A 64,378-nucleotide genomic window follows, 5' to 3' on the forward strand; every position below is an offset into this window, starting at 1 on the left:
TTTGGTTCCTATATCATCCCTTGCTACCACCGTGATGCTATCCTTAATCAGCAGAGCTACACCCCCTGCTTTTTCCTCCCGCCTATCCTTCCTAAACACTTGATACCCCTGGACATTCAGCTCCCAGTCCCTGTCGCCTTGCAGCCATGTCTCTGTAATGGCCACCAGATCATATCCATTTGTGTCGATCTGCGCCACCAGCTCATCCACTTTATTCCGAATGCTTCGTGCATTCAGATAAAGCACCTTCATCCCAGCCTTCACCTGGACCCTATTTGCCAGAATGCCACCAACCATACTCACGCCCCCTACTCCCTTTATTATTGGGATATCCTTGGCCTCCTCCCTTACCTGAACGCTCTCCTTTACTTTAGACCCCATAATGTCACCTACCCTCACACCCTCCCCCGCCCTAATTAGTTTAAAGCCCTAACTACAGTCCTATTTACACGATTCGCCAGGACTCTGGTCCAAGTCGGGAATCGAACCCGGGTCCCTGCTGCTTTGAGGCAGCAGTGCTAATCACTGTGCCACCGTGCCACCCTTCATCGGCTCAGGGACATGGTGCTGTAGATTGTTTTTATTGGTTCTTGGCAAGGCCAGCCCAAATTGCCCTTGAGTCCATGGGCCACCTACAACCCAGAGTCAGTCTGTGGGTCTGGAGTGAGATATAGGCCAGACCGGGTAAGGACAGCTGATTTCCTTCCCTTGGGCATGAGTGAACCAGATGGGTTTTGACAATAATCGACAATGGTTTCATGCTTAGCCCTTTATTCCAGATTAGTTACTGAGCTGAAATTAAATGCACCAATTGCCATGGTGTGGTTGAGACTCTAGACTCCAGAGAATCAGCCCAGGAATCTGGATTGCTAGTTTGCTGAGTTTACCACAATAGGGACACTCCCCTTAAACCCCCACAAGGAGGCTCTGGCTGGGGGCTTAATACTGAGTACAAACTAGGACTGGCTTAAAACTAAACATTCCATCTTCATGCCCCAGATCACCCTGTCACCCAGATAATTGATCAATTCTCAGATGAGTCTTTGTCCTAATTATCAATGAAATCTTTCACTTGACCTCTCTCATATCTGTTCCATCTCCTGCCTTTAAAATCTAATCACTGTTGTCATGCAGACAGACTAAGTCCCAGTACGTATCTAATGGGCCAAATGGCCACTGAATGTCACTATTCTACGATTCTATTCCATATTTTTTTCGCAGTGTGTGGGCAATTTCTTTGTGTGCCTGCCGTGGGCAGTCATTTATTGGGAACTGTGCATGTTGTACGTGGGGGAATTCTGCTACTCAGCCATCGGGCTCACAGAGTTAACATTGGTTCTGGATCTGAGCTCCATTCCACCAACCAGAGCATGTGCATTTACACAGCGACCAGATTTTAATGGTGGGTCATTGAGCTGCGGTTGCGAAAGGCCTCATTGAAATGCGAGCTTTTGACCAAAGTTAAATGTTGAGATGCACAATGTGAGTAACTGCAGCCAGCCTCACACAATATCCTAGCCCAATACTCCCTCAAACCAACATAGCAACCCAACAACCTCCCCAAAATCCAGGAGCAAACCCTAGGACACGAAAACAAACACAATATAATGATGCTTGGATGTTAACAGTGACCCTCTCCCTCTGACAGTGCCCCTCTCTCTCTGACAGTGTCCCTCTCCCTCTGACAGTGCCCCTCTCTCTCTGACAGTGTCCCTCTCTCTCTGACAGTGTCCCTCTCTCTCTGACAGTGTCCCTCTCCCTCTGACAGTGACCCTCTCACTCTGACAGTGTCCCTCTCTCTCTGACAGTGTCCCTCTCTCTCTGACAGTGTCCCTCTCCCTCTGACAGTGCCCCTCTCTCTCTGACAGTGTCCCTCTCTCTCTGACAGTGTCCCTCTCTCTCTGACAGTGCCCCTCTCCCTCTGACCGTGTCCCTCTCTCTCTGACAGTGCCCCTCTCTCTCTGACAGTGTCCCTCTCTCTCTGACAGTGTCCCTCTCTCTCTGACAGTGTCCCTCTCTCTCTGACAGTGCCCCTCTCTCTCTGACAGTGCCCCTCTCCCTCTGACAGTGTCCCTCTCTCTCTGACAGTGCCCCTCTCTCTCTGACAGTGTCCCTCTCTCTCTGACAGTGTCCCTCTCCCTCTGACAGTGTCCCTCTCCCTCTGACAGTGTCCCTCTCTCTCTGACAGTGCCCCTCTCTCTCTGACAGTGTCCCTCTCTCTCTGACAGTGTCCCTCTCTCTCTGACAGTGTCCCTCTCCCTCTGACAGCGCCCCTCTCCCTCTGACAGCGCCCCTCTCTCTCTGACAGCGCCCCTCTCCCTCTGACAGCGTCCCTCTCCCTCTGACAGCGTCCCTCTCCCTCTGACAGCGTCCCTCTCTCTCTGACAGCGTCCCTCTCCCTCTGACAGTGCCCCTCTCTCTCTGACAGTGTCCCTCTCCCTCTGACAGCGTCCCTCTCCCTCTGACAGCGTCCCTCTCCCTCTGACAGCGTCCCTCTCTCTCTGACAGCGTCCCTCTCCCTCTGACAGCGTCCCTCTCTCTCTGACAGTGTCCCTCTCCCTCTGACAGTGTCCCTCTCCCTCTGACCGTGTCCCTCTCCCTCTGACAGTGTCCCTCTCTCTCTGACAGTGTCCCTCTCGCTCTGACAGTGTCCCTCTCTCTCTGACAGTGCCCCTCTCCCTCTGACAGTGTCCCTCTCCCTCTGACAGTGTCCCTCTCCCTCTGACCGTGTCCCTCTCCCTCTGACAGTGTCCCTCTCTCTCTGACAGTGTCCCTCTCCCTCTGACAGTGTCCCTCTCGCTCTGACAGTGTCCCTCTCTCTCTGACAGTGTCCCTCTCGCTCTGACAGTGTCCCTCTCCCTCTGACAGTGCCCCTCTCTCTCTCTGACAGTGCCCCTCTCCCTCTGACAGTGTCCCTCTCTCTCTGACAGTGTCCCTCTCTCTCTGACAGTGCCCCTCTCTCTCTCTGACAGTGCCCCTCTCTCTCTCTGACAGTGCCCCTCTCCCTCTGACAGTGTCCCTCTCTCTCTGACAGTGTCCCTCTCCCTCTGACAGTGTCCCTCTCTCTCTGACAGTGTCCCTCTCCCTCTGACAGTGCCCCTCTCTCTCTGACAGTGTCCTTCTCTCTCTGACAGTGCCCCTCTCTCTCTGACAGTGTCCCTCTCTCTCTGACAGTGTCCTTCTCTCTCTGACAGTGCCCCTCTCTCTCTCTGACAGTGCCGCTCTCCCTCTGACAGTGTCCCTCTCCCTCTGACAGTGCCCCTCTCCCTCTGACAGTGTCCCTCTCTCTCTGACAGTGTCCCTCTCCCTCTGACAGTGTCCCTCTCTCTCTGACAGTGCCCCTCTCCCTCTGACAGTGCCCCTCTCTCTCTGACAGTGTCCCTCTCCCTCTGACAGTGCCCCTCTCTCTCTGACAGTGTCCCTCTCTCCCCAGTAGTTTATAGCTCACTCAGACAATGCATTCCCTTTGCTCTGTGCATCTTACACTCAAATCCTTTCAGCAACTTTCTGACTGAAAGATATTGGAGCAAACAAAAGGCCACACGTTACAGCTTGTATTTGCTGTCGTGTCAATGTACAGAGCACATGGTGACAATCAGGAATCAGCTGGATTGTATTCCTGCCATCAGTAAGTGCTGTCTTTCTGACATTCACCTGAGTTCAGGAACAGGACGGAGTGATTGATTCATTCCAGTCTTTGTTGAAAGTTTACATGAGGCAATGCTGACACCTAATGGCTCATTAGAAATATGACAGCATTGAAAAAGTTGCATTTTTATAGCACCTTTAGCACAAATCTTTAGGGCCAATCACATACTCCTGAATGATTCTCACCATTGTAATGTCTGGCATGCAGCAACTGATTTGTCCAATGGGATCAGATAAACCTCAATGAGGTAAATGACTGGGTAATTTGTTTTTAGTGTGTTAGTTGAGGGGCTGGGAGTGATCAGCTGTAGGGAAGGTCTGATACAGCAGGCAAGGTCCCAACCTTGGTTCAAGGTCTATCCCACAACAATGGAAGGTATGTTCATAACAGCCAAACAGATTGATTATCAACCAGCAAATTCTCCCAGTATCCCTATGGCACAGGTAGGAGTGGGGAGCTTCCAGGCCAGCAACAACCGTTTATAGATGGAGTGCAACAAACTCCCCACTTTGAAAAACTCCACCTGCAGGTTCCTGTCAGGGACTGTGGCAAGCAGGAGGGTGGCAGACCCTGTTGATGCTCTGTGCCAAGTATCATCCTCACTTTGAGAGACTACCAGAGAGAAAGACAGTGAGAGAGACGGGGTGGGGGTGGGGTGGGGTGGTTGAGATGCAGGATTAAATGTCAGAGATTGAGAACAAGGATCAGGAGAAATATTTTCAGAGTCGGTGACTGAGACAGAAACTGTGTCAATACTGAGGATTGGATTGAAGACAGGATTAAAGAAAAGTAGGTTATAGGGAGCTGGCAACAGGATTGGGTAAATCTCATTGCTTGTGTGAAGGGTCAAGGCCTGGAAAGACTGGATGGGCTGAATGGCCTGTATATGTGTTCTAAACCTCCCTGGTGCATTAGACCTGGTATAGTGAAGCTGAGAACAAAGACAAAGAGGAAGAGGTAAAGAGGAATGTAGTGGTAATTGGGGATAATGTAGTTAGGATATAGACACTGTCTTTTGTCATAATGATAAAGAACACAGAAGGGTGTGTTGTCTGCCTGGTGTTCAGGTCCATGATGTCTCATCTGGGCTGCAGAGGAACCTGGAGTGGGAGGGTGAGAATCTGGTCGTTGTGGTTCATGTGGGTGCCGACGACATAGGCAAATTGGGGACAAAGGATCTGCAGAGGGAGTATGAAAAGCTGGGAATGGAATTAAAAAGCAGAACCGACAAGGTGGTTATCTCTGGATTACTACCTGAACCACGTGCAGATGGGCGTAGGGTAGATAGGATTAAAGAGATGAATGGGTGGCTCAGGGATTGGTGTGGGAGGAATGGGTTTGAATTTATGGGGCATTGGCACCAGTATTGGGGCAGGTGGAACCTGTTCAGATGGGATGGTGTTGGTCTGAACCGTGCTGGGACCAGAGTCCTGGCGAATCGTATAATTAGGACTGTAGATAGGGCTTTAAACTAATTGGGGGGGGGGAGGGTGCAAGGGTAGGTGAAATTACAGTGCCTAAAGTAAAAGAGAAGGTACAGGTACAGGAAGAGGTCAAGGATGTCCCAATAATAAAGGGAGTAGGAGGCATGAGAAAGGTTGGTAGCGTTCCTTCAAATAGGGTCCAGATAAAGGCTGGGATAAAGACACTTTATCTGAATGCATGAAGCATTCAGAACAAAGTGAATGAGCTGGTGGCGCAGATCAGCACAAATGGATATGATCTGGTGGCCATTACGGAAACGTAGTTGCAGGGTGACAGGGACTGGGAGCTGAATGTCCAGGGGTATCAAGTGTTTAGGAAGGATAGACGGGAGGAAAAAGGGGGAGGGGTAGCTCTGCTGATTAAGGATGGTATCAGGGTGGTAGTAAGGGAAGATATAGGCGCCAAAGAGCAGAACGTGGAATCGTTGTGGGTGGAGATAAGGAACAACAAGGGGAGGAAGACACTGGTGTCTATAGGCCTCCAAATAATGACCTGGAGGTGGGACGGGCTATAAACAAGCAAATAAATGCTGCGTGCAGAAATGGAACAGCGATAATTATGGGGGATTTCAATCTACATATTGATTGGTCGACCCATGTTGGACACCGTGGGCTTGAGGAAGAGTTCTTGGAATGCTGCTGGGATAGTTTCCTTGAACAGTTTGTGCTGGAGCCGACGAGGGAGTGAGCTATCTTAGATCTTATGTAATGAGGCGGGTAGAATTAGGGACCTTGTGGTGAAGGATCCTCTTGGGACGAGTGATCATTGTATGGTTGAGTTTTTGATGCAGATGGAGGATGAGAACGTAGGATCCCGGACCTGTGTCCTCTGTTTGAACAGAGGGGAGTACGATAGGATGAGAGAGGAATTGGCAAATGTAGATTGGGGGCGCGGATTGGTCAGTAGGTCTGCTGAGGAACAGTGGAGGATCTTTAAGGAGATCTTTCTTGGTGCTCAGCAGAAATTTATTCCGATGGTAAAGAAGGATCGTAGGAGAAGAGATAATCAGCCGTGGTTAATGAGGGAAATAAAGGAGAGTATTAAATTAAAAGCTGATGCGTTTAGAGTGGCTAAAAGCAGCGGGTGAGTAGAGGATTGGGAGAGGTTTAAAAATCAACAAAGTGTGACGAAGAAGTTGATAAAGGAAGGATAGACTATGAAGCTAAACTAGCGCTAAATATAAAAAAGGATAGTAAGAGTTTTTATAAATATATAAAGAGGAGGAGGCTGGCTACGGTGAATGTTGGACCCTTAGAGGATGAGAGGGGGGATTTAGTGATGGGGGATGAGGAAATGGCTGAGGCCTTAAATAAGTTTTTTGCTTCGGTCTTCACGGAGGAGGATGTGAATAGTTTGCCGGGTATTAAAGATAGAAGGATGGTAGGAGTTGAGGGCCTGAATGCGATCACTGTCACTAGAGAGGTAGTGCTCGATAGACTAGCGGGACTGATGGTGGACAAGTCCCCAGGACTGGATGGAATGCATCCCAGGGTTCTGAAGGAAATGGCAGAGGTGATGGTAGATGCCTTCGTGATTATTTTCCAAACCTCGCTGGATTCCGGGGAAGTGCCGGAAGATTGGAAAACGGCTAATGTTACGCCGCTGTTTGAAAAGGGCAGCAGGCAAAAGGCAGGGAATTATAGGCCGGTTAGTTTAAAGTCTGTTGTAGGAAAAATGCTTGAATCCATCATCAAAGAATAGCGAGGCACCTTGAGAAGAATTGTTTGATAGAGCAGACGCAGCACGGATCCGTTAAGGGGAAGTCGTGTCTGACGAATTTATTGGAATTTTATGAGGGTGTGTCTAGTGCGGTGGACGGAGGGGAACCGGTGGATGTGGTGTTTCTCGATTTTCAGAAGGCGTTTGATAAGGTGCCGCACAAAAGGTTGTTACAGAAGGTTAGGGGGCATGGAGTTAGGGGTAAGGTGTTAGCGTGGATAGAGGATTGGCTGTCAAATAGGAGGCAGAGAGTAGGTGTCAATGGGTGCTATTCGGATTGGCGGTTGGTGACTAGTGGAGTGCCCCAGGTATCGGTGCTGGGGCCTCAGCTATTTACCATTTATATAGATGATCTGGAGGAGGGAGCTGAGTGTAAGGTGTCAAAATTTGCTGATGACACAAAGATAAGTGGAAAAGCAAATTGTGCGGAGGGTGTAGAAAGTCTACAGAGGGATCTAGATAGGGTAAGCGAGCGGATGAGGACCTGGCAAATGGAATACAGTGTTGGTAAGTGTGAGGTTATCCACTTTGGCAGGGATAATAGTAGGAGGGACAATTATTTAAAGGGCGAAAAGCTGCAGCATGCTACAGTGCAGAGGGACCTGGGGGTCCTTGTGCATGAGTCGCAAAAACCCAACCTACAGGTGCAGCAGGTGATCAGGAAGGTGAATGGGATGCTGGCCTTCATAGCGATGGGGATTGAATATAAGAGTAGGGAGGTCTTGCTGCAACTGTACAGGGCACTGTTGAGGCTGCAGCTGGAGTACTGTGTGCAGTTTTGGTCGCCGCAGTTGCGCAAGGATATTTTGGCCTTGGAGGGAGTGCAGAGGAGGTTCACTAGGCTGATACTGGAGTTGAGGGGGTTGAGCTATGAAGAGAGGCTGAATAGACTGGGCTTGTACTCGTTGGAGTTTAGAAGGATGGGGGGATCTTATTGAGACGTATAAGATGATGAAGGGGATGGATTAGGTAGAGGTTGAGAGGTTCTTCCCGCTCAGAAAGGACAGCAGGACTAGGGGGCACAGCCTCAAGACAAGGGGGGGACAGTTTAGAACGGAGTTGAGGAGGAACTTCTTCACTCAAAGGGTGGTGAATCTCTGGAATTCTCTGCCCGTTGAAGTGGTGGAGGCTACCTCGCTAAATATATTTAAGACACGGGTAGATAGGTTTTTGGTAGGCGAGGGGATTAAGGGTTATGGGGAGAAAACTGGAAAGTGGAACTGATCCACTTCAGATCAGCCATGATCTTATTGAATGGCGGGGCAGGCTCAAGGGGCTAGATGGCCTACTCCTGCTCCTATTTCTTACGTTCTTATGTTCTTATGTAATGTAGAGGGAGCTTTATTCAGCTTTAACTGAAAAACCTCACTTTAGTTGCCCAAATGTAGATTAGGATAGTGGCAGTGTAAAGGGCGGAGAGAGGCAAACATTTCCAGATTGCGTTTGGGAGAATTCCCAATAACAAGGGCGGCAATGGTGGCACAGTGGTTAGCACTGCTGCTTCACAGCACCTGGGACTGGGGTTCAATTCCCTGCTTGGGTCACCATGTGGAGTTTGCACATTCTCCCCGTGTCAGCGTGGGTTTCCTCCGGGTGCTCCGGTTTCCTCCCACAGTCCAAAAATGTGCTGGTTAGGTGGATTGGCCATACTAAATTCTCCCTCAGTGTATCTGAACAGGCGCTGGAGTGTGGTGACTAGGGGATTTTCATAGTAACTTCACTGCAGTGTTAATGTAAGCCTACTGTGACTAATAAGTAAACAGTATGTGGCTTGTCCAATGAAAAAGGATGCACTGTTGGTCCTGGTTCCTGGGAATGAGGTGGGTTGAGTAGATCAAGTTTCAATGGGGGGCCATTTAGGAAACAATGATCATTGTATCGTCTGCCATGGCATTGTGCTCATGAAATCTTCTCCATTAAAATCCATGGAATTCATTCCCCCTTGTTGAAAATAATCAGGACAGTGGCCTGTTAGGAACTGAAATCTGGGAAGAAGGAATTCGCAAATTAATGATAGCCACAGTCTTGTTCCTGTATCGTAAAACCGAGTGGACATTTAATGTTACACAAAATAAAAACATTCATCTCAATAGTGCAAAAATATGCAGCACTTATTGGTAATACCAAACAGCATCGCATCTTTCCTCAATATCACCCTTCCTTCCCCAGTACTTATTTGCTCTTCCGCTTGAGATTTCTTGGCTGGGCTGGGACCCGCCTGCCTTTTGCTCCTAATCTTCTGGCTGGTGGTTGGATGGCATCATTTGGGGATATTGCATTCACCATGTCCTCCTTCAGCTCCTCGAAGTAGCAGTACTGTTTCTGGACCTTTGCGGGAACAACTCTCCAGTGCTTTTTGCGCTTTGAGTACATCCTGTGGTAACTGAGACAAAGAAAGAGGCAGTTGATCAACTGATGGAGTAAATATAAACAAACTCCAAGCTAAAACTGCCCGTGAATGTGGAGGAACTTCATTGCTAACCGCACAGACTAACAAGGGTGCTGACCACTACCCAGAGCCATCAGTACATAGTGTAGTAGCCTGCCAGTGCTAATGACAGGGCTTGCGGAAGGAACAAAGTACTGGAGAGACACTGTTCTCCTCAGCACTGTGACATACCGTGGATCTATAACTTCACTAACACTGAGGAAGAAAAGAGCAAAGGCCAGCACTGTATCCGGTGGGATTCTACTGTGGACCCTGTCTCCCTCCCTTTCTACTTATTACCCACTTACACAATTTCACCGTCAGCATCACACTTGCATTCACGATCCACGTGCGAATTATAATCGATTGCTGCCAAGAAGGCACGGAGCAGATAATCCTCGTACCTACAGGGGAAGATCAGTGAAAGCAATAAAGCAGCAAACTTAGAACAGAGAAACAATTTGGCAATGAACACCACCAGTGGTGTACTACAGCTAAAAGTCTGACAACACCAGGTTTTAGTCCAACCGATTTATTTGATAATAGACTCACAAGCTTTTGAGGTTTCCCTCTTCGTCAGGTGAATCACCTGACGAAGAGGGAAACCTTTGTGAGTCTATTATCAAATAAATCGGTTGGACTAAAACCTGGTACTACAGCTAGCCAGGTTTAAAGTAGATACTTGTAGTTACAGTGACCAGCACTCCCCAATCTAACCTGGAACATGTGTGATGTGGATAAATTAAACTGTGGGTGAAGGAAGGCTAAGAAAGTCACTTTAAAATGCTATAGTTATCCAAAACATTCCACCGAGTTAAGATTAAAACTTGTGAGTGAGGGAGGTTTTTTCATTTCTGTAATCTCGGATCTGTTCCAGATCTGAGGGGGTGAAAGCTTCTCAGATTGGCTGAGACCAGAAATGGATTTGAGCAGATTTCCATCCAGTTCCACAGCATCAGACACAGGGAAAGAATGAGAGAGGTTCACAAACCCACCTATTCCAACAGCCCCATGTACACTCTCCCCCATGGGAAGGATTTGGTGAGCTGAATGGCCTAATTCTGCTCCTATATCTTATCTTAAGGAAGAAAATGTTATAATGCAGGAAGAGGTATCTCTCTCTGAGAAACATCAAGGTCAGCACGAGTATTTCAACAGAACAAACCAAACAGCGTAGGAAAGCGAGAGAATGCCTCTTTTTTTTGTAGATTTACAGGGAGTTGCCACACTGTATAAAACCTGCACTATCACGGTTGTGACCTGGAATGTATCTATCTTGCAGGATATGCCAGGCTCCAAACTCCATATTAACAGCACATTGAGGATTGTGTGGCACACATTGCAGTAATCACTCATCTCATAGGATCTTATTGTGAGGAAAATACTTGTCACTCCTGTTTTCATCTGCATGTCAAAGTGATTTGTTACTCACGATACTTTGGAGATGTTGTAAATACAGCTTGTTCAGTGTGAGCAAGTATTGACGGGTACATATTTCACTCAGCAATTCTCTAAAGCTTCTAACACCGTCCACCTGATGCAGTGTTACTGAATGATACACAAGGTTTATAGAATCTGACAGCACAGAAGGAGGTCATTCAGCCCATTGTGCCTGTGGTGGTTCTTTGAAAGAACTATCAATTAGACCCACTCCCCCGCTGCTCTTTCCCCAGAGACCTGCAAATTTCTCTCCTGTAAAAACCCCTCAGAATTTTGACTGCCTCTGTTAAATATCCCCCTTAACATTCGGCACGGCAGCACAGTGGTTAGCACTGCTGCCTCACAGCCTAGGGACCCAGGTTCAAATCCAGCCTTGGGTCACTGTCTGTGTGGAGTTTGCACTTTCTCCCTGTGTCTGTGTGGGTTTCCTCTGGGTGCTCCAGTTTCCTCCCATAGTCCAAAGATGTGCTGGTTAGGTTGATTGGCCATGCTGAATTGACCCTTAATGTCCAAAGGGAATTAATGTGGTAAATGTGTAGGGTTACAGCAATAGGGTAGGGGGTGGGCCTGTGTAAGATACTCAATGGGTCGAATGGCCTCCTTCTGCACTGTCAGGATTCTATGAATCCCTGTTCTCAGGAGACCAATTCTGGCTTCTTCAACCTCTCCACATAACTTCATTGATAAATATAAAATTAGGAATGTTTTATTAGCATGTACTTACTCATATGTGAAGTTTTTTGCAGTATACATTTGAAGGTGATTGTTAAATGACTCTAGTTCACTGGTTACCCTGTAAACATTATGAAAACACTGCTTTACTATCGCGAACCAGTACACTAAATAATTCAGCTAAGAAAAAAATAAAAAGAAACCCACCTGGCTTGGACAAAGTAGTTGAGGTGGGAGGTAAGCCATTTGTCGTACACCACTTTGCGCAGGGCATGGTGGGCAGGTGAACCTGCTGTTAGCCACTGCTTCTCCTTGATTTCCTTGTCAGTCAGAGGGTGGTGCTCACAGGATGCTGCAGTGGAACAGTCACCAAGCTGCCACTCGTGTATGTTCACTGTGTGATGCAGAATGCTGCGCCAACGAGCCTTGAACAACAAGAATTCATCACAGATCTTTGAAGACACCACATGGGGCGGCACAGTGGTTAGCACTGCTGCCTCACAGCACCAGAGACATGGGTTCAATTCCTGGCCAAGTCTCTGTCTGTAGCACTACATTCTGCACTCTCTCTTTTCTTTCTCTCTGCACAATAGGCTTTGTCTGTATAACTTGCAAGAAACAATATTTTTTACCGTGTACTAATACATGTATAATAATAAATCAAATCAAAAAATGTGTTAGGGTTTTGTATATTCTCCCTTGTCTGCGTGGGTTTCCTCCGGGTGCTCCAGTTTCCTCCCACAGTCTGAAAGACGTGCTGGTTTGGGTGCACTGGCCAAGTTAAATTCTTCCTCAGTGTACCCGAACAGGCGCCGGAGTGTGGCAACTCGGATTTTCACAGTAACTTCACTGTAATGTTAATGAAAGCCGACTTGTGACACAAATAAGTAAACTAAAACTTAAAAAACTTATGTTTCTTTTCTGCAAACTTCCTCCTCTCCCCTCCCATGAAGGATTTAATTTGTGCCTGAGGGACTGATCCCTGTATTCCCAATATTCCTGTAGCTTGAACGAGAGGTGACCTGTTTAAATTTTGAAAGGGTAGATGCGGAGCCTATGTTCCAACACCAAAAACCTGTATTTATTTACTGAATACCTTTAAAGATGCCCAAATGTTTCACAGAAATGCGATCAAATCAAGTTTAACCTGAGTCACATTGGGAGATTTAGAGAAGGTGACCAGAAAGTGGTAAAAGAGGTAGGTTTCGAACAGCGTCCTGGGAGGAAAGCGAGGTGCAGAGGCGGAGACGTTTATGGAGAGAATTTCAGAGCTTAGGATCAATGCAACTAAAGGCACAGACACCAATGGTGGAGTGAATAAATTGGAGATTTCAGGAGGTCAGAATTAGAGCAGCACAGAAATCGCAAGAGAATATAAGAACATAAGAAATAGGAGCAGGAGTCGGCCATCTAGTCCTTTGAGCCTGCCCCGCCATTCAATAAGATGATGGCTGATCTGAAGTGGATCAGTTCCACTTTCCCACTTTCTCCCCATAACCCTTAATTCCCCTGTCTATCAGAAACCTATCCACCCGTGACTTAAATATATTCAGCAAGGCAGCCTCCACCACTTCAATGGGCAGAGAATTCCAGAGATTCACCACCCTTTGAGTGAAGAAGTTCCTCCTCAACTCCGGTCTAAACTGCCCCCGCCCCCCGCCCCCCGCCCCACCCCCCCGCCATCCCCCTGCTTATCTTGAGGCTGTGCCCTCTAGTCCTGCTATCCTTTCTAAGTGGGAAGAATCTCTGTACCTCTATCCTATCTAGCCCCTTCATTATCTTTTAAGTTTCTATAAGATCCTCCCTCAGCCTTCTAAACTCTAACGAGTACAGACCCAAGGATTGTGGAGCTGACTACAGCAATGGAGAGATTTCCAAATGCAGAGAAAACTAAAACCGGTATGATAGTCACTAATAAAGTTTTGGACACCTCCAAAAATGGAAACATCAACTTTATATCTCACTTATCAAGCTGTTGTGTGATTTTGTCAGCAATTGTTGGAACACAAATCACCTCCAGGAAATATTACAGCACCCAATTCAAACTGAAAATACTGTGGTATAATGTTCTCACTGTTACTGCATCTTAAGAATACTTTTGCCTTGACCTCTAAGTGAGATGTAGAGTTGTAATTCTACCCCCTTCTAAACCTCTGAACTTTTCTGATTCTCTCCAAATATTCACATCATGATAATCATTGTCCTCCAAGTCACCATATCTCTCACTTCAAAAATGCCTGGGCAAACAGAACGAGAAATCCAGAAGAACTGCAGTAACTGACTGACCTCAATCCAGACCCATCCTGTGCTCTGAACAATGCAAGAAACAAGTGATTGTTTGCTGGAGCTGAGAGAGAGAGAGCTAAGATTTTACCTGTTAAAAACCTGTTTAAAATAAGTTTAAAGCACTTTACTCTTTGTAGAACTGTTTAAAGCATTTATTTATTGTATTTACTGCTTTAAGAATTCTGAGGGTGTGGTGAAAAGGCATTTGTGGACCAGCCTGCTTTAAATCAGCGCCAGGTTTAAAAGGAGGCCTGGTGTAGACAGCGGGCAGCATCTGAGCGGGCAGCGGAGTGAGGGGGAAGCAGAGTGAGTTAATAGGGCTTAATATCAAAAAGGGCTGGAAGGAAAAAAGGCCAGGTGAGTTTGTTTGAAAAAAAAACAAGGAAAAAAAATTTTTTCAAAACTACTACAGCAAGAAACAAGGAAAAAAATTTTTTCCCCATAAAAAATTACAGTGAATAATGGAGGGGCATGTGATGTGTGGTTTCTGTATGATGTGGGAACTGGCGGACCCCAGGGTCCTTCCCAGTGACCATGTCTGCAGTAAGTGCAGGTTGCTGGAGGAGCTCCAGCTCAAGGTGGATGAGCTGGCCTCTGAGCTACAGACACTGAGGCTCATCAGGGGGAGAGAGGGTGCCCCTAGACTGGCTAAATCTAAGGGTCAGGGACAAAAGGGGGCTGCTGGGAGGAGGAGGAAGGGGGGTGAGGAGCGGAGGCCTCAGCCTCTTAATCTGCATAACAGGTTTGAGGTTCTTGCTTCCAGTCTGGAAGAGGACGAGGCAGGTGAGGTTGGTGAGCAAACTGCACACGGTACAGTGATGCAGCAGGACATAGGCAAAGAGAAGGGGAAAAGGAACGTAGTAGTGATTGGGGATAGTGGGGTGAAGGGTATTGACACTGTCCTTTGTCACAATGACAAAGTGCACAGAAGGGTGTGTTGTCTGCCTGGTGCTCGGGTACAGGATGTCGCAGCTGGGCTGCAGAGGAACCTGGAGTGGGAGGGTGAGAACCCGGTCGTTGTAGTACATGTGGGTGCCGGCGACGTAGGCAAAGTGCGGACTGAGGATCTGGGGAGGGAGTATGAGAAGCTGGGAATGGAATTAAAAAGTAGAACCGACAAGGTGGTCGTCTCTGGGCTACTGCCTGAACCGAGTGCAGACAGGCGTAGGGTTGACAGGATAAAGGAAGTGAATGGGTGGCTCAGGGATTGGTGTGGGAGGAATGGGTTCGAATTTATGGGGCATTGGCACCAGTATTGGGGTAGGTGGGACTTGTTCGGGCGGGATGGGGTGGGTCTGAATCGTGCTGGGACCAGAGTGTTGGCGAATCGAGTAAAGAGGACTGTAGACAGGGCTTTAAACTAATTAGGGGGGGGGAGGGTGTGAGGGTAGGTGACGCTACGAGGTCTAAAGTTAAGGATAGGGTACAGGTAAGGGAAGAGGCCGAGGATGTCCCAATTGGTGGCGTTACGGCAAATAGGGTCCAGGTGAAGGCTGGGATGAAAGCGCTTTATCTGAATGCACGAAGCATTCGGAATAAAGTGGATGAGCTGGTGGCGCAGATCGACACAAATGGATACGATCTGGTGGCCATTACAGAGACGTGGCTGCAAGGTGACAGGGACTGGGAGATGAATGTACAGGGCTATCAAGTGTTTAGGAAGGATAGGCAGGAGGAAAGAGGGGGTGGCGTAGCTCTGCTGATTAAGGATAGTATCAAGGTGGTAGCAAGGGATGATATCGGAGCCAAAGAGCAGAACGTGGAATCGTTGTGGGTGGAGATTAGGAACAGCAAAGGGAGGAAGACGCTGGTGGGTGTCGTCTATAGGCCCCCGAATAATGATCTGGAGGTGGGGCGGGCTGTTAACACGCAAATAAGTGCGGCGTGCAGGAATGGGACGGCAGTAGTTATGGGAGATTTCAATCTGCATATTGATTGGTCGACCCATGTTGGACGAGGTGGGCTCGAGGAGGAGTTCTTGGAATGCTGCCGGGATAATTTCCTTGAACAGTGTGTGTTGGAGCCGACGAGGGAGCGAGCTATCTTGGATCTGGTGCTATGTAATGAGGCGGGTAGAATTAGGGACCTTGCGGTGAAGGATCCTCTTGGAGAGAGTGATCATTGTATGGTGGAGTTTCTGTTGCAGATGGAGGAGGAGAAAGTGGGTTCCCGGACACGCGTCCTTTGTTTGAATAGAGGGGAGTACGGTAGGATGAGAGAAGAATTGGCGAATGTGGACTGGGGGAGTGAGTTGGAAGGTAGGTCTGCTGAGGAGCAGTGGAGGATCTTTAAGGAGATCTTTCTTGGTGCTCAGCAGAAATTTATTCCGATGGTTAAAAAGGACCGTAGGAAGAGAGGTAATAAGCCGTGGATAACGAAGGAGGTGAAGGAAAGTGTTAAATTAAAAGCGGAGGAATTTAGAGTAGCTAAGAGTAGTGGGCGAGAAGAGGATTGGGAAAGGTTTAAATGTCAACAAAGATTGACAAAGAAGTTGATAAAGGAGGGTTGGAGAAGCTATGAGGCTGGGCTAGCACTTAATATAAAAAAGGATAGCAAGAGTTTTTATAAATATATAAAAAGGAAGAGGCTGGCTAGGGTGAACGTTGGTCCTTTAGAGGATGAGAAAGGGGAGCTAGTGGTAGGGGATGGGGATATGGCTAAGGTCTTGAATAACTTTTTTGTTTCTGTCTTCACGGAGGAGGACGTGAATAATTTGCCGGGTGTTAGCGATGGAAAGGTGGTAGGAATGGAGGGTCTTAATGACATTACTGTTACTAGAGAGGTGGTGCTCGACAGACTGGAGGGGCTGATTGTGGACAAGTCCCCAGGACCGGATGGAATGCATCCGAGGGTTCTGAAAGAAATGGCGGAGGTGATAGTGGATGCCTTGGTGGTTATTTTCCAGACGTCGCTGGATTCCGGGGAAGTGCCGGAAGATTGGAAAACGGCTAATGTTACGCCGTTGTTTAAGAAGGGTGCCAGGCAAAAGGCGGGGAATTATAGGCCGGTTAGTTTAACGTCTGTGGTAGGTAAAATGTTAGAATCCGTCATTAAGGAGGAAATTGCGAGGCATCTTGAAGGGAATTGCTTGATAGGGCGGACGCAACACGGTTTCATTAAAGGGAAGTCGTGTCTGACAAATTTACTGGAGTTCTATGAGGATGTGTCTAGGGCAGTGGATAGAGGAGAGCCGGTGGATGTGGTCTTTCTGGATTTTCAGAAGGCGTTTGACAAGGTACCTCACAAGAGGTTATTGCAGAAGGTCAGGGGACATGGAGTTGGGGGTAGGGTGTTAGCGTGGATAGAGGATTGGTTGTCAAATAGGAGGCAGAGAGTGGGGGTCAATGGGTGCTATTCGGATTGGCGGTTGGTGACTAGTGGGGTGCCCCAGGGGTCGGTGCTGGGGCCTCAGCTATTTACCATTTATATAGATGATCTGGAGGAGGGAACCGAGTGCAGGGTGTCGAAATTTGCTGATGACACCAAGATTGGGGGAAAGGCAAATTGTGCGGAGGGTGTGGAGAGTCTGCAGAAGGATCTAGATAGGCTGGGCGAATGGGCCAGGAAATGGCAAATGGAATTTAATGTTGGCAAGTGTGAGGTGGTCCACTTTGGTAGGAAGAATGGTAGGAAGGACTATTACTTACGTGGCGAAAAACTGCAGCAGGCGACGGTGCAGAGGGACCTCGGGGTCCTTGTGCATGAGTCGCAAAAACCCAGCTTGCAGGTGCAGCAGGTGGTCAGGAAGGCGAATGGGATGCTGGCCTTCATAGCGAGGGGGATTGAATATAAAAGTAGGGAGGTCTTGCTGCAGCTGTATAGGGCATTGGTGAGGCCGCAGCTGGAGTACTGTGTGCAGTTTTGGGCGCCGCACCTGCGCAAGGATATTTTGGCCCTGGAGGGAGTGCAGAGGAGGTTTACTAGGCTGATACCGGAGTTGAGGGGATTGAGCTATGAGGAGAGGCTGAATAAACTAGGCTTGTACTCGTTAGAGTTTAGAAGAATGAGGGGAGATCTCATTGAGACGTATAAGATGATGAATGGGATGGATAGGATAGAGGTGGAGAGACTCTTCCCGCTCAAAAAAAGACAGTAGGACTAGGGGGCACAGCCTCAAGATAAAGGGGAGGCGGTTTAGAACGGAGTTGAGGAGGAACTTCTTCACTCAAAGGGTGGTGAATCTCTGGAATTCTCTGCCCGTTGAAGTGGTGGAGGCTGCCTCGCTAAATATTTTTAAGAAGCGGGTTGATGGGTTCTTGATAAGAGAGGGGATTAAGGGTTATGGGGAGAGGGCGGGAAAGTGGAACTGAGCCACAACAGATCAGCCATGATCTTATTGAATGGCGGGGCAGGCTCGAAGGGCTAGATGGCCTACTCCTGCTCCTATTTCTTATGTTCTTATGTTCTTATGTTCAAGTGTATTTTCCACAATTGAATATACAGTGGGTGCCCAGCTTATTCCTTGCAGATCCAGGCATAGTCAAAGCACAAAGAACAAAGAAAATGACAGCACAGGAACAGGTCCGACAGCCCTCCAATCCTGCACCAACCGTGCTGTCAAAGCAAGTAATAATATTATCATAAATCTTTGGAATTTTTTGTCCAGGGAGCTGTGGATTCTCAGATTGTCTGAGTACTGTCAAGATTCAGATTTTTGAACACCAAGAGAATCAAGGAATATGAGAGTAAGGCAGGGAGTTCAGATAACTCGCTATGGCTCCTTCGACAGTGCTTTCCAAACCTGAGACCTCTACAAACCAGAAGGACAAGAGCAGCAGGCACATGGGAACACCAGCACTTTCAAGTTTCCCTCCAAAGAGCTTGCCAACATGACTTGGAAATACATTATCGTGGCTTCACTGGGTTAAATTCTTGGAATTGCCTTTCCAACAGCACTGTAGGTATACCTGCATCACATGAATTGCAGTGGTTCAAGAAAGCAGCTCGCCACCACTTTCTCAATCGCAAATAGGAACCCATTAAAAGCTTTTATAAAAACAAAACTTCCAATGATACTCCACTTCAAAGGCAGCTAACCTTTCAATATGTCCTTTAATCTGTTAATCAAACTTTGAGTGCAGATCCCCACCCACTCCCCTGCTGAGATAGTTACAGCTTCTGAAAATCAGCCAAGTATTCATAAAGAATCCTTTGAATAGGTCAACAAACAACTACTGAAACTGTGAGAACAGATGCTACACCATCTTCCCGTTAATAAAACCATACAGTTTCTTTTTAACTCTGACACCTGCAGCCTGTTTTTCAACTTTAAAGGACTGGGGATTTAATTAACTTCAGACCATGACCATTAAAAAATACTTTGTCATCATTCAGGGGTATTTGTATTTACTCCATCAAACCGTGCCTACAATGGAGTACATGCAAACACGAGGCCTGGGCCTCGGCATTTCCCTCTGTGACTGGATCCTGAACTTCTTAACCCATAGACCACAATCAGTAAGGTAAAGCACAATACCTCTTCTTCCAGGTTCATGCTCAATGCCAGTGCTCCATGAGGCTGTGTTCTCAGCCCCCTACTATACTCCTATACACCTATGACTGCAGCCAAGTTCCTCTTCAACTCGATTTTCAAGTTTGCTGACGACACCATCGTGGTGGGTCGGATCTCAAACAATGAGGAGACAGAGTATAGGAATGAGATAGAGAATCTGGTGAACTGGTGCGGCAACAATAATCACTCCCACAACGTCAACAAAACAAAGGAGATTGTCATCGACTTCAGGAAGCGTAGAGTAGAATATGCCCGTGTCTACATCAATCAGGATGAAGTAGAAAGAGTCAAGAGCTTCAAGGTTTTGGATGTCCAGATCACCAACAACCTGTCCTGGTCCCTCCATGCTGACACTATAGTTAAGAAAGCCCACCAATGCCTTTATTTTCTTAGAAGACGAAGGAAATCCAGCATGTCAGCTACGACTCTCACCAACTTTTACAGATGCCCCATAGAAAGCATTCTTTCTGATTATATCACAGCTTGGTATGGGCTCCTGCTCTGCCCAAGACCGCAAGGAACTACAAAAGGGTCGTGAATGTAGCCCAATCCATCACGCAAACCAGCCTCCCATCCATTGACTCTGTCTACACTTCCTGCTGCCGTGGCAAAGCAGCCAGCATAATTAAGGGCCCCATGCACCCCGGACATTTTCTCTTCCACCTTCTTCCGTCGGGAAAAAGATACAAAGTCTAAGGTCACGTACCAACCTACTCAAGAACAGCTTCTTCCCTGCTGCTGTCAGACGTCTGAATGGACCTACCTTGCATTAAGTTGATCTTTCTCTGCACCCTAGCTAAGACTGTAACACTACATTCTGCACGCTCTCATTTCCTTCACTATGAATGGTATGCTTTGTCTGTATAGCATGCAATAAACAATACTTTTCACTCTTTGTTAATACATGTGACAATAATAAATCAAATCAAATCAAACAGTGGGCTCTTGTAACAGCCAAAAGGGAGTCAGCCTGAACTCTGCACTGAGTTCAAATGGCCCTTCAAAGTTCTGGTTTCCCTCATTTGTAATTTTCACCCTGCCTCGCCACCACCACCACCCCCCTGACCCAACAAAAATACAATATATTGGAAAGGGAGCAGAATCTCTGCATCCAGGTCCTGTCCGCCATTATTGAAGGTGCGCAGAGTCTCCCCGACTCTGCGACAATCCAGGCCTGGATTTTACTGTATGTTGTCCTAGTATTTTCTTCAGCCCAGACATGGGTGACACTCACCATTAAGGTGTTTACATCACCATTACTATGCTGGCAGCAAAACATGAAGTGTTTTAAGATGTCATTAATCCAAGGTTGTAGGTCTTTGCTGTCACTGGAACTCACTGCCTGGAAAATGAGATAAGAAACACTGTAAGAATACACAAAGGAGTGGCAGACAAGCTCTCTGGTGCTTCGTATATATTGGAATGTATGGACCTCTGGACTAGAAAAGACCAAGATACTTTGAATTCACCTTCCATCGTCCTGGCTGTCACCTGATACATGGAGTGATTGACTAATCAAAGTGGTGGGGGGTGGGGTGGAGCGGGGCAGGGGGGGTGGGGTGGGGGGTGGGCTTTCACAGTGTTTAGACAATGGATGTACACTTCTGCTCTGGATTCTTTAGATAGTTAATGTTTCATCCATCAACAAGTTTTATAGAGGTTTCAAGGTCCTTTAAAACCGTGACAAAATATTGTATTTTTCAACATTTTCCAATATCACTGTGGTATACAGTGAGACAGGATTGTGTATATGGGTGTGACAAATTTAATTTGACTGAAGGCAGACTGCAAGGTTAAAACATCAAAACAGGGTTCGACGTGAAAGCAATATTTTCAGGGTGGAGATGCGCAGTGTGAATGTGGGAACCGGGAGCAGTGTGAATGTGGGAACCGGGAGCAGTGTGAATGTGGGAACCGGGAGCAGTGTGAATGTGGGAACCGGGAGCAGTGTGAAGGTGGGAACCGGGAGCAGTGTGAATGTGGGAACCGGGAGCAGTGTGAATGTGGGAACTGGGAGCAGTGTGAAGGTGGGAACCGGGAGCAGTGTGAATGTGGGAACCGGGAGCAGTGTGAATGGAAATATAAAGAAATAATTTGAAGTTTAACTACTGTATTTGAAAAGGAAAATGTACAATTAGCAGAGCTTATAAATGTATAAAGATTTTTCACCTAAAAATAGTAGTCATAAGAATAACATGAAAGATCTGTCCGCTCAGGGAATGGGGATTTTAAGAATCATTTGCAATGATATGGGCATCGCTGGCTGACCCAGTATTTATTGTCCATCCCTAATTGCCCTTCAGAAGGTGGCAGTGAACTGCCTCCTTGAAGCACTGCAGCTCCTGACTTGTAGATACACCCACAGTGGGGAATTCCAAGTCAGGATGGTGAGTGGCTTGGAGAGGAACTTGCAGATGGGGGTGTTCCCAGGTATCTGCTACCCTTGTCCTTCTAGATGGTAGTGGTCGGGGACTTGGAAGTTGCTGTCTAAGGAATCTTGGTGAGATCCTGCAGTGCATCTTGTAGATGTAGTCTTATAAAAGACCATAACAAATAGCAGAAGTAGGCCATTCAGCCCATCAAGTCTGTTCTGCCATTCAATGAGATGATGACTGATCTGATATGATAACCCTCAACTCCACTTTCCCGCCTTATCCTCATAACCCTTGATTCCCTTACTAATTAAAAATTTGTCCATCACAGCCTTGAACATATTTAATGATCCAGCTTCTATAGCCCTCTGTGAGAGAGAATTCCACACATTCACTACCTTCTGAGAGAAGAAATTCCTCCTCACTTCCATCTTAAACAGGTGTCACTTTACTGTGAGGTTATGCTCTCCAAGACTTTTCCACAAGGAAAAATAACTTCACAACATCTACCCTGTCAGGCCCCCTGAGAATCCAACATATCTCAATAAAGTTGCCTCTCATTCTTCTAAACTCCAATCAACACAGGCCCAACCTACTCAACCTCTCCTCATAAGAAAACCTTTCCACACCTGGGATCAATTTAGTGAACCTTCTCTGGACTGCCTCCAATGCCAGTATTTCTTTCCTTAGATATGGGAACCAAAATTGTCCCTGGTACTCCAGGTGTGGTCTAACCAGTTTTAGCAAGACTTCTCTATTTTTATACTCCATTCCCATTGAAATATAAGCCAACATTCCATTTACCTTCCTATTTAATGTTTGAAATCTCCAAAAGTAGTTTGAAATTTGTGTGCCTGCCTTCAGTACAGATACCTTCTCATACTGAAATACAAATTGCAAATTGTTGTGATCCCTGTGGGATTTGGGCAGTCTGCAATTACCACCAGCCATATGTTGACAAGGCTGATCATTTCCATTGGCCAAAGCCTGGCCCAAGAAATGTAAGATAGTCTTTGTACAACCTCTTTGGCATTTGATCTCAGCAGTCACAAGGGACATGACTACCTCTTTAGAGATAACGAGGAGGCTGCCTTTTCTGAAGTGTGAGTCATAGCTGGTCCTGGCTTCTGTCATTTTAATGCCTTTGTCCATTGGAATTACTCAGAATTTTCCAGAACAACCAGTATGAGAAGAGCTGAGGTCAATTTATCAGTCCAACAATTTGCCCTTTTAGTTTCAAAAGCAGAATTTAAACAAGAGAATGTGCAAGGGATACAGATTTCATTTAGATTATTTTTCTGATCATGCCATCGTGCCATGGCACACAATCATGATACCAGGGCAGATGGCATTGGCCCTCGTGTTTAGAAGATTGAGGGGGTGAGCTGATCCAGGGGTTTAACATGTTACAGGAATGTGATAGGGTAAATGTGGAAAAAATTATTTCCTCTGGCAGGCAAATGTAGAACAAGGGCTGAATCTTAAAAATAGGCCATTCGGGGTGATGCCAGGAAGCACTTCTTTCAACCAAAGAATAAGAGAAGACTGCAGCTCTCGAAATACCGTGTATACCAGGAGGCAATTATAATTTTCATGAGTCTCAGGAAGTTGACAGAATGTGGAGCAAAGGGAGTTAAGAAACAGATAAACCATCATCTAACAGTCTGGAGGAACAGGATTGAGAAACTTGTTGCTAACTTCTTGCGTAACAAAAGTAATGAAAATTGATTGACTTCAGATTACCTGATTTAACTTCTCGTGGACAGCTTTAACCCCGTGCCAGAGATCCAACTGGTGAAGGATGCTTGGATATTTTGACTCTAAATATAAATAAATAATGACATAAACTATAAATACATAAAAACCTCCCAAGTTTTTGAACATCTGTAATGTCTCATGATGAGGTTTGCTGTGTGTTTTGTTTGATAAGAATCCAGTAAAATGCTTCTATAAATACAAGTTACTGTGCTGAAGAAAGGTTTCTTGAGCAAAGCACTGGAAGATGAGTAGCATTTGAGCAAGAGAGATGAGAACCTTCAGCTCAACAGAGCCCCACTAACTTCCCCTCACCCTGCCCCCTCCTTTGCACCTATGCCCCTCCCACTAACTTCCCCTCACTCTGCCCCCCTCCTCCGCAGCTATGCCCCCCACTAACTTCCCCTCAGCCAGACCCCCTAACTTTCCCTCACCTTGTCCCCCACTAACTTCCCCTCACCCTGCCCCCCCCCCGCAGCTATGCCCCTCTCACTAACTTCCCCTCACCCTTCCCCCCCCCCTCCGCACCTATGCCCCTCTCACTAACTTCCCCTGATCCTGCTCCTCACTAACTTCCCCCCACAAACTTCCCCTCGCCCTGCCTCCCCCACAAACTTCCCTTCACCCTGTCCCCCCCACAAACTTCCCCTCACCCTGCCTCCCACACTAACTTCCCCTCACCTTTCCCCCACCATCACTGCACCCCATGCCAAACACCACCCCCCCCGCCAACTGCCCCTTCAGTAGCTTCACTGGATACTCTTCACTGGGATCATCCTTCAGTAACTTACTGCGTTTCCCGGAGGAACGATTGAGGACTTTGAGACTGTACTCGTTGGAAGGATGAAGGAAGATCTTATTGAAACTTACAGGATACTGTGAGGCCTGGATAGACCGGACATGGAGAAGATGTTTCCACTAGTAGGAAAGTCTAGAACCAGAGGGCACAGCCTCAGGCTAAAGGGATGATCCTTTAAAACAGAGATGAGGAGGAATTTCTTCAGCCAGAAAGTGGTGAATCTGTGGAACTCTTTGCTGCAGAAAGCTGTGGAGGGCCAGGTCATTGAGTGTCTTTAAGAAAGAGATAGATAGGTTCTTGATTAATAAGGGGATCAGGGATTATGAGGAAAAGGCAAGAGAACGGGTATGAGAAAAATATCAGCCATGAGATGGAGTTTAATACGGAAAAGTGTGAGGTTATTCACTTTGGTAAGAACAACAGGAGTGCAGAATATATGGCTAATGGAAGGACTCTTAGTAGTGTTGATGAGCAGAAAGATCTCGGGGTACATGTGCATAGCTCCCTGAAAGTTGGCACCCAGGTTGATAAGGTTGTTAAGAAGGCGTACGGTGTGTTAGCTTTTATTGGTAGAGGGATTGAATTTCGGAGCCGTGAGGTCATGTTACAACTGTGCAAAACTCTGGTGTGGCCGCACTTGGAGTATTGCGTACAGTTCTGGTCGCCATATTATAAGAAAGATGTGGAGGCATTGGAAAGGGTGCTGAGGAGGTTTACCAGGATGTTGCCTGGTATGGTGGGAAGGTCTTATGAGGAAAGGCTGAGGGACTTGAGGTTATTTTCATTAGAGAGAAGAAGGTTACGAGGTGACCTAATTGAGGCATACAAGATGATCAGAGGATTGGATAGGGTGGACAGTGAGAGCCTTTTACCTCGGATGGTGATGGCTAACACGAGGGGACATAGCTTTAAATTAAGGGGTGGTAATTATAGGACAGATGTCAGAGGTAGGTTCTTTACTCAGAGTGTAGTAAGGTCGTGGAATGCCCTGCCTGCAGCAGTTGTGGACTCGCCAACTTTAAGGGCGTTCAAATGGTCAGTGGATAGGCATATGGATAACATTGGAATAGTTTAGGTTGGAGGGTCATTAGATTGGTTCCACTGGTCGGCGCAACATCGAGGGCCAAAGGGCCTGTACTGCGCTGTAATGTTCTATGATTGAATGGCGGAGCAGACTCGATGGGCCGAGTGGCCTAATTCTGCTCCTATGTCTTATAGTCTAATGGTTTCCAATCATCAAACTTGAGCCTTGACACGAAGCACTAACAGGCTATTTGACCAGAGGCAGTATAAGCCAAATCCTGTCCCAATCTGACACCCCCACATGAACTGTAGATCAGGTGAAAAACAGATAGTCATTGGAATCATGGCTAAATTGAATCACAGAGGCTTTACAGTACAGGAGACTATTTAGCCCATCGATCTGCACTGGATTACTGAAGAAGCATACTACCTGGACCCACTCCCCTGTCATATCCCCATAACCTTGTACAGTCTTTCTTTTCAGATAACAATCCCAGTCCTTTTTGAGTACTCAATCAAATCCAATCAGGAAGGTCATTTCAGACTCCAACCACCCTCTGGAGACATCTTCCCTCAGATCATTTCTACTCATTTTGCCAATTATTTAGAACTTGTGCCTTCCATTTCCTGATGTACTTTTGAGATGAAACAGTTTATCCCTGTCCATATCCCTCAAGATAAATCTATCAAGTCTCCTCTCAGCCTTCTCTTCTCCAAGGAAAACAGATCGAACCTCTCCAATCAAAGCTCATAGCTGGAGTTCTCAACTCTGGAATCATTCTTGTGAATTTCCTTTGAGCTCTCTCCAATGTCTTCACATCCTTCCTTAGATATGGCACCCACTTCTTACTGTGTTTACCCCAGTCCAATGGCAGCATCTCTACACCCAGAACTGGACACAGAACTCCAGATGAGGCCCAACAAGTGTCTTATACAAGTTCAATGTAACCTCCTTACTCATGTACTCAATGCCCCATTAATAAAAGCAGGAATACTTTATGCTTTATTAACTGCTCTCTTAACATATCACTTGTGTACGTTTATACCGAGGTCCCTTTGTTCCTGCACCTCCTTTAGAGTTTCTCCTGTTAGTTTACACAGTCTCTCCATATTCCTCCTGCCAAAATCAATCACCTTACACTTCTCTGCATTGAACTGCATCTGCCACTTGTCTGCCCAATCCATCAATTTATCTATACCAAACAGACGCTGGAGTGTGGCGATTAGGGGAATTTCACAGTAACTTCATTGCAGTGTTAACGTGAGCCTTACTCGTGACTAATAAATAAATAAACTTTACCTCCATTTGAAGTTCAAGAGGTTGCTTATCGCAGTTGACAATGCTTCCAATCTTTGTATCATCTGCCAGTTTTGAAATAATGCCCTGCATGCCACAGTCTGGGTCATTAATCTACATCAGGAAGAACAAGGCTTCCAGCACTGGCCCCATTACAAACTTCTCCAATCTGAGAAACAGCTATTTATCATTAATTACTCCATTTCCTGTCACTCACCAATTTCATATTCACACGTTTACTTTCTCCCTCATTTCATGAGCTAGAATTTTGTTCACAAGTCTGTTGCATGTTCTGTATCAAATACTTTTTGAAAATCCATATCTACCACATCAGTAAGCATTGCTGTTATAAATCTCCTGTTACCTCCTCAAAAAACTCTAGCAAATCAGTTAAACATGATTTTCATGTACAATTTTCTTAATTTTCCTTGTCTAAGTGACTGTTGATTTTGCCCAGAGCCACGGTTTCCAGAAGTTTTCCTACCACCAAATCAAACTGATTAATCTCTAATTGCTATCATTATCCTTGCATTCCACCTTGAACAAGGGTATAGCATTCACAATTCTCCAGTCCACTGGCATCAGCCACGTCTAAGGAAGACTGGAAGAATATCACCAGTGCCTCTGTAATTTCCACTCACCTCCCTCAATATCCTTAGATGCATCTCATCACACACCAACCAACTCAAGAACAGCTTTCCCATCCTCCGTGTGAAAAAATTGCCCCTCTGGACACTTTTGTATCTCTCCCCTCTCACCTTAAACCTCTGCCCTCTACTTTTAGACTCCCCTACCTTTGGGAAAAGATATTGACTATCTAGCTGATCTGTGCCCCTCATTATTTTATAGACCGATATAAGATCATTCTTCAGCCCCCTATGCTCCAGAGAAAAAAGTCCTAATCTATCCAACCTTTTCTTACAACTCAATCCATCAAGTCCCGGTAGCACCTAGTAAATCTTTTCTGCACTCTTTCTAGTTAATAATATCCTTTCTATAATAGGGTGACCAGAATTGCACACAGTATTCTAAGTGTGGCCTTACCAATGTCTTATACAACTTCAAAAAGATGTTCCAACTCCTGTATTCAATGTTTTGACCAATGAAACCAAGCATGCCAAATGCCTTCTTCACCACTCTGTCCACCTGTGACTCCACTTTCAAGGAGCTATGAACATGTACCCCTAGATCTCTTTGTTCTGTAACTCTCCCCAACACCTTACCATTAACTGAGTAAGTCCTGCCCTGGTTCAATCTACCAAAATGTATCACCTCGCATTTGTCTAAATTAAACTCCATCTGCCATTCGTCAGCCCACTGGCCCAATTGATCAAGATCACATTGCAATTGGAGATAACTTTCTTCACTGTCCACTATGCCACCAATCTTGGTGTCATCTGCAAACTTGCTAACCATGTCCCTTATATTCGCATCCAAATCATTGATGTAAATGACAAATAACAGTGGACTCAGCACTGATCCCTGAGACACACCGCTGGTCACAGGCCTCCAGTTTGAAAAACAATCCTCTACAACCATCTGACTCCTGTCATCAAGCCAATTTTGTATCCATTTAGATATCTCATCCTGGAGGCCATGAGATTTAACTTTATGCAAAACCTTATATTCAGTACCTTGTCAAAGGCCTTGCTAAAGTCCATGTAAACAACATCAACTATCCAACCCTCGTCTGCCTTCTTGGCTACCCCCCTCAAAAAACTCAATCAAATTTGTGAGACATGATTTTCCACTCACAAAACCATGCTGACTGTCCCTAATCAGTCACTGGGTCCCTAAGTGCCTGTAGAAGCTGGGCTAGCGCTTAATATAAAAAAGGATAGCAAGAGTTTTTATAAATATATAAAAAGGAAGAGGCTGGCTAGGGTGAATGTTGGTCCTTTAGAGGATGAGAAAGGGGACCTAGTGGTAGGGGATGGGGATATGGCCAAGGTATTGAATAACTTTTTTGTTTCTGTCTTCACGGAGGGTTTGTACTGGGCTTGTACTCGTTAGAGTTTAGAAGAATGAGAGGAGATCTCATTGAGACGTATAAGATGATGAATGGGATGGATAGGATAGAGGTGGAAAGACTCTTCCCGCTCAAAAAAGACAATAGGACTAGGGGGCACAGCCTCAAGATAAAAGGGGGGCGGTTTAGAACAGAGTTGAGGGGGAACTTCTTCACTCAAAGGGTGGTGAATCTCGGGAATTCTCTGCCCGTTGAAGTGGTGGAGGCTGCCTCGCTAAATATTTTTAAGACGCGGGTTGATGGGTTTTTGATAGGAGAGGGGATTAAGGGTTATGGGGAGAGGGCGGGAAAGTGGAACTGAGCAGCGACAGATCAGCCATGATCTTATTGAATGGCGGGGCAGGCTCGAAGGGCTGGATGGCCTACTCCTGCTCCTATTTCTTATGTTCTTATTTCTTATGTACATCCTGACCTCCTGGAAGAAGATTGTCTCCAACGATTGCATCAATAACACCCTTGATGGACAACGCTACCCCTCCAGATTTACCTAGCTTCCTATTCTTCTTGAATACCTGAGACAGGAGAGCCATTTACAATGTCAATTAGCATGGGGGGAAGAAAGTTGGGTGGTTGACAGTTTAGTGAGAATGAGGTAGAGAGTGTGGAAAGTGGTTCTTTTGACAAGTGAGCAAAAAGTGAGCAAGCATGGAGGAGATATGAGAGAAACCGGAGAAATTCAGGGGTAACATTGATGGGGAGGTTTAGCTTTTTGGGCCAGCTGAAACAGATGAATGGATTGTTCCTTCTTTATTTGATCTGCAAATCATGAACACTTACTCATCATCATCAGGAGCTGGGGATCTGCATCCGTAACTACCTCAGAAACATCAAGATTATTCTGCATCAAGCACTGGAAGGCACGTTGGAACCCAGAGATTTCCAAATTTCTCAGCTTCCTGGTTCCTTCTCTGGCATCGATGACTTGAACATCAAGGATCTTGTGAGTGGAATTGTCCATCATTGTGCAGGTGAGGTATTTCTCTGAAAGAACCTGGCTGTTGTTCCATTGGTCCCCCAACACCACGATGGGACGTGTGAGTTCCAGAAAGTGCCTCTCCTGCATCTTCCTCCAGTAGTTTGTCACTGACGGCTGGACATACGACTTCTGAATTTTGAGGAATGATTGATGACTGACTGGAAGCATATTCAGGAATTTCAACATCAGTGCAATTTTCCGATAATTATTCCCTGATAAAACTATGCTTGATACCAGCAGAAAGTTGCCAGCAGGGTCTCCATCAAGCAGTGGCTGAGACCACCAGACAGACTTGTGTCCACGGTGGCAATGGATTACAACTTTCATTGCTGTCGCCACCACATGCAGTTCCAAATCTATTTTCCCATTGCAGTTGAGACACACACATTTTGTAAATGCTTTCTTGGCCAGTGACATAAGACATGTATCAAAGATGATGCCAGTCCTCATGTCACATATGCTCTTGTCTTGTGCTGAAGCAAGTGAAACAGGGTTAGATTCTTCTTCTCCAGATACTCTTTCATCGTTAACGATGCTCAAGACTTCTTCTTCCACTGTGCAGTCCCTTAGCTTAGTATTTATGAAGCTGTTTAGAAATCAAAAATTACATTTACATTGGTAATTCATATGCCAATTACATATAAAGAGAGAACATTGTCTGTTTAGTGTAACAATACATTGTACTAATGTTTAATAACTGTAAGTCTGGCACAATTTCAACATCACCCAACTTTCTGTGACACACTTATAAAGAACAGAAACAATGCAGACACAGGATCCATAATGTCTGTAACTCTGGAATTTTACCGGCATGTCCACCAAAAGCTGGTAAGATCACGCCCAAGGCCAGCAGAGAATGCTGTTCTGCGAGTCTCGCTTCTGAGGGCCTCTGAATGATTAGGAAAGGGTCTGATAGACATAAATATGTTTTTCCTTATGGGAAGATCAGAATTAGGAGCTAAAAATACAAAATACCGTGAATAAATCCAACAAACAATTCAGGAGCAACTTCACCCAGTGACACTAGCTACCAGTCGAAGTGATCAAAGTTGTAGAAATCTCTAAGGGAAAGCTAGGTAAACACATACCAGACAGAGAATTAGAAGGATACTTGGATTAAATTTGATGAAGTATAAACACCAACATTGATTAACTGGGCTTGTTTCTGTGATGTACATTCTGTGCAATTCACCAAGTTATATTTGAAAGGAAAGAGCTGCAGCTTTAAGCTCTCCACAGCAGCTGAACTCTGACCTCAGCTGCTGTTCGATTAACAGCAATTAGACTTTATATCATTGGCAAATGCATCATCTTAGCTGTGACTTAAGACATTACAGAGCATTCCAAAAAAACGGTTTGGTAACGCAGAACTTGAGTACCGCTGAGAATTTTCCAATTTTTTTCAAAGTGTCAGTCCCATCAGGAAAACCAGAGAGAATCCCACCGAAGCTGTCAGCAGGAAAGGTCTCCATCTATTCACCCTCTCGAACCAACATTTTCTTCCATGTATTTTGCGCCCTTGGAAGCCTGCCTCCTACTCACTCGCCCCACTTCAAACAATGGCTGCAATCAGTGGGGCTCACCATTTAAACCCCTCTCCAGCACTCCCCAGTACATGTTCCAAGTCCATCTGGGGGGAAGGGAATGACTGCCAGAAAGACTGTGCCATGCTTCACCAAAGGAGCCCTCAGCAAGCTCCTATGTTGTCCAGAAGGGGCAGGAGACACAATCGCCCTCCCTCCCCCATCACAAAGTGACACTTGTCTGGGTCCCCCACATCTTCTCTGATGCCCCCTCTACAATGGACACCCTGGAGGGTAATGGTGATCTCAGCATTCACATTTGCTCTCTCCTTCAGAGGTGAGAACACCAAGTTCTTGTGTTTAAACAGCTGCTGCCAGCGTGTGGAGGAACATTCAGTAAATGGGGGATGGGGGAGGAATTTGGGGGGGGGGGGGGGGAGGAGGGGGGAGGAAGGGGAAGAAGGGGAAGTCCCTTAGGAGGGACTGTTAATAAGATTATTTAAATGAGGTTCTCGATCTTCCTGGACGGGAACCCTGTTGTGATACCAGTGAGGCGGGGCGGGAGGTGAAATTGGGAAATGCAATCCAGCCAATAAGAATCATGTTTCCCGATTCTCACAGAACTTTGCGCCCACATCGCCATGCTCGCTGAAGGCTAATGCAGTATCAAAAATCCACCCACTGTGTCAAAGCTTTTCACTGTGTACTCAACAGGACAGATTTGAAAAGTATCAGCTATAAAGGGAACAACAATGTATATTGCATGAGAAGTGGGATTGGTTGGCGAGTAGACTCTGATTGATATAGGTGTTGCCATTGAGAATGCACCAGGGAACAGATAACTGCCAAGCCTCTCTTTGAATTCAAACCAGGCAAGTCCGCTCTGATCAAGATGATGCGATGGGGAATGAACAAGGGAACAGCTGACTCCAAGCTTTAGTTCAGTTGAAAAAGATGCAATGTGTGGATATTTCTTTCTGCCTGTAAAGGACAGGGGCCTTTCACAAGCATATGTGATCCATACTGCGAGCCTGACTGATAGCCTTAAATTAATGTCACCATAATTCTTGGCACATTCAGCATTGTTTAGCAAATGCTGTCCAATCACAGAATCACACTGTTGTTTTGAATTTTGCAAGCACAGGGAGAACAGTCAGTTCTTTGCTTGTTGCAAACAATCAAAGGGACATGTAGTTTGATGGGATGATATGCCATTGGGACATACGTACTCAACATCGCACCAGCACTGAAATTCATACCATATTATTCATTTGCGTGATAGGCAGCACGTCTTCTTGGCTTGATGGCAGCATTCCATTAGTGTAAAGAATCACTTGTGCTGCTATTGCGTAGTAGCAGCATGGAACAGTTAGCTTCACCTGGTATTATAACCTGTGAGACACCTGGCCCTTTAGGGTAATCTGAGGCAGGCTGGGTGCTTTCTAAGTTGAAAGTGAGGGCCTTCGGCTGATTCGTGAGTTTGTGCGATATACAGTGAGCAGTATCTGATTGTGATAGCCATGATCCTATAAGACAGTGTTGACGCACCCAATGTCAGAGTCAAGCTGGCATGCCCCCAGGAGAGGAAGGACGGACTTTGTTCAACCCCCTTTCTTGGTTGCAACAAGACTATTTCAAAAGGGATCCCTTCCCTTGTGGAAACCTATTCCCAGTCCCAATATATTCATGTTTTATGAGGAGACAATTTAGCCAGGCTTTCTTGAGAAAGAGTACGTTTATTTGATACTAGATACAATAAAAATAATGAAAGAAATGTGCATACATTCACAAATTAGGAATGAAAAGTGAGTCCAAAATAATTTTTAAGCAAGATATACGAATCAGTCTTTTACTTGTCTGTGAGGAGTTGATAGTGAAACGCTGTGTCCGATTAGGATTCTTTATTCCAGGTGTGCTAACTTCAGCAGTTGAATAGCTGACTTTGAGATGCCAAGGTTCTGTAGTTTAGCTAAACAGAGTTATCCTGCTTCCTTTTCAGCTGTGGCTTTGCTAAACTGGCTTGCTTCAGCAATCAGAGATAGAGCAAGAGTTTTATATTTTACCTGTCAGAGCAGGTGTGACTGTTGCTATCTGTTCTCATCTTGGTGTCACACATTCTGACTCACCCACACTCCAGATCTTGCAGCTGGCTTTTTATCCCAGCCCCGTGTGTATTTCTGGGAAGTGGAAACCCATAAAGCAAGTCTGGGATATAGCTTACAGTATATATTTCTTGCTGAAATGATACTCAGCTCCTATTATTTCCACAGGAGATGGTAGTACACTTCTGCACGGCTTCTTTCTTTGAAATATCTGCCTGAGAAAGGGTGTTACATACCATTGTTGCACATTTTGTATCACCCACACTGAAACCTCCTCAATTATCTTGGCCTGGGTGACCATTTAAAAAAAAACGTCTTACATAAAAGTCCAAGATATCCATAAGGAATTTGGGATTTCTCCCTACCATCATGACAATGGGCTACATCTTGCCCTTTAGAATGGAGACTTTAGTCACCCTCAGTGCCCAGTTTACCTTAGATTCGAATATAAACAAAAGCTTTGCAGTTAACTGCTCCCTGATGCATTCTCCATGGCAACACATCTACCAATTAGGGTCAACTTGCTAACAATCAGCACTCGCTTCTTGTGTAGTAAATAACGTTGTTTCCTTTATAATCAGTGTTCTGTGTATCTTTCCTAACCAGTGCAAGACGAAAAGTTGCACGTGCATGGTCGGAATTCTTCAGCCATTCATGTCCCACCACCGCTACAAACTGAGACTCAGCCAAATCTCCCTTCGGTATAGAAATCCGCTGGCCAAAGTCCCTTTTTTCAGTCAAAAATAAAAATGCTGGCAATAGTCAGGAGGTCTGGTAGCGTATGGGTAGAGTGAAACTAGCTAACTCAGAGCTTCTTTCAGCAATACATAGCAAAGTCTTACCTCCAACACAAGTCTGTAATAGCTTGAAGGTGCCAAAAGTTTATTTGATTTGATTTATTATAAGAACATAAGAACATAAGAAATAGGAGCAGGAGTAGGCCATCTAGCCCTTCGAGCCTGCCCCGCCATTCAATAAGATCATGGCTGATCTGTTGTGGCTCAGTTCCACTTTCCCGCCCTCTCCCCATAACCCTTAATCCCCTCTCTTATCAAGAACCCATCAACCCGCTTCTTAAAAATATTTAGCGAGGCAGCCTCCACCACTTCAACGGGCAGAGAATTCCAGAGATTCACCACCCTTTGAGTGAAGAAGTTCCTCCTCAACTCCGTTCTAAACCGCCTCCCCTTTATCTTGAGGCTGTGCCCCCTAGTCCTACTGTCTTTTTTGAGCGGGAAGAGTCTCTCCACCTCTATCCTATCCATCCCATTCATCATCTTATACGTCTCAATGAGATCTCCCCTCATTCTTCTAAACTCTAACGAGTACAAGCCTAGTTTATTCAGCCTCTCCTCATAGCTCAATCCCCTCAACTCCGGTATCAGCCTAGTAAACCTCCTCTGCACTCCCTCCAGGGCCAAAATATCCTTGCGCAGGTGCGGCGCCCAAAACTGCACACAGTACTCCAGCTGCGGCCTCACCAATACCCTATACAGCTGCAGCAAGACCTCCCTACTTTTATATTCAATCCCCCTCGCTATGAAGGCCAGCATCCCATTCGCCTTCCTGACCACCTGCTGCACCTGCAAGCTGGGTTTTTGCGACTCATGCACAAGGACCCCGAGGTCCCTCTGCACCGTCGCCTGCTGCAGTTTTTCGCCACGTAAGTAATAGTCCTTCCTACCATTCTTCCTACCAAAGTGGACCACCTCACACTTGCCAACATTAAATTCCATTTGCCATTTCCTGGCCCATTCGCCCAGCCTATCTAGATCCTTCTGCAGACTCTCCACACCCTCCGCACAATTTGCCTTTCCCCCAATCTTGGTGTCATCAGCAAATTTCGACACCCTGCACTCGGTTCCCTCCTCCAGATCATCTATATAAATGGTAAATAGCTGAGGCCCCAGCACCGACCCCTGGGGCACCCCACTAGTCACCAACCGCCAATCCGAATAGCACCCATTGACCCCCACTCTCTGCCTCCTATTTGACAACCAATCCTCTATCCACGCTAACACCCTACCCCCAACTCCATGTCCCCTGACCTTCTGCAATAACCTCTTGTGAGGTACCTTGTCAAACGCCTTCTGAAAATCCAGAAAGACCACATCCACCGGCTCTCCTCTATCCACTGCCCTAGACACATCCTCATAGAACTCCAGTAAATTTGTCAGACACATGTATTAGTATACAGTGAAAAGTAAAATTTGTTGCGCACCACACAGACAAAGCATACCGTTCATAGAGAAGGAGAAAATGCAGAATGTAGTGTTACTGTCACAGCTAGGGTGTAGAGAAAGATCAACTTATTGCAAGGTAGATCCATTCGAAAGTCGGAGCAGAGAAGCTGTTCTTGAGTCGGTCGGTACACGACCTCAGACTTTTGTAACCTTTTCCCGATGGAAGAAGGTGGAAGAGAGACTGGCCGGGGACATCGGATCCTTAATTATGCTGGCTGCTTTCCCAAGGCAACGAGAAGTACAGATAGTGTCAATGGATGGGAGGCTGGTTTGAGTTTATGGTTAAAAAACACTTATCTTCCACTGATTTCTCTGACCTTGATAAGCTGATCAGTTTGTGAGGATGGGAGCCAGAAATATATCTATCAATGAGTTGTCTGATATACAATCCAGACCACTATACCTCACTATCTAACCCATTCAGCCAGTTTTCATAATACAGAATGAGTATATGTGTGAGAGAGAATGGATGTATGTGAGAGAAAATGAGTGAGTGTTTGTGAGTAACTGTGTGAGAGAGTGAATGAGTGTGTGAAAGTGAGTATGTGTGTGAGAGAAAATGTGAGTGTATATAAAGTCAAAGCAATATATTGATCATTTTTAAAAATGAGTAATTAATAAAGATGGCCACAGGAGTTAGTTCTGTGTCTGGTTCACACACTGTCCCAGGATGCTCACTCACTTATACTCATGTTACGATAATGGCAAATGGTAATTGCCAGGCTGCCCAAATCCCAAAGGGAAACTTGAACAAGCTATCACAACCATTTGCAATTTGTATTTTGTTATGAGAAGATATCGGTATAGAAATCTGGACCACAAATTTAAACCTCTCTGAGAGATGTCAAATATTAAATTTAAACATTTATTTAAAAATAAAAAAGAAAACTTCGACACTAAGGATTACATTTACACAGTTCACAGGAGTTCTGGTTGTAGAAGAATAGAGGGATATGGGCCCCGGAAGGGTAGGGGGCTTTAGTTCAGTCGGGTAACATGGTCAGTGCAAGTTGAAAGCCAAAGGGTCTGTTCCTAAGCTGTAATTTCCTTTGTTCTTTGTTCATCTACAAACATTTCGCAAATGATATTTGCTTTATTAAACTCGGGGCCTCACACCCCTTTTAAGCAACAATTCTCCCAGATTTTCTCTGTAAAATTTCCAGTAAAACTGCCACAGACATCCACTGTTACAACAGGAGAAGTATTGCACAGGCTCCACTTCTCTCATTCATGACTGGGAAACCATGGCTTGTATCAGAACATTGCAGACACAACACGAGGCTTCTCTCAGAGTCTCTGCAAACTGCTTTCTTCACAGGCCAGTTTCAGCAAACATGCTTGTTAGGATCAGCTGACCACACTTACCTGTACAGCCTTCAATCTTGGTTTAAATATGTTTCCCCTCTTTTTTTCTTTAAACCGATAGTTTTTACAAGCTTTTGGAAATTTCCTTTCCCAGAACCATACAGACCTTTCATCTTATATTATAGCTGCTACTTTTGGGTAATACTCATTCTAGTGGCCAACTTTATTAATTATTCATTTTTTAAATGATCACTATATTGCTTTGACATTTTGGTTATTTGTTGCTTAGCAGGTTGTTTATTTAGGGATGGGCAATAAACCTTGTCTTACCAGCAACACCCAAATCCCACAAATGAATTTCTAAACATTGTTTTTGTAGCAGTTGGAGAAACAATCTTTGACCTGAAACGTTACTCTTATCTCCAGCCTGCTGGATAGATCCAGTGGTTTCTGCAATTGTTAACCCACATGGATTGCATGTTCCTCTGAGCTTGGAATAGGGGTGGGTAATAAATTGGAGCTTTCCAGTAATGCTTATATTCCATGGATGATTAAAACAAAAAAATACTGTGGATAAATACACCTACTTTTCTTGCAGCAGATGTTCACTCATATCTACAGAGACTTCCAGAAACTCCAAACTCTGTTTGTTGTGATCTGTGTCCATGTCATTGTAAGCAATGGATGAACTGGAATAGCAAATATATCTTGTAGTATAATGAAAATATGCAAGGAATCTCAAACCTACAATTTAATGTTTGACTCTAGCAGTAACATGCGATCTGCGAACTCACACCAATTTCACAGTAACTTCATTGCAGTGTTAATGTAAGCCTTACTTGTGACAAATAAATGAACTTTAACTTTTCTGTTTGTCTATCACTTGTATTCATTGCCTTATGTTGCTCCTGGTTTGGCAATTTTAAAATTCTCATCCCTGCTTGGTGTCACCCATTCACATTGGAAAGCAAATCTTATCAATGAAATTAATCACGGGCTTCATCCTCATGATACTGTGATGATACTGTGCCTTTAGGATATGTTTTTGCGTCATGTTCCCTGTACAGGATTTTTTAAAGCAGTCTGTTCTATTCACCTGATAGTGCTTTATCTATAACCAGCAGCCCAAGTTGTTACTGCAGAAGCATAATTGATCCTAATTGCAAAACTGTTTGTTTTAATCTAGACTAATGCAGTTTGGTTATTTTAGTATTTTCCCCTAGAGCTTTTCAGAGTGGGGTTATAGTAGGTTGATTGACAGGAAAAAATATGTGATTCGGGGCTAGTTACTTGCTGCCTGGACCTTTAGAGAGAAGTAGCTCTCCGTGTCTCTCTTTCTCTCTCTAGAAATTGGAGGTGGGACTTGCCAGAAAATAGATCTCTTTCTCTGAAGCTCTGCTGTTTGATGATAGGTCTTTCTCTGGAGGCTGTTGTATGGGAGTCAAAAGATGAGTGTCTTTCAGTATCTCTGTCCAAAGGGGTTAAAAAGGCTGGAAACTTCATATCTATGTGAGCCTATATGTTTTATATATTGCTTAAATTGAAACTATAGAGAGAGTTGTCCAGAGTTATACTTGTCATGTTTAAATATTTAAATTGGTAAAAGTTATGCTAATTATTTTTGTTATATTTTAACTGTGTTGTTAAATGAAATTTGTTTGAATAAAAACTTCCTAATGAGTCAATAGAACCACACCTGGAATGAAACACTTTATGCTCGCACTGAAGCCAAAATTTAAAAAAAATTGGGGTCTGCGCTATCTTTAGAATATACCTTAGAGTTTCTGATCTAGTCCCAAATAATACAAATTAGCCTTCATCCAGGAAAACACATGCTCCAACAATTACTATATTACCTAGTCACTAAACCTTCTCAAACAAAGACACAACCCTATCAATGTCATGGACAGCCCTTGTGCCATTGAGTGATTATAGCAAAAGTAGTTTTCAACTTTGGATTCCTTGTCCACAGTTACAATTATGAGATTTAAAAGATTACTATGTTTTGGGCTGTATATTTAAACTTCAATTAAAAATGAAAGGAGTCACATGACTATTCCAAATTCTGTCTGTCAATAACTAAAACTGAAAATGCTGGGAGATCTCAGCAGATCTGACAGCATCTATGGGGAGAGAATAGAGCCAATGTTTTGAGTCTGGATGATCCTTTGGCAGAGCTCTGATGAAGGGTCATTTTCTGTTTTTGTTTCAGATTCCAGCATCCACAGTATTTTGCCTGTCAATAAACCTGGCCTGGCCAAGGGACTGACACAGCAAGGTTCAAAGTTCTCACCCCTGGAAACAAAGGGCAAGGGCAGCTTTGCTAATATTTAATAGACTTGCAATATCCATTTGGCACAGGAGGAAGAGGGGCAAAGGAGAAGAATAGCACGGTGGCACAGTGGTTAGCACTGATGCCTCACAGCGCCAGGGGCCTGGGTTCGATTCCGGCCTCGGATAACTGTCTGTGTGGAGTTTGCACGTTTTCCCTGTGTCTGTGTGGGTTTCCTCCAGGTGCTTCGGTTTCCTCCCATAGTCCAAAGATGTGCGGGATAGGTGGACTGATCATGCTAAATTGCCCCTGAGTATCATGGGGACGAGCTAGATAAATGCATGGGGTTATGGGGATAGGACCTAGGTGGGATTGTGGTCAGTGCAGACTCAATAGGCTGAATGGCCTCCTTCTGCACTGTAGGATTCTTTGATCTCTATGAACAGCGGTTGGTATGGGCGGCAGGAAGAAGCTACAGGTTATTTCTGAGCTACCAAAGCCAGAGACAGGAGGGGGACAGGCTCCAGTCAAAAAGATGTATACTGCAGCATCCAAGGAACCCCACAACCTAATTAGTACATTACAACCAGCCAAATAAATATCGTGGTTGCTAGACCAGGTCAGGGGCTGGGAATTCTGCGGAGAGTAACTGACTTCCTGATTCCCAAAGCCTGTCCACAATCTGCTCAATGCTAACCAGGAATTTGATGGACTATTCCCTGGAGGGGTGAAACTCCAACAATACTCAAGAAGCTTGAAACCATCCAGAACAAAGCATCCCATCAGATTGGCAATCCATTTACAGGATACATTCACTCCCTCAACCATCGACTCACAGTAGCAGCAGGGTGTACCATCTGCAAGATGCACTGCAGCAACTCACCAAGACTCCTTCCACATCTTCTCAAATTCATAATCTTTACCACTAAGAAGGAGAAGGACAACACATTCATGGGACCACCAATACTAGCAAGCTTCCCTCAAAGCCACTCTCATCTTGACTGTGATTCCTTCACTGTCACTGGGTCAAATACCTGGGACTCCCTCCCTAACAGCTTTGTGGGTGTATCTACAACACAGGGACTGTAATATCCTGCCAGCACCTTCTAAAGGGCAATTAAAGATGGGGAATAAATACGTTCTTGCCAGCATTGTATACATTATCCAATATATTTACAGTATTAATGGCCAATATGACTTATGGAGAAACATACCCAACAGTTGGCAGTAATTGTGGAGCAGTTATCTGAGGAAATGTTATCATTAGTGAAGACGGAGTATGCTGTTCACTTTGAGTTTCTGAGGAGGATGTAGATGATGTGTTACTGCTTTCATATTTACCTAGAAAGATTAAGCAATCATTTACGTCCTGCAAATCCATATAAACAATCCATTCAATGAAACAGTGCCTATTGCTCTGTAGATAATTTATTACAAGTCATACAACATACAGGGCTTTCTATCCTTCACAGTACTCATAACATCCACTCTAATAAAAACAAAAATGCAGCAGAATAACAGCAGCTCAGGCAGAATCTATGGAAATAGAATTAAAGGCTGAAATTCTCCTGTATCGCCCGCTGCGGGAATTGTAGCGGACAAAGAGAAAATTCAGCGGAGCAGTTAAAGATCTGTTGAGCTCGGGCTGGAATTTCCAGTCTTGGGATGCACAAGGCTGGAGAATCCAGCTCAATATTTCACTTCAATGACATCTTGCTGAATGTTTCCACTGTTTTTGGTTCTTAATTCAGATTTCCAGCAGCTAGATGGACCTATTGTTCGTTCTGATACCCTCAGTGCCTACTGTCCTTGACAATACTCACTGTGTGTAGAGTTCCACATTCTTCATCAATATCTACCATCTCTATAAGGCAATCGGTCCCTGCTGTCTCTGATAAGCTAATTGCTCAGTCTCTCTTACTGAACATTCTATCAGATTCTCTCTCAGTCTGCTTTTTTTCCAGAGCAAAAACCCCATCCTGTTCAAACCACTAATTTTTAGAACACCGATGTATTTTTTTCTACACTTTCTCCAATATTCAATCTCCTTCTTGTAGTGTGTAGATCAGAACTGCACATAGTTCCCATAATGTTGTCCAATCAGTGTTATATATCAATAAGAACATAAGAAATAGGAGCAGGAGTGGGCCATCTAGCCCTTCGAGCCTGCCCCGCCATTAAGATCATGGCTGATCTGTCGTGTCTCAGTTCCACATTCCCGCCCTCTCCCCATAACCCTTAATCCCCTTGCCTATCAAAAACCTATCAACCCGCGTCTTAAAAATATTGAACGAGGCAGCCTCCACCACTTCAAAGGGCAGAGAATTCCAGAGATTCACCACCCTTTGAGTGAAGAAGTTCCTCCTCAACTCTGTTCTAAACTGCCCCCCCCCTCCCTTATCATGAGGCTGTGCCCTCTAGTCCTGCTATCCTTTCTAAGCGGGAAGAATCTCTCTACCTCTACCCTATCCATCCCATTCAACATCTTATACGTCTCAATGAGATCTCCCCTCATTCTTCTAAACTCTAACGAGTACAAGCCTAGTTTATTCAGCCTCTCCTCATAGTTCAACCCCCTCAACTCCAGAATCAGCCTAGTAAACCTCCTCTGCACTCCCTCCAAGGCCAAAATATCCTTGCGTAAGTGCGGCGACCAAAACTGCACACAGTACTCCAGCTGCAGCCTCACCAGTGCCCTATACAGCTGTAGCAAGACTTCCCTACTTTTATATTCAATCCCCCTCGCTACGAAGGCCAGCATCCCATTAGCCTTCCTGACCACCTGCTGCACCTGCAGGCTGGGTTTTTGCGACTCATGCACAAGGACCCCGAGGTTCCTCTGCACAGTCGCATGCTGCAGTTTTTCGCCACGTAAGTAATAGCCCTTCCTACCATTATTCCTACCAAAGTGGACAACCTCACATTTGCCAACATTAAATTCCATTTGCCAGTTCCTGGCCCATTCACCCAGCCTATCTAGATCCTTCTGCAGACTCTCCACACCCTCTGCACAATTTGCCGTTCCACCAATCTTGGTGTCATCAGCAAACTTCAACACCATACACTCGGTTCCCTCCTCCAGATCATCTATATAAATGGTGAATAGCTGAGGCCCCAGCACCGACCCCTGGGGCACTCCACTAGTCACCAGCCGCCAATCCAAATACCACCCATTGACCCCCACTCTCTGCCTCCTATTTGACTGCCAATCCTCTATCCACACTAACACCCTACCCCCAACTCCATGCCCCCTGACCTTCTGTAATAACCTCTTGTGAGGCACCTTGTCAAACGCCTTCTGAAAATCAAGAAAGACCACATCCACCAGCTCTCCTCTGTCCACCGCCCTAGACACATCCTCATAGAACTCCAATAAATTCGTCAGACACAACTTCCCCTTAACGAAACCGTGCTGCGTCTGCTCTACCAAACAATTCTCCTCAAGATGCCTTGCTATTTTCTCCTTGATCACGGATTCTAACATTTTTCCTACAACAGACATTGTAACCTCTTAACATATTCCTTACACACATATGACTGTGTGGCCAACTCGATTTTCAAGTTTGCTGATGACACCACCGTAGTGGGTCAGATCTCAAACAGAGACGGAGTACAGGAAAGACATAGAGAATCTGGTGAACTGGTGCAATGACAGTATTCTCTCCCTCAATGTCTATAAAAGTAGTCATCAACATCAGGAGGTGTAGTGAAGGACATGCTCATGTTATGAACCATGCGTACCAACAATTAGAGTTAGATAAGGCATCTAGAGAATTTGTTACAATAAATACCTATAAAGGCTAATACCAGTACACCCAGCTCCCTTCGGAGTCTCATTAGCATAGACAATTTTCCTGCAGAAAGTGGAAAGCTTACTACAGAACTGGTGACTGTCTATCTAGACAATGTGCTGAATACAAGAGCATCTGAAGAGGATCTGGCAGATCGCAAAGAAGTTTTAAAGAGATGTAAGAAGGCCAGAGTGAGGCTAAGAGGGAGGAGTACACATTTCAGGCTCATGAAGCAACGTACTGAGGGTTCAAAGTGGACGCAAAAGGGCTGCACCCTATGGAGGAGGAGAAAAAAGTGATTCAGGAAGCACCGCTCCCAGAAATATATCAGAATTAAAATCTATTTTTAGGAAAAGTGAACTAGTATGGAGATTTATCCCCAACCTTTCCACAGTGTTGACATCACTATACACACTGCTCAAGAAATACAGGGGTGGGACTGGAGAGAAGATCAGAAAGAAGCCTTTGAACAAGTTAAATTGGCATTTCAGTCATCCAGTCTCTTAGCTCATTTTGACCCCTCAAAAAAGACTATCTTTACCTGTGACACATCTCTATATGGAATCAGAGTGGTTTTATTGCATGAGATGGAAGATGGTGCAAAAGGGTTTAGTGCCTAAGCCTCGGGATCTGACTGATGCTGAAAAAGCTTACTCTCAAGTCAGAAAAAGGGGACTGGCTGTCATCTTCCATCAGTCCCTTTACGGCTGGTGTTTCAAATGGCCTCCTTCTCCACTGTAGGATTCTATGATTTTCTCAACCTTCTCTTAAGGGAAGAGTGCCAGCTTCTCCAATCTATCCATATGACGACAGCCCCTGGAACCATCCAGGTGAATATTTTCTGCATCCCTTTTAATGCCTTCACATCCTTCCTCTCCATTCTGTTAGCAGTTCCCTGATTCCACACTTACTACCTTCACAATGAGTTTCCCATTTGGGATCTTCTCAAGGCCTTCTTCTGCACTGTAGGGATTCTATGGTTCTTCTAAAAGCTCATGTATACCACATATTATCTCTGTCTACTCTTTCTATTGTTTCTTTAAAGAATCACAACATTGGTGAAACACTAATTATTTTTTAAAATCCATGCCGATGATATTTAATTACATTCTCACTGTCTGGATGTTTTATTATTTGATCTTTAGCAAAGATCCTAATGGCTTTCTGACAGCTGGCCCTCAGTAAACTTCTTGCTAGATTTGTGAGCTGGTTCTATCTTTCTGAAATCAAGAATTTTCTCATTTCTAGCCCTCTGGCAGTATTCCTTTCTCTACTGAATTTTAACATCTGGATACTAATGCCTCTGCATAGTCTTTTTTCAGGTATCCACAGATTAATTCATTCTCCAAATCCATGACTTCTACCACCCACAGAAGGACAAGGTAGAAGACACCTGGGAACACCAGCAACTGCAACTTTCCCTTAAAGTAACAAACCATCTTGACTTGGAACTGGATTGCCATTCCTTCACTGTCACTGGGTCAAAGTCTTGGAATTGCCTTCCAAAGAGCACTGCAGCTATACCTATATCAGATGAACACAAAGGTTCAGGAAGGCAGTTCACAACTACTCAAGAGCCATTTGGAATGTTAACAAATGTCGGTCTTTCTAGCAAAGCTCATGTCTCATGTAATAAAAGAAAGATCCTCAGCAATGTGGCTGATTCCTGACTGTCGAGTCAGCTCACCACAACCTTCTCAAGACCAATACAGAATAGATAAAAAAATGCAGGCTTTGCAAGTGAATGAATTAAAAGAAGAGGGAGTGTTTAAACACAGGGCGGGTTTAAACAGTATGTAGGACATGGCACAAATCAATCATTATATATATATTTGTAATTACTAACTTTTGTAGTAAGCAAGTTGCCCCTTTTCTTTAGGATCTGATTGGAACTTCATGGAGACACAATGGGATCTACAGGGATTAGAAAATAGATGAACTCATTTTGAAATAAATAATTGCTGTGTTTCATTATTCAGTGACTGAAGTTAGCTTCATAAACAGTTTCATAATTTTAAAACTGAAGCAAGCTGAAAATGATACAAAACATGTGCAGTAATATGACCTGTAATAATCCAATAGAAATTTAGCCAAAGAAACATCTTTCTCAAAGCCCAATTCCGATTTCAGCTGCCGCCAATTTTCACTTTCCCTGCCAATATTAACCATCTGTCTCCTCCGCAAACGGTAGCGCTCCAGGCGCCGTCTTTTTGCCTCTTGTGGTGGTAAGTAAGGCTGGCGACCACGTCTGGATGAAGATTTCACTGTTGCTGGATTCTCCATTCAAATTTCTCAAAACAGATTCAGGGGCTGCACTGAAACATCAGAAACAACATTCAAGTATGACTGAACAAAGAAAGCCGAGTAACATTTATTAAATGTTGCTTCTATACAATTTTGTTTAATCCTGAAAACACAGACGTTTTAAAAAATACGTAAATACCATCCTAATGAAGTTGAGGGGTTAGATAGAGAGTAAAACTCCCTCTACGCTGTCCCCATCAAACACTCCCAGGACAGGTACAACACGGGGTTAGATACAGAGTAAAGCTCCTTCTACACTGTCCCCATCAAACACTCCCAGGACAGGTACAGCACAGGGTTAGATAGAAAGTAAAGCTCCCTCTGCACTGTCCCCATCAAACACTCCCAGGACAGGTACAGCACAGGGTTAGATACAGAGTAAAGCTCCCTCTACACTGTTCCCCCATCAAACACTCCCAGGACAGGTACAATACGGAGTTAGATACAGAGTAAAGCTCCCTCTGCACTGTCCCCATTAAACACTCCCAGGACAGGTACAACACAGGATTAGATACAGAGTAAAGCTCCCTCTACACTGTTCCCCCATCAAACACTCCCAGGACAGGTACAGCACAGGGTTAGATACAGAGTAAAGCTCCCTCTACACTGTTCCCCGATCAAACACTCCCAGGACAGGTACAGCACGGGGTTAGATACAGAGTAAAGCTCCCTTTACACTGTCCCCCCATCAAACACTCCCAGGACAGGTACAGCACGGGGTTAGATACAGAGTAAAGCTCCCTCTACACTGTCCCCAACAAACAGTCCCAGGACGGGGTTAGATACAGACTAAAGCTCCCTCTATCTCTAACAATACATTTAAATGTTGACATTCGGTGAATAAGTTTATTGCACTCAGAGAGAGTTTATTATTTGCCTCGATTGCAAGAAGTCGCCTTGCCCTGGCGCCCATCTTGAGAAAAAAACTATTTGCTATTTCAGTGGGAACATGCACAATTTAAACACGCCTTGTAATCCCATTCTTCCTTCCCCTTATCATCCTGGTAACTTTCTTCTGTTCTATAAAAGTAAACCTCTCCGATATCACTGTGCACTATGGGTTCTATTGTAAAGCTTAAACTATTTGCAGCTTGAAAACCCTTTCTTTTCAAGACATGAATTGATATTGATCAAAGCCTATTTATGTTTCTATATTTTGAAAAGGCTGTCCCTTTTAGACCGAGGATTTCATTATTTTATTCATTCACGGCATGTGGGTTTACTCATTAGCATTTATTCCCCATCTCTAATCTCAGCTGTCGAGGTACCTCCTTGAATCACGGATCACACATTTTGTTGCATCTGAGTGGCTTGTTCAGCCAATTAAGACTCACTGCTGTGGGTCTGGAGTCAGGCCAAGTAAGGACAGCAAATTTTCTTCCGTGATCACATATCTTGCGTCTCCTACTTTGAAGACTGATACAAATTATATTTCAAAATTAGGGGCTGTCACAGGGAATCAACTGTGATGACACTGTGCCTTTAAGAAGTGTATGAGTCATGTATCTTGTGCAGGGTTTTTTAGTCTGTTCTAACTAGTGCCCCAGGTCTATTACCAGAATCTTCTACTGTTACTGCAGCAGTATAATTGCTAGAATGTTTGTTTTAATCTGGACTAATGCTATTCTGTTGTTTTTAGTGTTCCCTTGGAATTTTGCAGAGTACAGCTTGATTAAGATAATTTACAGGGAACAAATCATGTGGCTAGATTGAGCTAGCCTTACACAGAATATTCACGTCAGATGCTGCTTGGAGTTGTTAGATAGCAGTGCCCCCCCACTCTGAAGTCTGGAAATTGGGATCTGCTAGGGACTAGATTTATTCCTCTGAAATTCTATTAAGAATATATCCTTCCCTGGAAATTGCTGTGTGACAGTCAGAAGACAGGTATCTGTCTGGATCTCTGTCCAGAGGTGTTAAAAAGCTGGAAATGTAGCATCTACGTAAGCATATCTGCTTTTGGTGCTAACTGGCTCTGAAGAAGGGATTTATTGCTATGAGGATATTGCTAAATTGGAGCAATACAGATGGATAGCTATTAAGAATTATACTCTGTCAAGTTTAAGTATTTGATTTGGTAAAGTTGTGCCAATTCTTTTGGTTATGTTCTAACTGGGTTCTTAAATAGAGTACGTTTCGATAAAAGCTTCCAAGTGGGTTACTTGAATCGTACCTGGAGTGAAACACCTTATGCTCACCCTAATGCCAAAATCAAAAGTAAATGTTGGGGTCCAAGCTAATTGCATAAAATGCCTTGGAGTTTCTGATCTGGTCCCTAACACAACAGAGTGGATGGGAAGATGGAGCTAAATGGTGGAGCAGGCTTGAGGGGTTGAATGGTCTACTCCTATTTATGTTTGAAAATACGTCAGTGAAACAGATCCAATAATTTCCTTATCACCATCACTCATACTAGCTTTTTTTATTTGATTTATCTAATTGATTGAATCTAAGTTGCTGCCAATGCTGTGGTGGAATTTGAACTGATGTCTTTGAATCATTAGATGAAGCCTCTGGATTACAGATACAATAAATGGCTATATCCTGATCTTAATTAGAGATTGCTATTGAGGGACCTTGCCCAAAGACAGGCAGCTTTATGGAACCTCTCATAAGAACATAAGAAATAGGAGCAGGAGTAGGCCATCTAGCCCTTCGAGCCTGCCCCACCATTCAATAAGATCATGGCTGATCTGAAGTGGATCAGTTCCACTTTCCCACTTTCTCCCCATAACCCTTAATTCCCCTGTCTATCAGAAAACTATCTACCTGTGACTTAAATACATTTAGCGAGGTAGCCTCCACCACTTCAACGGGGAGAGAATTCCAGAGATTCATCACCCTTTGAGTGAAGAAGTTCCTCCTCAACTCTGATCTAAACTGCCGCCCCCTTATCTTGAGGCTGTGCCCTCTAGTCCTGCTATCCTTTCTGAGTGGGAAGAATCTCTCTACCTCTACCCTATCCAACCCCTTCATTATCTTATACATCTCTATAAGATCCCCCCTCATCCTTCGAAACTCCAACGAGTACAGACCCAGTCTATTTAGTCTCTCTTCATAGGCCAACCCCCTCATCTCCGGTATCAGCCTAGTGAACTTCGTCTGCACTCCCTCCAAGGCCAATATATCCTTGCGCAAGCCCGGCGACCAAAACTGCACACAGTACTCCAGCTGCGGCCTCACCAGTGCCCTGTACAGTTGCAGCAAGACCTCCCTGCTTTTTATTCTATCCCCCTCGCTATAAAGGCCAACATTCCATTCGCCTTCTTGATCACCTGCTGCACCTGCAGACTGGGTTTTTGCGACTCGTGCACAAGGACCCCCAGGTCCCTCTGCACCGTAGCATGCTGCAGCTTTTTGCCTTTTAAATAATAATCCCTCCTACTATTATTTCTGCCAAAGCGGATAACCTCACATTTGCTAACATTATACTCCATCTGCCAGGTCCTCGCCCACTCGCTCAGCCTTTCCAGATCCCTCTGCAGACTTTCCACACCTTCCACGCAATTTGCTTTTCCACTTATCTTCGTGTCATCAGCAAATTTCGTCACCCTACACTCAGCCCCTCCTCCAGATCATCTGTATAAATGGTAAATAGTTGAGGCCCCAGCACCGATCCCTGCGGCACTCCACTAGTCACCAACCGCCAATCAGAATAGCATCCATTGATGCCAACTCTCTGCTTCCTATTAGACAGCCAATCCTTTATCCACGCTAACACCTTACCCCCAACTCCGTGCACCCAAACCTTCTGAAGCAACCTATTATGAGGCACCTTATCAAATGCCTTTTGGAAATCAAAAAACACCACATCAACCGGTTCCCCTCTGTCTACCGCACTAGTCACATCCTCATAGAAATCCAATAAATTCGTCAAACATGACTTCCCCTTTACGAATCCATGCTGCGTCTGCTCGATCAAACTATTCTTTTCTAGGTGCCTCGCTATTTCTTCTTTGATGACAGATTCTAGCATTTTTCCAACTACAGACGTTAAACTAACCGGCCTATAATTCCCTGCCTTTTGCCTGCTACCTTTTTTAAACAGCGACGTAACATTAGCCGTTTTCCAATCTTCCGGCACTTCCCCGGAATCCAGCGAATTTTGATAAATAATTACTAAGGCATCCACTATCACCTCTGCCATTTCTTTCAGAACCCTGGGATGCATTCCATCCGGTCCTGGGGACTTGTCCACCTTCAGTCCCATTAGTCTATCAAGCGTTACCTCTCTAGTGACAGTAATCACATTCAGGCCCTCAACTGCTACCATCCTTCTATCTTTAATATCCGGCAAACTATTCGTGTCCTCCTCCGTGAAGACCGAGACAAAAAACTTATTTAAAGCCGCAGCCATTTCCTCATCTCCCACCGCTGAATCCCCCCTCTCATCCTCTAAGGGTCCAACATTCACTCCAGCCAGCCTCCTCTCCTTTATATATTTGTAAAAACTTTTACTGTCCTTTTTTATATTTAGTGCTAGTTTATTTAGAGCTAGTTTAGCTCAGCTATGTGCCTTTTACTAAAAGCAGATAATGAAGATCAGCATAAAGCAAAGGGAGTGATCTTCTTTTAAGATGCTACTTGTTCACTGACAGGTTCAAATGTTGTTCCAGGACTGTGATATTTGAACCATTTAGGTGAAGGTGTGTCTTTTGCTGCTTTTGGGATCTTGCAGTGAGCTCTGCTACATTCACTGTGGCTCTGAATGAATCCAGCTTGCTGCAGTTACCTTTTCAATAGACTGAGGCCGTAGCTTCCAAAGATCTCATGGTACTATTCAAAGAGCAGGAAGTTTTTGAGACAAACATTCATCCTTCAAACACCAGTGCTGAAAAAAATAACCATTTATCTCACGGCCATTTGAGAGATCTGCTGGCCCCTTCATCAGGAGCCCTCTACACTCCAGAAGCTTGGCTACCAAATAAACCTGTTGGACTTTAACCTGGTGTTGTGACTACTTACTGTCTCATCATTGTTTGAAATCTGACCCACTACTGGGGTGCCATCAGCAAACTTGAAAATCAGGTTGGAGGAGAGTTGGGCCACACAGTCATAGGTGTATAAGGAGTATAATAAGGGGCTGAGAACACAGCCTTGAGGAGCACTGGTGTTAAGGATGATTGCGGAGGTGTGTTGTTGCCTATCCTTACTTATCGCAGTCTGTGTGTTAGGAAGTCTAGGATCCAGTTGCAGAAGAAGTAACTGAGGCCCAGGCCCCGAAGTTTGGAGATAAGTTTCGTAGGAATAATGATGTTAAAGGTTGAGCTTTAGTCTATGAATAGGAGCGTGACATAGGTGACCTCGTTACCTAGGTGTTACAGGGTTGAGTGTCAGGCCAGGGAAATGGCATCAGCTGTGGGAATAGGCAAATTGCAGTGGATCCAGGCATTCTGGCAGGCAGGAATTGATTTGTGCCCTAACCGGCCATAGAATCACAGAATTCCTACAGTGCAGAAGGAGAACATTTGGCCCATTGAATTTGCACCGACCACAATCCTACCCTATTCCTATAACCCCTCATATTTACCCTGCCAGTCCCCGACACTAGGTTAATTTAGCATGGCCAATCAACCTAATCCACATCTTTGGACTACGGGAGCATAGATGCATGATGTGGAGATGCCGGCGTTGGACTGGGTAAAACAGAAGAAATCCCACAACACCAGTTTAAAGTCCAAACAGGTTTATTTCAGAACTCCCAGCCACCTGACAAAGGGACAGGCTGTCCCGAAAGCTTGCGGCTTTGGCTACAAATAAACCTATTTGGATTTTAAGCATAGATGCACCCAGAGGAAACCCACACAGACATGAGTAGAATGTGCAAACTCCACAGACACTGCTAGAGGCCGGAATTGAACCCGGGTTCCTGGTACTGTGAAGCAGCGGTGCTAACCACTGTGCTACCGTGTTGTGTAGATAAAAAAGGCACATCTGAGAGGTTAGACAAAGCACTTCATAATGATGGAGCCACCAGACGATAGTTACGAAGGCACGCTGCTTGGCTTTTCTTTGGCACTGGGATGATAGTCATCTTCCTGAAGCAGGTAGGGACGTCAGATTGTTGTAAAGAGAGGTTGAAGATGTCTGCGAATACCCCGCTAACTTGTCCAAGCAGGACCTGAGTGCTTGTCTGGATACTCCATCTGGCCCAGTTGCTTTCTGTGGGTTGACCTTTGAGAAGATGCTCTGACATCTGCAATGGTGACCCCAGATACAGCTTCATCCAAGGCTTCCAGAGCAGAGGGCATTCTCTCGTTGACCTCTTGCTCAAAATGGGAATAGAGTGTGCTGAGCCCATCAAGGATGGGCGTATTGGTGCCGATTTTACCTGTTTTCATCTTGTAGCCTGTTGTGTCTTGCCAACCTTTCCATAGTTGACAGGGTTCTGTGTGGCTAGCCTGGGATTCCAGCTTGGTCCCATACTGTCTTTTGGCATCTTTGACGGATCTCCTTAGATCACATCTGGCTTTCTTAGATAGGATGTGGAAGGGATGCCGGCGTTGGCCTGGGGTAAAAACAAAGAAATCTCACAACACCAGCTTAAAGTCCAATAGGTTTATTTGTAGCAAATGCTGCAAGCTTTCAGAACATGCTGCTCCTTCATCAGGTGGGTGAGAGTTCTGATCACAAACTAGGCACAAAGCCACAAACTCAATTTACATGCGTAATGATTGGAATGTGAATCTTTACAGCTAATCAATTCTTAAAGGTATTGTCTGTAGCTTTAAGAATTGATTAGCTGTAAAGACTCACATTCCAATCATTATGCTTGTAAATTGAGTTTGTGTCTTTGTGCCCAGTTTGTGATCAGAACTCTCACCCACCTGAAGAAGGAACAGCGTGCTCCGAGACCTTGTGGCGTTTGCTAAAAATAAACCTGTTGACTTTAAGCTGGTGTTGTGAGACTTCTTTCTGTTTCTTAGATAGGTCAGGGTCACCTGACTTGAGCGCCTCAGATCTGGACTTCAGCAGGCAGTGGATATCCCTGTTCATCCATGTTTCTGATTGGGAAACACATGGATTTGCTTCTTTGGCACACAGTCTTCTACGCACTTACTGATGAAGTCAGTTGCTGTAGTGGCGTACTCGTTCAGGCTGGTTGCAGAGTTTTTAAATGCTGACCAGTCTAATGACTCCAAGCAGTCCTGTACATTATCCGATTCCTCAGACCAACATTGCACGACTTTCTTTGACAGATTCTCCTGTTTCAGACTTTGTTTGTAAGCCGGGAGCAGGAACACAGCCTTGTGGTCTGATTTACCAAAATGTGGGCAGGCACTAGAGCAGCAGGCACGTTTGATATTTGTGTAGCAGTGATCTAGGATGTTTGGGCCTCTGGTAGAACAGGAGATGTGTTGGTGGTATTTTAGAAGAACGCCCTTGAGCTTGGCCTGATTGAATTCCCCAGCCGCGATGAACAAGGCCTCGGGATGTTTCATCTCAAGGCTATTTGTGGTGGTACATATTTTGTCCAGCGCGGTCTTCACGCCTGCCTGGGGTGGGGTGTAAACTGCTGTCAGGATAATAGAGGTGACTCCCATGAAGGTAGTAGAGGCAGCATTTTACCATCAGGTATTTTAGGTCCGAGAGGCAGAAACTCACCAGGGTGGCTCAGCACCACAAGGTGTTGATTGGAATGCAGACTTCACCTTCCCTCATCTTGTCTGAGGGCTGCTGACTTTCTGACTCCACCAAAAGTGCAGCCTGAACAACTGTGCTGTATTTTAACACACTGTCCTTTATTTTGACCGTTTAGCCCATATCCCTTAAGAGATGTCTTTTGCCCCTGTACCTCTAAGAAAGCCTGCAGGAGATTGAGTCTGAGTTGAATGGTGCTGCAATTCTGAGAGTTGGCCAGTAGCAGGATCATAATGCTGCAACTCCACAATTGAGAGCTTTGGTGACTTTAAACTAATTCCCACTCACGCTCCTCAGCTTGGCAACCCTCCAGGAATTGCAGATCCATCTCCAGCATATTTGTGTGTGCAACCCTGGCGACGAATCACTGGGAAGTAAAAATGCTTTTTTAAATACATCTCAGAACATTTCTCTTTGGCAGAGATAAAACATTGAAAATGGGAAAAGGGCTGTTTGTCTGACAGGCACTATCCAGAAACTAGAAGCAGGAGTAGGCCATTCAGCCCTTCCAGCTTGCTTCCCCCATTCATTTCGATCACCGAATCTAACATCCTGATCCCGCTTTGCAGCCCGGTGTTGAGTATTTAGTGCTTCCTGGTGGGTGCAGGAAGGCAGTGTGTCAATCAGGTAGAATGTTGGCCAAATATTGGGGGTGAAATCACGTGATTGAATCTCCAGGAATACATTTGGTCAGAGTTCAGAGCCACAACGGCCGCCAGCAACCCCCCAGCCCCACCGCCGCGAAGCCCCAGGCAGGGTCCCCCCACCCCGACCCCCCAGCACCCAAACCCCCACCCCGGGCTGGAATGTCACGTTCCCCGTTCCTCTCCCCGCCCCCGGGCTGGGGTCACCCCACAACCCCCGCAACCCCCGCCGCCGGGCCGGGGGTCTCCCATTCCCTGCCCGCTATGGGGCTCCGGCTGGATGACTACTCGAGGCCTGAGGCCTACTTTTCCCACTGAACTGAGGGTGGGAGATAAAGAGCGCCAGTCTGATTCCGCTGCCGCCTGATTTTAAACATTTCACTCTCTCTCTCTATCTTTGCCGCTGAAATTAATTCATGTTTTTGTTGAGGCGGAATTGCTGCAAAAACCGTTAAACCCTTGCACTGCTGACCTGTGACCCCGTGACCTCTGCCGTCGTGAGGTAACTGCGCTGACGTCATCCGTGGGCGTGACGTCACTCACGTGCGTCACGCGAGGCGGCCGCACTGACGTCATTACGCGTGCGCGCTGGGCGCCGAGGCGCCGCCCCCACCCGACCGACTTTTTTTTAACGGGAAATAAGTTCCCTCTCGGTGGAGGTGGAGCTTTGGTTTATCGGTGCCGAGACTCCTCCGTGTAACATTTATAAAAAATAAAATGGTTCCTGGGGGTGAGGGAACCTGGCGTTGCTAAGCAGCCAGACAATCACCGTGACCATGGCAACCAAACAAGGAAGCTGCTGCCACCTGGAGGAGAGGCACGTGGCCGGACTCAGAGCCTGCTGCAGCTGCAGACCCAGACACAAACCCAGACAGAGACCGAGACACCTAGAGACACAGAGACCCTGCTGCAGCTGCAGACCCAGACACAAACCCAGACAGAGACCGAGACACCTGGAGACACACAGACCCTGCTGCAGCTGCAGACCCAGACACAAACCCAGAGACCGAGACACCTAGACACAGACCCAGACAAAGACACCTAGACACAGACCCAGACCCTGCTGCAGCTGCAGACCCCCAGACAGGGACTGAGACACCTAGACGCAGACTGAGACACCTAGACACAGACACAGACCGAGACACCTAGACACAGACCCAGACTCTGCTGCAGCAGACCTAGACACACAGACCCAGACATCCAGATCCTGCTGCTGCTGCAGAGCCAGACTCACAGACACAGACCAGACTCTGATCCTACTGTGGCGGCAGACACAGATCCCCTGACGCAGACCCAGCCCCCTAGACAGAGTCACAGCTCCAAACCAAACTCCAGACCCAGACCCACCTGCAGCTGCAGGATTCCTCAGGCTGGATTCACGTTCACCCTTTCTCTCATAAAGCTTTTATAACTAATATCTGTTGCACCTCTAAATGCAAACTGTTCTGATTGTCTGCACTGCAGTCCAGTTAGATTGGAATACTTCGTCTCTCCATCACCAGGTACGTATTCAACCCAAAGTTTAAAATTGATAATTATTAGTCACAAGTAAGCTTACATTAACACTGCAGTGAAGTTCCTGTGAAAATCCCCTAGTGGCACTGTGGTTAGCACTGCTGCCTCACTGCGCCAGTGGCCTGGGTTCATTTCCAGTCTTGGGTCACAGTCTGTGTGGGTTTCCTCTGGGTGCTCTGGTTTCCTCCCACAGTCCAAAGATGTGCTGGTTAGGTTGATTTCCATGCTAAATTGACCCTAGTGTCAGGGAGATCAGTAGAGTAAATATGTGGGGTTAGTGGAATAGGGCTTGGATGGAATTGTGATTGGTCCAGCATCAATGGGCCGAATGGCCTCTTTCTGCACTGTAGGATTCTATGAATAAAGAAAGGGAGCCATTTGCAGGACTTTGGTGAATGAGCAGAGACATAGGATTGGTCTTACAAAAAGTCATCACAGGCATGAACTCAGCCAGTGACGTCTGTTGGGATGTGACAGCACCAGCATTCCGAGGAGAGGGAGAAATGGGACTCAGCCAGTGACTCTGCTTCAAACTTCCAACTCAACAAGTCTTGCTGAGAAAAACCCTGTCAAGTGTTTCATGATTGGGTGCATCTGCAACACACTGTGTTCTTATTTCTCTTATTATTTCAAAGGATGTGGGCACTGCTGGCTTGACCAGCATTTAATGCCCAACTTTAATTGTCCCTTGTGAGGGTGAGCTGCCACCTTGATCCACTGCTGTCCATGTGGTGTAGGTACATCCACAGTGCTGTGAGGGAGGGAGCTCCAGGACTTTGACCCAGCGACAGTGAAGGAACGGTGATATATTTCCAAAGTCAGGATGGGGTACGGTTTGCAGGGGAACTCGAAGGTTTTGGTGTTCCCCTGTGCTTGATGCCGTGTTGTCCCTCAATGCTCAGGACTGCTGGCTTGGGAGATGCTGTTAAAGATATTCCAGTGAGTGACTGCAGTGAATCCTGTGGAAGGTGAACACTGCTGGCACAGCGTGGTGGTGGAGGGAGTGAGTGGATTGGGGTCAATCGAGCCGGCAACATTCTCCTGAATGATACAGATGTTCTTGGAGATGCATGCATCCAGGGAGGGGGAGAGGATTTCATCACATTCCTGACATGGAACTTGTGGATGGTGAACAGGCTTTTCGAAGTCAGGAGATGAGTTAGTCACCGGCGTATTCCCGGCCTCGAATGAGTCCTGGCTGAGTCTGTGCAGCTAATTCCCACACTGTAATACACAACTGGGTGTGATTAGCAAGCTGGATCGCTGAGGTTGTTCGTAGGTCAGCCAGCTGCTGTGGTTTTTATTTGTGGTCTGGGATGATTCTGAATCTGAGTCTCTGCTGGTTCCATTTAGATCAATTTCCATGGAGAAAGCTTCCACAGAAATGGGCTCCGAGGCAAAGACCAGCTCAACACAGCATTCTGACCGAGAACTCTCAGACAACCCATCCGGTAAGATTCTCAATGTATTTTACTGGAATTTTTGTTTTTTTCTTGTTCTGACCAATGAAATTAACCAATTCATTAAACTCCCTCTACACTGTCCCCATCAAACACTCCCAGGACAGGTACAGCACGGGGTTAGATACAGAGTAAAGCTCCCTCTACACTGTCCCCCCATCAAACACTCCCAGGACAGGTACAGCACGGGGTTAGATACAGAGTAAAGCTCCCTCTACACTGTACCCCATCAAACACTCCCAGGACAGGTACAGCACGGGGTTAGATACAGAGTAAAGCTCCCTCTACACTGTCCCCCCATCAAACACTCCCAGGACAGGTACAGCACGGGGTTAGATACAGAGTAAAGCTCCCTCTACACTGTCCCCCCATCAAACACTCCCAGGACAGGTACAGCACGGGGTTAGATACAGAGTAAAGCTCCCTCTACACTGTCCCCCATCAAACACTCCCAGGACAGGTACAGCACGGGGTTAGATACAGAGTAAAGCTCCCTCTACACTGTCCCCCATCAAACACTCCCAGGACAGGTACAGCACAGGGTTAGATACAGAGTAAAGCTCCCTCTACACTGTCCCCATCAAACACTCCCAGGACAGGTACAGCACGGGGTTAGATACAGAGTAAAGCTCCCTCTACATTGTCCCCCATCAAACACTCCCAGGACAGGTACAGCACGGGGTTAGATACAGAGTAAAGCTCCCTCGACACTGTCCCCATCAAACACTCCCAGGACAGGTACAGCACGGGGTCTTTTAAAGCTCTGATGCAATATTGAAGCTGCAGTTTATTTTGAGATCTTTCCCCCAAACTCTGCTGACTGGCGAAAGGTAACTTGTGCTTCTTGCCAGTTGTCTATGTGTATGAACTGTAGTAGAGGTAACACATTTGACTTTAGGAGTTTTTAAATATAATATGTTCTTCCAGTTGTGGCATGTTCTCTCTCAAACTAATTGCTTCTTTTACACAGTGACACCAGCTATCTCTCACTTTTCTTCAGGACTGAATGTTGCACCTGACAAGGCGATCATTGCAGGTAATTGAGAATGTGTCTAAACACATTGATGTAGGAAGAACGGTAGATGGACTTCAGCAAGGCATTTGATACGGTGCCCCATGCAAGGCTTATTGAGAAAGTGAGGGGGCATGGGATCCAAGGGGACATTGCTTTGTGGATCCAGAACTGGCTTGTCCACAGAAGGCAGAGAGTGGTTGTGGATGGGTCTTTTTCTGCATTGAGGTCGGTCACCAGTGGAGTGCCCCAGGGATCTGTTCTGGGACCCTTACTCTTTATGACTTTTATAAATGACTTGGATGAGGAAGTGGAGGGATGGGTTGGTAAGTTTGCCAACGATACCAAGGTTGGTGTTGTTGTGGATAGTCTGGAGGGATGTCAGAAGTTGCAACGAAACATAGATAAGATGCAAGACTGGGCGGAGAAGTGGCAGATGGACTTCAACACGGATAAATATGTAGTGGTCCATTTTGGCAGCTCCAATGGGATGAAGGAGTACAATATCAAGTGTAGGACTCTTAGTAGTGTGGAGGATCAGAAGGACCTTGGGGTCCAGGCCCGAAGGACTCTTAAATCGGCCTCGCAAGTGGAGAATGTGGTCAAGAAGGCGTATGGTGTACTGGCCTTCATTAATTGAGGGATTGAGTTTAGGAGTCGGGAGGTAATGCTGCAACTTTATAAGACCCTTGTCAGACCCCACTTGGAGTACTGTGCACAGTTCTGGTCGCCTCACTACAGGAAGGATGTGGAAGCTATTGAGAGGGTGCAGAGGAGATTTACAAGGATGTTGCCTGGATTGGGAGGCATGCCTTATGAAGATAGTTTGAGGGAGCTAGGTCTTTTCTCCCTGGAGAGACGAAGGTTGAGAGGCGACCTGATAGAGGTTTATAAAATGTTGAGAGGAATAGATAGGGTGGATTCTCGGAGGCTATTTCCCAGGGCTGAAATGGTCGCTACGAGAGGACACAGTTTTAAGGTGCTGGGGAGCAGGTACAGAGGAGATGTTAGGGGTAAGTTTTTCACTCAGAGGGTGGTGAGTGAGTGGAATCGGCTGCCGTCGGTGGTGGTAGAGGCGAACTCGCTGAGGTCTTTTAAGAAACTTATAGATGAGTACATGGGATTTAATGGGATTGAGGGTTATAGATAGGCCTGGTAGGTATGGATATGATCGGCGCAACTTGTGGGCCGAAGGGCCTGTTTGTGCTGCAGTGTTCTATGTTCTATCTTGGAGTCTGGGCTTATAGGAAGCTCAAAGCAGCTTCGCAGGTGGAGGATGTGGTCAAGAAGGCGTATGATTGCTGGTCTTCTTCAATCAAGGAATTGAATTTAGGAGTCAGGAGACAATGCTTCAGCTTTGTAACACCCTAGTCAGACCCCACTTGGAGTACTGTGCTCAGTTCTGGTCGCCTCATTACAGGAAGGATGTGGAAGTTATAGAATGGGTGCAGAGGAGATTTACAAGGATGTTACCTGGATTGGGAGGCATGCCTTATGAGGATAGGTTGAGGGAGCTCGGTCTCTTCTCCCTGGAGAGACGAAGGTTGAGAGGTGACCTGATAGAGGTTTATAAAATGTTGAGAGATATAGATAGGGTGGATTCTCGGAGGCTATTTCCCAGGGCTGAAATGGTCGCTACGAGAGGACACAGGTTTAAGGTGCTGGGAAGCAAGTACAGAGGAGATGTTAGGGGTAAGTTTTTCACTCAGAGGGTGGTGAGTGAGTGGAATCGGCTGCCGTCGGTGGTGGTGGAGGTGGATTCAATAGGGTCTTTTAAGAGACTTTTGGGTAAGTACATGGAACTTAGTAAGATAGAGGGTTATAGGTAAGCCTAGTAATCTCTAAGGTAGGGACATGTTCAGCACAACTTGTGGGCCGAAGGGCCTGTTTGTGCTGTAGTTTTTCTGTGTTTCTAAATGTAAGTTCGTGCTTTCTCAGAAAGCATCAGGAAGATGTCTCTCTGCTGCCTTTGATTTGATTAGAAAATAACAAAATTTGCAGTGCGGTGACACAAGAGCTAGCACGACATGATTGACTGAATGGTCTCCTGTGCTGGGCATGATCAGTATCTGTTGCCCAGCCCTAATTGACCCTAGCGAGGGTGATGGGGAGCTGCTTTTTTGAATCGCTGCAGTCCCTGTGGTGTAGGTACACCCACTGCGCTGTTAGGGAGGGAGTTCCAGGATTTTGACCCAGTGACAGTGAAGGAACGGTGATATATTTCCATGTCAGGATGGTGAGTGACTTGGAGGGGAATTTCCAGCTGGGGGTGTTCCCAGGTATCTGCTGCCCTTGTCCTTCCAGATGGTGAAAGTTGAGGGTTTGGAAGATGCTTTTCACAGAATCATAGAAATCATAGAATCCCTACCGTGCAGAAGAGGCCATTCGGCCCATCAAGTCTGCACCGACTGCAATCCCACCTTGGTCCTACCCCCATATTCCTACACATTTACCCACTAATTCCTCCAAACTGCACAACTCAGGACATGAAGGGCCAACTAACCTAACCCGCACATCTTGGACTGTGGGAGGAAACCCACACAGACACGAGGAGAATGTGCAAACTCCACACAGACAGTGACCCAAGCTGGAATTGAACCCAGGACTCTGGAGCTGTGAAGCAGCAGTGCTAACCACTGTGCTACCGTGCTTTGGTGAGTTCTTACCTTGCATTTTTAGGTGGTACATACAGCTGACACCAAGACCACACTGTGATCAAAGATGAGATTGAAACAAATATTGAGGAAAGATATTAACATAGAACAAAGAAGAACGAAGTACAGCACAGGAACAGGCCCTTCAGCCCTCCAAGCCCATGCTGATCATGATGCCCCAACTAATAAAAAATTTTCTGCCCTTACTTGGTCTATATCCCTCTATTCCCTCCCTATTCATGTACCCAAGGGCAACACGGTGGCACAGTGGTTAGCACTGCTGCCTCACAGGGACCCAGGTTCAATTTCCAGCTTGGGTCACTGTCTATGTGGCGTTTGCACATTCTCCCTGTGTCTGCGTGGGTTTCCTCCGGGCGCTCTGGTTTCCTCCCACAGTCAGAAAGACGTGCTGGTTAGGTGCATTGACTGTGCTAAATTCTTCCTTAGTGTACCCAAACAGGCACTGGAATGTGGCAACTAGGGATTTCCATAGTAACTTCATTGCCGTGTTAATGTAAGCCTACTTGTGACAATAATAAATAATCATTAAACATCAAGATGCCTCTTAATAGAGCATAGAACATTACAGCACAGTACAGGCCCTTTGGCCCTCGATGTTGCACTGACCAGTGGAACCAATCTAATGACCCTCTAACCTAAACTATTCCAATGTTATCCATAAATGTTGCTAATGCATCTGTTTGCACCACATCCTTTGGCAGCCGGTTCCAGGCACCCACCAATCTCTGTGTGAAAAACTTTCACTGTTTGGGTTGAGTTAAGAAACAACAGTGGGGGGTGGGGGGCGTGGGGGGTGTGGGGGACGGGGCGTGGGGGGTGTGGGGGGTTGGTGTGGGGGGGGAGGGGGGTGTGGGGTGGGGGGGGGGCGGGGGGGGGAGGGGGGTGTGGGGTGGGGGGGGAGGGGGGTGTGGGGTGGGGGGGAGGGGGGTGTGGGGTGGGGGGGAGGGGGGTGTGGGGTGGGGGGGGAGGGGGGCGTGGGGGGAGGGGGGTTGGTGTGGGGGGGGGAGGGGGTGTGGGGTGGGGGGGAGGGGGGCGTGGGGGGAGGGGGGTTGTGTGGGGGGGGAGGGGGTGTGGGGTGGGGGGGGAGGGGGGTGGGGGGGGAGGGGGGTGTGGGGTGGGGGGGGAGGGGGGTGTGGGGTGGGGGGGGAGGGGGGTGGTGGGGGGGAGGGGGTTGGTGTGGGGGGTGTGGGGGGAGGGGGGTGTGGGGGAGGGGGGTTGGTGTGGGGGGTGTGGGGGGGAGGGGGGTGTGGGGGGAGAGGGGTTGGTGTGGGGGGTGTGGGGGGGAGGGGGGTGTGGGGGGGGTTGGTGTGGGGGTGTGGGGGGGAGGGGGGTGTGGGGGGGAGGGGGGTGTGGGGGGGAGGGGGTGTGGGGGGGAGGGGGGTTGGGGGGAGGGGGGTGTGGGGGGGAGGGGGGTGTGGGGGGGAGGGGGGTGTGGGGGGGAGGGGGGTTGGGGGTTGGGGGGGAGGGGGGTGTGGGGGGGGAGGGGGGTTGGGGGTTGGGGGGGAGGGGGTGTGGGGGGAGGGGGGTGTGGGGGGGAGGGGGGTTGGGGGTGTGGGGGGGAGGGGGGTTGGGGGTTGGGGGGGGGGGGTGTGGGGTGAGGGGGGTTGGGGGTGTGGGGGGGAGGGGGGTGTGGGGGGGAGGGGAGGGGGGGGTGGGGGGGAGGGGAGGGGGAGGGGGGGAGGGGGGGTGGTGGGGGGGAGGGGGGAGGGGGGGTTTTGGGGGAGGGGGTGGGGGGAGGGCGGGGTGGGGAGTGGCTGGGGTAGGGGGAGGGAGGGGAGTGGGGAGGGGGGAGGGAGGGGAGTGGGGAGGGTGGGGGAGGGGGGAGGGAGGGGGCTGGGGAGGAAGGGGGGAGGGGGTGGGGGGGTGTGGGGGGGTGGTGGGGGGGAGGGTGGAGGGGGGAGGGGAGGGAGGGGGTTGGGGGCGGGGGTCATTTACAGACCACCAAACTGTCCTGGTAATGTTGGGAAAAGCATTAGACAGAAATCCGAAATGCGCGTGTTAAAGGATTGTGGGCGCTTTTAACCTGCAGATAGATTGGGACAGTCAAACGAGTCACAGTGCAATAAAGGAGGAATTTCTGGAGTGTGTACGGGATGGTTTTCTGTAGCAATACGCTGAGGAACCAACAAGGGAGCAGGCGTGGTGGACTGGGTGTTGTGTAATGAGAAAGGATTAGTCGGCAATCTGGTTGTGGGAGAATCCTTGGGGATGAGTGACCGTAATGTGGTGGGATTCTTTATCAAGGTGGACAGTGATGTCGCTGATTCTGAGACCAGGCTCCTGAATCTCAGTGAAGGGAACTGTGATGGTGAGAGGCATGGATTGGCCATGAGGGACTGGGAAACATTACCGAAAGGAAAGACGTTGGACAGGCAATGGCAGGCATTTAAAGAACAAATAGGTGAGAAGTTCTTTATTCCTGTTTGGCGCAAAAGTGGCACAGTCAGAAACAGGAGAGTTTATAACAGGGATTTAAAACAAAGGCTGAGGAATTAAATTTATACTGAGGCTGGGAAACCTGCTTCTGAAATGCAAATCCTGCCCCCCGCACTGCAGAGGAAGGATTAGATATGAAAGCAAGGTTAATAATATCTGTGAGTTCTGTTGTGCAGCATGTTCCGTGAAGCAGAGTCGCAAACACAATCCTTTCAAGATACCCCGCGATTGTGATATCTCTCTCCTTCGAGATATTGAGCGGGAGCAGAGGAAGAAGGTAAATGTTTTAACCCTTACTGGCTCAACCAACATCTAGAAATGAGTGATTTGTTCCAATGCTTCTGTGTGTCAGGCTTACACAATCCAGAATTAAAATCAGTCACCCCCCCCCCCCCCACCCCCACCTTTCCCTGCCCCCAGGAACAAAACGAACAAAAGAAACTCAAGATTCACGAGAAGGGAATCGGTGCAGCTCAAGTTAGTGTCAAATTTGGCGGCGGCAGAACGTGGAGGAGGAAGAACCAGGGGACGACGAGGAGACACAACACCAAGCCAATGCCAAGCCAATGTGAAAAAACTCGCCACTCTCAAAAGTGACCCATCCTGGAAGGTCAAAGTCACAAGAGGTACGGCCAGATCCTCAGCATGGGATTAGATACAGAGTAAAGCTCCCCCTACACTGTCCCCCCATCAAACACTCCCAGGACAGGTACAGCACGGGGTTAGATACAGAGTAAAGCTCCCTCTACACTGTCCCCATCAAACACTCCCAGGACAGGTACAGCACAGGGTTAGATACAGAGTAAAGCTCAAACTGCACTGACCCCATCAAACACACCCAGGACAGGTACAGCACGGGGTTAGATACAGAGTAAAGCTCACTCTACACTGTCCCCCCATCAAACACTCCCAGGACAGGTACAGCACGGGGTTAGATACAGAGTAAAGCTCCCTCTACACTGTCCCCATCAAACACTCCCAGGACAGGTACAGCACGGGATTAGATACAGAGTAAAGCTCCCTCTACACTGTCCCCCCATCAAACACTCCCAGGACAGGTACAGCACGGGGTTAGATACAGAGTAAAGCTCCCTCTACACTGTCCCCCCCATCAAACACTCCCAGGACAGGTACAGCACGGGGTTAGATACAGAGTAAAGCTCCCTCTACACTGTCCCCATCAAACACTCCCAGGACAGGTACAGCACGGGGTTAGATACAGAGTAAAGCTCCCTCTCCACTGTCCCCATCAAACACTCCCAGGACAGGGACAGCATGGGGTTAGACACAGAGTAAAGCTCCCTCTCCACTGTCCACATCGAACACTCCCAGGACAGGTCAAGGGCTGGGGGGCAGCAGTGTGGGGGTCCCAGGCTGGCCAGCGATCGAGCTGGTCAGCAAAATGCAGACTGAGATACCGGGGCCACTGCGCATGTGCAGAGTTCTGGAACTGCCAGACTCTGGCCCCGCCCCCCCGAGCTTTTAATGATATTCACGATTGGGACCTTTGCTTTGCACAGAGTGTTGGAGATTCGAGTCTGAACTCCCACTGATAAAACAACCCTGAATTACACCAGTTTTCCCACCAATTCAACACTTAATGTTATTTTGGAGAATCGCCCCCTCTTTGTGAACTGAATTAAACAAAGCAACCCAGGATTTACAAAGTGCAGAAAAAATGGTTGAAATGAACATGAGGTGTTAATTGCCCTCTCTCCCTCTCGCTCTCTCTCTCCCTTATCTCAGTGTTTCTCTTTCACTCTTTCTTTGTCACACTCTACCTCTCTCTGTCTCTCCATCTCTCTCTTTCTCCAATTCACTGTCTCTCTTTCTATCCTTCTTCACCTCTCTCTCTATCTTGACTGCCTTTCCTCTGTGTGTGTGTGTGTGTGTGTGTGTGTGTGTGTGTGTGTGTGTGTGTGTGTGTGTGTGTGTGTGTGTGTGTGTCTCTGTTTCTCTCTCCTCTCTGTCTCTCCCTTTCTCATGGTTCAGCTCAGTTTATAATCTTATTTC

At 46.4% G+C, this 64,378-nt stretch overlaps 1 protein-coding gene across 1 annotated transcript; it reads right to left on the bottom strand.

Moving 5' to 3' along the window:
• Positions 1–8,901: 8,901 nt before the first annotated feature.
• LOC145341300 (uncharacterized) lies at positions 8,902–40,222 on the bottom strand. Its single transcript, XM_080186221.1, has 9 exons — positions 40,102–40,222; positions 37,203–37,304; positions 29,244–30,028; positions 23,307–23,383; positions 20,426–20,533; positions 11,601–11,818; positions 11,446–11,514; positions 9,590–9,685; positions 8,902–9,236 (listed from the first exon to the last, which is right to left on the bottom strand). The coding sequence occupies exons 1-9, from the start codon at positions 40,149–40,151 to the stop codon at positions 9,026–9,028; spliced, it is 1,716 nt and encodes a 571-aa protein (XP_080042347.1). The 5' UTR covers positions 40,152–40,222; the 3' UTR covers positions 8,902–9,025.
• Between the last annotated feature and the right edge of the window lie 24,156 nt (positions 40,223–64,378).

The sequence above is a fragment of the Carcharhinus amblyrhynchos genome, chromosome 3 (genome assembly GCF_965287045.1).
Source record: "Carcharhinus amblyrhynchos chromosome 3, sCarAmb.v2.hapA, whole genome shotgun sequence".
NCBI lineage: Eukaryota > Metazoa > Chordata > Chondrichthyes > Carcharhiniformes > Carcharhinidae > Carcharhinus > Carcharhinus amblyrhynchos.

What these genes read in the sequence shown, in the direction of transcription:
- LOC145341300 (XM_080186221.1), bottom strand. Translation starts at nt 40,151, where the DNA reads ATGATAACATTTCCTCAGATAACTGCTCCACAATTACTGCCAACTGTT. An exon ending in CAATTACTGCCAACTGTTGG is followed by an intron (nt 37,305 to 40,101) that starts GTATGTTTCTCC and finishes TTGCTATTCCAG; the next exon opens with TTCATCCATTGCTTACAATG. An exon ending in GATGCTGACGGTGAAATTGT is followed by an intron (nt 9,237 to 9,589) that starts GTAAGTGGGTAA and finishes TCTTTGTCTCAG; the next exon opens with TTACCACAGGATGTACTCAA.